The sequence below is a fragment of the Hemitrygon akajei genome, chromosome 10 (genome assembly GCF_048418815.1).
Source record: "Hemitrygon akajei chromosome 10, sHemAka1.3, whole genome shotgun sequence".
NCBI lineage: Eukaryota > Metazoa > Chordata > Chondrichthyes > Myliobatiformes > Dasyatidae > Hemitrygon > Hemitrygon akajei.
The window spans coordinates 30,948,374-31,020,462 of record NC_133133.1 but is presented as its reverse complement, the minus strand read 5'-3'; the positions used below and the strand labels follow the sequence as shown (position 1 = coordinate 31,020,462).

Genomic DNA, 72,089 nt, shown 5'->3' with positions numbered 1-72,089 from the left:
ACAAATTCAATTATTTTCCCATTTGACAAGCACTTTAAGTACTCTTCTGGAATTGTCCAGATCTAATTGCCTTGAAAGTGCAGGGTCTGAGCAATTATGTTTCAGCATCAACTCACCATTTAGGAATCCCTAAGATTTGGGCATTGATATCATTGACTCCTCATCCACATTCTTCAGGTTGATGTGCAGCCGTTTGGTTGATGTTTCTACAGCACAAAATGTATGCCTCTCATAATACAGAACCAAAATACAATTCTTAAGTTGTACCACCTCACACGCCATGATAAGCCATTGAAAAAAAATACTCTGGCATGAGGTAAACATCATTCTGATTTGACTGGATAAACTGTAATCTGTCTTAATTAGATCAAATATGACACTCTTGGGATTGTTTCAATTTGGAAAATTGTTTGCAATAACTTCCTGAAGCACTGTCATTAGTTTACACTGTCTTTTAAGGCACTTTCATGAGAAGGTATGTAAAAAAAAAGATAGATTTCAAGCACTATTCAGTGAACTGTGAATAGATCAAAGTGAAGATGGCAATTTATACTTCTTTTCATTTTTAACTTCCCATTGTTCCATGACACAGTAACAGAGAACGTTTTATGTAAGTATAAGCAACTTAATTGAATACATGCACAGTATAAAATTAAATAGATATTAAAATGATTAGAAGAAACAGTCCTCACCTCCCACACCCAAACGAGTAGTTAAATAATCTCCTTGTGAGCTGTTAGGTAAGAAAAACTAATAATTGAAAAGAGCTAAATAAAAATCTGATTGCTAATGAGATTAATGGCAGAATATAGTATTAATGGTAAGACTCTTGGCAGTGTGGAGGATCAGAGGGATCTTGGGGTCAGAGTCCATAGTACACTCAAAGCAGCTACGCATTTTGACTCTGTGGTTAAGAAGGCATACGGTGTATTGGCCTTCATCAATCATGGTATTGAATTTAGGAGCCGAGAGGTAATGTTGCAGCTATATAGGACCACTTGGAGTACTGTGCTCATTTTTGGTCACCTCACTATAGGAAGGATGTGGAAGCCATAGAAAGATTGCAGAGGAGACTTACAAGCATGTTGCCTGGAATGGGAAGCATGCCTTATGAAAACAGGCTGAGTGAACTCGGCCTTTTCTCCTCGGAGCGACGGATGATGAGAAGTGACCTGATAGAGGTGTATAAGATGATGAGAGGCATTGATTGTGTGGATAGTCAGAGGCTTTTTCCCAGGGCTGAAATGGTTGCCACAAGAGGGCACAGGTTTAAGGTGCTGGGGAGTAAGTACAGAGGAGATATCAGGGGGAAGTTTTTTTACACAGAGAGTGGTGAGTGCATGGAATGGGCTGCCGGCAACATTGGTGGAGGCGGATACAATAGGGTCTTTTAAGAGACTTTTGGATAGGTACATGGAGCTTAGAAAAACAGAGGGCTATGGGTAACCCTAGTAATTTCTAAGCTAGGGACTTTGTGGGCGGAAGGGCCTGTATTGTGCTGTAGGTTTTCTATATTTCTATATTTCTAATGATTATGAGGACAAAGTAGCTTGTAAAATATCTGGAGCATCCCATCCCTCTATTTCAGTTCCACCCATTTTAATTCCACTTCCCATTCCCATTCTGAAGCACGATCAATAACTCCAAAAGACTGGAAGTAGAGGAAATACTGAAAGGCTTTTATTAGCAGTAAAATGGAGCACGTCCATGCTGGATGACTGTGGGAGGAGCAGAGACACAATCACCTTTATCCAGGGGTCTGTGGGAGGAGCCACAGGAGCAGTCAGCAGAGGGGCCTGTCCAGACAGATATACATGGTTTACCACACATTCTGACATGTCTTTCCATGTCACTACTGTCACGATGAGGCCACACTCAGGTTGGAGGAACAACACTGTCTGGGTAGCCTCCAACCTGATGGCATGAACATCAATTTCTTGACATCTAGTAATGGCCCCTCCACCATTCCTCATTCCCTTTTCCCTCTCACCTTATCTCCTTACCTGTCCATCACCTCCCTCTTCTACTTTCTTCCATGGCCTTCTGTCATCTCCTATTAGATTGCCCCTTCTCCAGCCCTGTATCTTTTTTATCAATCAACCTCCCAGTTCTTTACTTCACCCCTCTCCCTCCCGGTTTCACGTATCACCTTGTGTTTCTACCTTCCCCCACTCCACCTTTTAAATCGGATTTTACCCTCCAGTCCTGCTGAAGGCCTCGGCCTGGAACCTCGACTGTACTCTTTTCCATAGATGCTGCCTGGCCTGCTGAGTTCCTACTGCACTGTGTGTGTGTCTCTATTTTAAGTCCTACTTTTAGAAACTAAGGTCCTACACAAAAAATTTGTTGCATGCAGCTGTTTGTACTGACTGTTCAAATTGTTATTTTCTTTGCAGTTTAACAATTAATTATCTGCTTCTTTGCTCTGCATTAAGAGAATGTGCTTTCTCATTGGATGACTTGGTACTGCAGTTTTCGAATGAGTACTTTATAATTGGTCATCTCTTACCTACAAATTAGAATGGAATTTTCCTTATCTCAGTTTTACAAAAATAGCTATTTTATGTTAGGTAACATCTTTCAGTTTCTCTCTTTCTTCAACTAATATACCCCCATCACTGTTTGTTTTCAATTTTCCTCTGTTCTATAAATCTTTAATAAAACAATCATGATGCAACAAGTTTTGTGCCTCTTTCCTGACTTCTAAAAGCAACTTCGATCAAAAACTCCAGAATCCAGTAGTATCCTTCCAAAACCTACCATTGTTTAGGTCAAGATCCTTCATCAGGACTGAACAGGCATTTTCCAGTATGGATGGAAGTTTTCAGCCCAAAATATTGATGGTTTATTCTCCTTCATAGATGCCAGCCCATCTGCTGAGTTGGTAGTGGGATCCTGTTGGAGGTGGCGGAAGTTACGGAGAATTATAGGTTGGAAGAAGGGAAGCCCCTTTTTTAAACAAAGGGGCTTCCCTTCTTCCACCATCAACTCTGCTCTCAAACGCATCTCTCCCATTTCATGCACATCTGCCCTCACCCCATCCGCCCACCACCCCAATCGGGATAGGGTTCCCCTTGTCCTCACCTACCACCCCACCAGCCTCCAGGTCCAACGTATAATTCTCTGTAACTTCCGCCACCTCCAACGGGATCCCACTACCAAGCACATCTTTCCCTCCCCCCTCTTTCTGCTTTCCGCAGGGATCGCTCCCTACACAACTCCCTTGTCCATTCATCCCCCCCCCCCCATCCCTTCCCACCGATCTCCCTCCCAGCACTTATCCTTGCAAGTGGAACAAGTGCTACACCTGCCCTTACACTTCCTCCCTCACCACCATTCAGGGCCCCAGACAGTCCTTCCAGGTGAGGCGACACTTTACCTGTGAGTCGGCTGGTGTGGTATACTGCGTCTGGTGCTCCCAGTGTGGCCTTTTATATATTGGTGAGACCCGATGCAGACTGGGAGACCATTTCGCTGAACACCTACGCTCTGTCCGCCAGAGAAAGCAGGATCTCCCAGTGGCCACACATTTTAATTCCACGTCCCATTCCCATTCTGATATGTCTATCCATGGCCTCCTCTACTGTCAAGATGAAGCCACACTCAGGTTGGAGGAACAACACCTTATATACCGGCTGGGTAGCCTCCAACCTGATGGCATGAACATTGACTTCTCTAACTTCCGTTAATGCCCCTCCTCCCCTTCTTACCCCATCCCTGACATATTTAGTTTTTTTTCCCCTCCCCTTTGTTTTCTCTCTCTCTCTCTGCCCATCACTTGGCCTGTTCTCCATCTCCCTCTGGTACTCCCCTCCCCCTTTCTTTCTCCTGTCCCATGACCCTTTCCCTTCTCTAGCTCTGTATCCCTTTTGCCAATCACCTTTCTGGCTCTCAGCTTCACCCCACCCCCTCCGGTCTTCTCCTATCATTTCGCATTTTCCCTCGCCCTCCTACTTTCAAATCTCTTACTATCTTTCCTTTCAGTTAGTCCTGACGAAGGGTCTCGGCCCGAAATGTTGGCAGCGCTTCTCCCTATCGATGCTGTCTGGCCTGCTGTGTTCCACCAGCATTTTGTGTGTGTTGCTTGAATTTCCAGCATCTGCAGATTTCCTCGTGTTTGCTTCTGAGACATCTGCTTTTGAGTTAGAGGAGCTATGTAAATGTATTATCATTATTATTGTGACCTGTTTTCCAAGATTTTATATAGGGATTTGCCTCAGAAGATATACTGGGCAGTGTGGTGAAGGACTGATTGTAATTTTTATAATTGCAATAGTATGTGTACTCAATAAATTTGAAGAGACTTGGATAATTATTTGGCTAAGAAAATTACAGTCTGGCATGAAAAGTAGTTCAGAGTGTTTTTGACTCCTGACTACAAGATAAACTGCATTTCCTTCAGATTCTATAGGCTTTTACCTTGCAATGGAAGACCAATTTGTACACAGTTCGTGAAGGGAACGTTTAAACTTCACAAACTTTGGTCGGACCACATGTGCATACACTTCTGGTCACCCCACAGTCGGAAGTATTTGGAGAGGGTGCAGAAGAGCTTTACCAGGTTGCTGCCTGATTTAGAGGGGATGTACTATCATGAGAGGCTCGATAAACTTGGGTTTTCTCTGGAATGACAGAGGTTCATAAGATTGTGAGAGGCATAGAGTAGACAGGGAGTATCTGTTTCCCAGGTTTGAAATGTCGAATACCAGAAGGTATGGATTGGAGGTGGGGGGGGGGGGGGGTAGGGGGATGTAAGGGGTAAGTTTTTTACTCAGAGAGTGGTGGATGCCTGGAATGCACTGCCTGGTATTGTGGTAGAGGCAAATATGGTAGAGGCTTTTAAGAGATTTTTGGGTAGGCACATGGATGTAAGGAAGATGGAAGGATATGGACATTGTGTAGGCAGGAGGGATTAATGTTTAGGTGCTTTTGATTTGCTTTATTGCTGGTTCAGCCCAACATTGCGGGCTGAATGGACTGTTCCTGTTCTGTACATTCTATATTCTCAAAATACGCACTTCTTTATTCCTTCATTCCACTACCTCAGATCCTTCTGTACTTCTGTACTTTGTTAAGAAAATCTGACATGTTAGTCATTCCTCAGTTCCAATAAGCACAACTGTTTCCATAACATTGGAACAACTTCATTATTTTGTCAAATATCATCAAAATGGACTAAAAACAAAGAAATCTGGTTTGAAAGCACAATCTTATTTAGAAGTGTAATACACAAACAGAATTATAATAGCACCATAATTCTGTTATGTCTATCCTCCCACAATGAAGCAAAACTTGTTGCCTATTTAATTGTTTACAGGAAGTTTTAAACATTATGCATATTGCTCATATAAACTATTTGATACAAGAACTTTAATGAGTCACATGGACCTTTTCTGAAATTCTTCCATTATGAGTGATTAGCTGAGATCATTTTTAGATAGAGGAAGATGAAGTTGATACACCAAATCATTTCATGTGATAAGTAATATATAAAAAATAATTCTTGTTTTGATTTTTTTTCCAAATTTATTCTGGAGATTTTTAAAGCTTAACAAAATCATTACATTATTTCTTCTTGGATTAACTGCTTCCAAACCATCACCATATGTTATTTGGTGATAACATATGTGGTCCAATGAACTAAATACTGATTCCATGGCTCTGATATTTGGGTTTAAATCTGTCCCATGCTGTCTAGAAAAGAAAATTGCTTAGTAATTAGAGGTCACCAATTTTTTGCACAGAAAGAACACGAGGATCCAACTGAGTGACCTGCAAAATATCAGGAAAGTGGGGATAAACACAGTAAAAAATGCTAAGGTGGATTTTACCTTGATTAATATAATAAAACTTAGTCTTTATATTACCAAAAATTATCATAACTATCAAGACATTGCTTCTCTGGCTGCTAAAATGAGAATGAAATAAAATTCCCCAAAGTAACATACACAAAATGCTGAAAAGAACTCAGTAGGTCAGACAGCATCTATGGAAAGGAATAAAGAGTCAATCTTTTGGGCTGAGACCCTTCATCAGGACTCGGTCTGAAATATCCACTCTATTCATTTCCGTGGATGCTGCCTGACCTGCTGAGTTCCTCCAGCATTTTGTGTATGTTACTCTGGATTTTCAGTATCTGCAATCTCTTGTGTGTAAAATTCCCCAAAGTAGCAGGATGAGAGACTGTCACTGGAGGTGAGGGAAATGCTTGGGAAGGAAGAGGAAGAAGGGGACGCCATCTTCTCTTGTGTGTCTGGCCATCCTTCTCTCCCCATAAAATTCTCTAACCTGATGATCTGCTACTCCACAAACAGCCCCAAGCTCTAACAAGGTACAGATTTATCATGCAGACAGTCGTTGGACCATCTCACACTGGGGCGCAGAATGGGCAGATTCTGCTATCATTTTTTGTGGTGTCTGTAAACAAAAGCACAGAAGCATAGAAAAATATCTCAGTAAGAAGTTGTGACAATACATTTGAACTCCCGTTGATTTGAACTTCCTACATCTCCCATTGAGGATCCTTTAATTTGCAGCTCCTTGTCAAGTTGCCCGGGGTCTTACTGCTTGTTAATGCAAGTCATAAGTTACCAAACATGAATATGCCATCAAAAAGAAAGCATGACAGTACTTCCTTAGAAGATGGTGTAAATTCAGCACGTCACCAAAAACTTTGACTAACTTCTACAGATGCAGAGTGGAGGGTATCCAAACCTGTTGCATCACGTCCTGGTATGGAACCAACAATGCCCTGGTATGTGAAAGACTACAGAAACAGGTGGATACAGCCCAGTCCAGCACAGGCAAACCCCTCACCACTATTGACATGGAGTACTGCCACAAGAAAGCAGCATCCAATATCCATGACCACCACTGTCTAGGCCATACCTTCTTCTCACTGCTGCCCTGCTGCCATTGGGCAGGAGGTACAGAAGCCTTAGATCCCGCACCACCAGGTACAGGAACAGCTATTACCCTACAATCATCAGGCTCCTGAACTGGCGTGGGTAATTTCACTGCACACAACTCTGAACCGATTCAATGATGTACAGATTCGCTTTCAAGGACTCTTTTATAACTCATGTTCTCAATATTTTTTATATTTGTACAGCTTGCCTTCTTTTCCCCATTGGCTGCATGTCAGTCTTAGTTTATGAATTTTTTTTCATAGCTTCTGTTGCATTTCTTTATTTTTCTTGTAAATGCCTGCAAGAAAATAAATTTTAATGTATACGTATTTTGATAATGAATTTACTTTGACAGTACAGTAAGTAGCCAATTTCTGCTGGGAAACATATAAACTGTTTCTGCATAGTCATTGTCATCTGACAGCAGGACAGAGTTCAAACAAGCTATCTAATGTGCCCCAAATTCTGGGGCCGATTTCATAATAGTCAACCAGAAATGATTACCAGTACAATCTAATATGTGCAAATGCCTTTTATGTGCAAGATGGATTAAAATATGTAAAACTAGGTTCAATTTCTAGGTTTTTGAAAAATGCAAGGATACTGCAGGAAGTAATTTTGGTCAGTGCAAAACAGAATTTCATTGTTTAAGGACAAATCATGAGTACCAGGGATTCTGCAGATGCTGGAAATTCAGAGTAACACAGACAAGATGCTGAGGATCTCAGCAGGCCAGACAGCATCTACGGAGAAGAATAAAGAGTCAACATTTCGGCAGAGATGCTGAGTCTCAGCATGAAAGATTGACTCTTTATTCCTCTCCACAGATGCTGCTTGACCTGCTGAGTTCCTCCAGCATTTTGTATGTGTTACTTTTAAGTACTGCCCCCATAATTGTTGGTTAATTGATTTCTAGTGAAGAAACATTAGACACCTGTGCCTTGAGATTGGATTGGACTCCATTTTGCTGTAATTATCACATTGTTACGTACCCCGTAACTGGGTCACTTACCAGCAAAGATAGAGAGGTCCGTTGAAGTCTGATGGTACTATTTTTAACAGTATTTATTGATACAAATACACAAAACAATATCAATGCAAACATACAGATAATATACGTCGTCAATACTAAATCTAAAAGCGCGGGTATAATAATAATAATAAGAAATAACTCTATCGTTGTCTAGGGGATAATGTATTGTCCGATGGAAATATAAAAGTCACTCAGTTCATTCAAGCTGCAGCTTTTGGGTTGGAGAGAAAGACGGGTTTAAAACTTGCCCACTCCTTTTATGATGTCAATCCTTCGAGAGTCGTTGGGAGTTGGTTTCCCCGTTGTTAGCTAAAAACCTTTCGGCCGTGGAAAAGGGCCCACCGATTCCAGGGCGCATGGAACCGGACGCACGTGGCCTTTCCCCTGGTTTCTTGCTATTACGGGATCGCTGGCATTTCTTCTGGTGTGTCTGAGGGGCTGTTCCCACGGACCCTCTTTTATCCTGACTCACAGGGTCTCAGATGTCAATCAGGTTGAGATGATGCAATCCCTTCACCAACCTCCCCCTCGGTTCATTGCCTGGGGGGGAGGTTTCGATGCATCGTGCAGGATGCAATACACAAGTCCGTCTCCAAGAGACAATAGCCGGCATCAATGGGTCCGCCTCTCGGAGGTCAGGACACATTCCAACCCTTTTGTGGATTCTGCATGTCTTTCTCTCATTTCCTGTGTCCCCTGAACTGACTTAATAGTGATCTTGCGATTCTCACAAAGGAGGGGGCTACCCCGCACCCTTCGGCCCCTCAGAGCTGTGGCACATTTGTAACACCCCCTTTCTTCAAAGCGTTTTCACCAGCGGTGAAAACAAAGTAGTACAGAGTCTTACAGGGTTTTAGAATCTAACACAATACAAAAGTGTTTTTTTTTTACAGAGTAATACAGTTATACATTCAATTCAGTATCTAGATAGTTACCGATTACAATTGTCACTTCCTTTAATATCTTAACATCTTGTACCCCACTAAAGTCTTGTAGCATCAGACTCCAATTGAATAACCACCTATTTTTAGGTCTTATTTTTCTTTAGCCAACAAAACTAAAGAGTTGTGATCTGAGCTTACGGGTATATTACAACAGTTCATGCAAATACTAATCTTTATGTTGCTTTCAAACTCAACAGGCAGGCTTCCATGGGGGTTGTCTTTTGTTATTCACAGGCTTTGTCGAAATCCCTTAAAACCAGTTTCTGCTATTTAAAAATGGCGTCCCCATTAACCCTCGCCTCTTTTCCGGTTAGTTCCCACGTGGGGAGCTTGGGTACCCTGGCGAAATAGGCTGTTGCCCGCTTCTTTCATAGGAGTTATTTTATCAACACTGTGTCCCAAACTTAGACCATCTTCTGAATTTCCACCCAATTCTTTAATTTTTCACAAGTTGCTAGCTTTCTCTTCAGGACCCTTCAGGCTATTAGTTTTCAATTCGAACTCTTTGTTCAAGCAGCATTTCAAATTCTGCCTTTTCACACCACACTCTGGAATAACAATAGCATGGGGGGCCCGTCATCTTCCAACTCAACCTGTAAGTGATCCGCAGGTTTTAAATTTTTTTCATTCGATTTGGGAACTATATATTTCCCGTTTTCTTCAATGATAATATTCATCTCCCCACGTTTGATCTCCGCATTAACTTTTAACACACCTTCGAGCACAAACACCTGGGAACTCTCACTTCCCACTATTACCAAGGTTAACCCTTTCTTCACTGAACCAAGTCTATCTGACCCACAAGGACTGCATTCCTTTTCAACTGAATCAAATACCTCAGACTTTTTCTGAGCTCCATTACTAGGTTCAGTACCATGTGCATTCACATTTTGGACACACTCAAACGGGACATTTGCCTCTTCCAGGCTTTCAATACCCGTACCCGGTCCAAATTCTAAATTCCCCTGATTCTCCCAGCTGCTCTCTGGGCAACTCCCTTCCGGAGAAAATTCAACCCCACGGGCTGTAACAACCTCATCTGCCAACCCAGCAGACTTCTTCAAGGTAAGGGCATCCTTTTCATCTAGGACTGCCCTCATTTCATTATCGGGAACACCTTTAGAATTTTCAACTTCTTCAAACAGTTCTGCCAAACCAGACAGATCATCCATGTCCAACTCTGGACCTTTTAACAGCTTTACCTGTTTCTCATCTTCATTTCGTGCCAATAGCACTTCACTCCTCACTAAGGGCAGGTCTATCTCCTCTCCCTTACTCTCTTTCACTTTACTACCCTCTGTTTTTCCACCCTCCAAACCCTCGTGGTACAGAGTCGGTAAAAACGTCTCGGCCAAATCGATACTGGCCAGATTTAAACTGCTCTTGTTCTCAGCTGCCTTTCTCGACATGCTGCGAGTGACCGCGCATGCAGGATAGATCTTGGACTCTAGGGGCAGGGCTGCAACGCTCACCGGCCGGCTCGTCAGCGTCATTGCTGACCAAACCTTACCACCGGCTAAATCGTTACCCAGAAGGACGTCCGCGTCAGTTCTCGGGAATTCTAATCGCACCCCCATTTCAACTGGTCCAGAGACTAGGTCACAATTCATAATGATCTTATGCAAGGGAACCATTTCCGTCCCTTTTCCTATTCCTTTCACGGCTACCACTCCCGTCTTGCGACCAAAATCTAGTACCTTACTGCTAATCAATGATAGCTCAGCCCCCATGTCTCTCCAGATCCGTACTGGAACTGGGGTGCCTCCCTCCCTCACAGACACGGTTCTGTTTGACATACAAGTCTCAGACCCTTCTCGTACTCTGTCTACCCGGGGCTCTCTTGTCAATTTACTGATTACCACGGCACATCCGATAGGGACTGCTGCTTTCCCTTTTCCTGTCTCTTTCTTCAGAGCAAAGCACCTAGATGCAATATGCCCCCCCTTTCCACAATTAAAACAGGTCAAGTCCGGAAATCTCTGGCTGTCTTGTCTTTCCCCCTCAATCTTACCACTAGCTCCCGGCGGGACCTCTGCCTCAGTCGGCGGGCTTTCTCAATCGTTCCCACGGTCTCTCTGGGAACTTTTATTCGAGGAAAACTTTGTCTTGTGGGTTAGGGCATATTCATCTGCGAACCTAGCAAATTCTGAGATAGACTTATTCGGCTTCTCATTCAAATACATCCGGATATCCTCTGAAACACAACCTTTAAATTCCTCAATCAGAATTAACTCCCTGAGACGCCAATAATCCTCGTCCACTATTTCTGCAGTGCACCAACGGTCCAAGAGCACACCTTTCTCATAGGCAAACTCGGTATACGTCTGATTCCACCCTTTCTTCAAATTTCTGAACTTTTGTCTATACGCTTCAGGTACTAGCTCATAACTCCGGAGAATGGCCGCCTTTACTTTGTCATAACTCTCCTCCTCTTCCTCCTCCATGGACAACGCTGTATATGCCCGCTGTGCCTTCCCTTTTAACACACTTTGTAACAACGCCACCCACTGATCTCTGGGTCACTTCTGATTCACTGCCACCTTTTCAAAAAGCAAGAAATAACTATCAACATCCGTCTCCTCGAACGGAGGTACTAACCTCAACTCCCGACTAACATTAAACCGCTCCTCTCGGTCTGACCCCTGAACTTGTTGCTCTTGCCTTAACTTCTCCATCTCCAAGTCATGTTTCCTCTGTTTCTCTGCCTCCCTCTCCTTCTCGGCCCTTTCCTTCTCTTTCTCCCTCTCTCTCTCGGCTCTGTCTTTCTCCTTCTCAGCTGCTTCCAGCTGTTTTAACTGAATTTCGTGCTCTCTTTGTTTCTCAGCTCTTTCCTGCTCCCGTTTCACCTCTAACTCCTTTAGCTGGAGCGCATGCTCCCTTTCTCTCTCGGCCCTTTCTTTCCCTCTCTCTCTCTCGGCTCTTTCATTCTCCTTCTCAGCTGCTTCCAGCTGCTTTAACTTAATTGCATGTTCCAACCTTAATTTCTCCAACTCTAACTGAGCCGTCCCACTAGCTGGTACCTTTTCAGGGATATTTTCCAAAACCTCAGCTGTAAACACATTCTTCCCAATATAATACTGAGTTATTGCCCTTCGCACCTCCCGCTTTTTCATTGACAACCTCACCTCTGCGAGGTTTAACCCCTTCGCCAAATTTATCAAGTCTGATTTGGTGGCCGCCTCCAGCGCCTCCAGAGTCGGGTTTTCTATAAATTCCCCCACGTCCATCTTTGCTGGTTTCCCGTCTGGCTACCCGCGTAACCAGATCCAAGTTCGGACTTACAAGCCCGATTCACTGGCCCCCCCAATTTGGTGTCAAATCCTGGGACGAGAACCCCAATTGTTACGTACACCATAACTGGGTCACTTACCAGCAAAGATAGAGAGGTCCGTTGAAGTCTGATGGTACTATTTTTAACAGTATTTATTGATACAAATACACAAAACAATGTCAATGCAGACATACAGATAATATACGTCGTCAATACTAAATCTAAAAGCGCGGGTATAATAATAATAAGAAGAAATAGCTCTATCGTTGTCTAGGGGATAATGTATTGTCTGATGGAAATATAAAAGTCACTCAGTTCATTCAAGCTGCAGCTTTTGGGTTGGAGAGAAAGACGGGTATAAAACTTGCCCATTCCTTTTATGATGTCAATCCTTCGAGAGTCGTTGGGAGTTGGTTTCCCTGTTGTTAGCTAAAAACCTATCGGCCATGGAAAAGGGCCCACCGATTCCAGGGCGCATGGAACCGGACGCACGTGGCCTTTCCCCTGGTTTCTTGCTATTACGGGATCGCTGGCATTTCTTCTGGTGTGTCTGAGGGGCTGTTCCCACGGACCCTCTTTTATCCTGACTCACAGGGTCTCAGATGTCAATCAGGTTGAGATGATGCAATCCCTCCACCAACCTCCCCCTCGGTTCATTGCCTGGGGGGGGGGGGGGGTCGATGCATCGTGCAGGATGCAATACACAAGTCCGTCTCCAAGAGACAATAGCCAGCATCAATGGGTCCGCCTCTCGGAGGTCAGGACACATTCCAACCCTTTTGTGGATTCTGCATGTCTTTCTCTCATTTCCTGTGTCCCCTGAACTGACTTAATAGTGATCTTGCGATTCTCACAAAGGAGGGGGCTACCCCGCACCCTTCGGCCCCTCAGAGCTGTGGCACATTCGTAACAACATTCAATACTATTGCTAATGTAGCTCCCATCTAAAAACATCATTAAATTAGACAGAAAATCTTTGAAAACAGGCAAAGTGAGGAATATTTCATATCTCAACTACGTATATCACAAGAGGAACTACATTGTTGTCTTGCTAATTACTGCAACCTTATGACATTTTGAAGGACTTCACCTCATTGGCATCCATAGACCAATTACACAAAGAGCCATCATGGAAGTACGGGGAAGGGTGGACATGGCAAACTTTGTGTCTGTGCCTCCACCCCTGCCAGAGAAGTGTCCCTCAGAGATTGCTGCATGTTGCAATCAGGTGCATAATGTAAAAAGCTTTAATAACGAATAGACATAGAATAAGAGCCTGCAGGTAACTTGAGCATTTCCAAATGACGCCGGTGGGCACTATGTGCAACAGATCAATGTTAGGATGCATAACTTTTAATTCCCATCTCATCGGCCACATCAGAGGTTGGTGCTCTTTGATTTTTCTGACTGCAAGATGACGGTAATATTTTCAATGTGGGAGGCCCAATTTTAGAAGGTGGGGATGAAAGAAGTAGTGCCAAATTGTTAGATATTGAATGCACAACTGTCGTTAAGTAAGAGAGTGAACTTTGACCAGAAGAGCCTCATCTGATTCTAAGGTGGTCAAAACATAGAGTGAAGTGCGACAATAACCAGCAGAGTCCGAGGATGCGCTGGAGGTAGGCTGCAAGTGGCACCAAGTTCCCAGCACCAACATAGTACGCCAACAACTTATTAACCCTAAACTGCACATCTTTGGAATGTGGAAGTAAACCAGAGAACCCATAAAAACCCCACGCGGTCACGGGGAAAACGTACAAACTCCTTACAGACACTGGCAGGACTTGAACCCTGATCACTGATCACTAGTTGGTTGAATGATCATCATAGAATGCCTCTATGGTGCTCCCGTACCCTCCCCTCTCCCTTCTCCCTTTCCCAACCATGATTCCCCCTTTCCCTGCCCCCTTCCCATTCTTCGTCCACTATAGAGACATATAAGAATCAAGTTTATTATCACTCAAATATGTCATGATTTTTTTTGCGGCAGCAGTACAGTACATAAAATTAATACAGTCCTGTGGGAAGGTCTTAGGCACCCTAACTACTTATGTGCCCACGACTTTTGCACACTGCTGTATGCTCATAAAGTCAACTTCACCTGAGATAGTATTGGAAAAAAAAACAAGAAACTTCGAGGCACTGGTGTCAAATGGAAGGAACACAAGTGCAGTTGGAGATCTTCTTCAGATGTTGCAAATAGAAGCACAATTCTGGAAGAGCAACAAAAACTATGTTCTAGAGCGGAAACTCGGACGCAGAGTTTTGATCGAAAGTACCGACAGTCCCTACGCTGCTCGTTTCGCTGAGTCCGCTCCAGGAGATTGTTGTTCTATGTTCTGCAGCTTGCTGCTCCACACTTGCCTGCAGATATTTGACACTAACACTGAAAAGAGCCAAAAGGAAAAGTGTCCTTTTCCTAATTACAGTCAATTCTCACACAAGAATGATATAAATAAACTGTGGTATGCACACTGCATTCCTTATCAAATGGCTTTCATCATCAGTTTTATGACCATTTGTAGAAAGGGCATCAGGTCACTAAGCAATTATAGCCAAGCCAAGGGTAACAAAACCTCATTGCTGCATGCTGGCACTTGCTATTACACTGATCCAGTTTAAACATATTTGTCAATTCAGACATAAAAACATAACAAGATGAAAGCATTCAAGCATTAATGATTCAACATATTATAACCAGATAAATCCAAAGCAGTCAACTCAATTCATCAAAATGCTGTCCAAATAAATTCAACTGTCAGGGATTTTCAATGAACTTGCTCTGCTGACAAAAGTATGCTCCAAATCCTCATAATATTTCTTCTTCTTTCATGTAAAGACCATGAAATATTACCTGCGCCAGCAGAACTTGTGATCTTGTGATTTCCAGTGTGGGGTTTCACACTAAATTAGTTCATTGCAAGCATCAGGGATTTTTGCTAAGCCTTGTGTCAGGAAGACAGCATTTATTTGACTGAAGGTGGATTTACATGTAGAGAGTGAGTTCATTATCACAGAGCTTGAATTCCAAATGCTGAGAGAAGCCTAGAAAGAGATTGTATTAAAACTGTAAGGTGAAGGTTGTGCAATGTTGGTTTCCATCTGTAATGCTCATTTCCAAGCAACTGCATCAATGCAAAGCTCGGCAATGATACAACAGGCTTTTCTGCTCTCAGAAACTTTACTCTCTTTAATCTCTCTATAAAAATACAAATTGCTTTGAGCTGAGTTAATTATTTTGAATTTTGAACTGGACAGCAAGTACATTGACTTTGATTTTATAGGGCACAAGACATTCTTTGATTGGTGACACACACAAAATGCTGGAGGAACTCAGCAGGCCAGGCAGCGTTTTGTGTGTAATCCTTTGATTTTCAGCATCTGCAGAAATGCTCTTGTCTTTGACTGGTGACTTCCATTTGCATGATCACCTGCACATAGAGAATACACAGCATCCATGGTTGTATTCTTGGTTGTATCCATGGTCAATTAAAGTGGAAAACCAAATTGCTGACTATCCTTATCCGCAGGAGGATTATTGTAGACATTGCTTTTCCTGGGCACCTCCCCTCACTGCGGCTCCCTGAGCCGAGAGTACTTCACTGCGTCATCCTTCAAAAAGATTTCAAGGCTCCTTTTGTTGGCCTGCACATTGCAGCACCCACTCCTGCGCCCGTGTTGCCATTATTGTTGCAAGCGTTGCTCAGCTGCCACGTGACATCCACCAGTATTTTATTCATTGCTACCCCTCCTTTGAAAGTTTCAGACTGACTGTCAGACCCTTCTGCTTAGTCATTAGCATGGGGGAGCATCACAACTGGGGTCTTGAGGTAAATAGCTATACTAAAGACAGTGGAGTCATGGCCACAGAGCCACTTTTGCCTGTGTTTTTGTGGGTTCAATCATCTCTCGGCTTTTGTTTTTAAAATGATCAACCTTCACTTGGTCAGAAAGTAAACACCTGGTAAAAGTCTGATTTACTCAAGGCAAAGCTATTAACTCCCAAAGAATGGCATCTCAATATAAGAATTCCCAGAATATAAATTATTTTAGGAAGCATGGGAATAACTCCCACATTTGACAGCTTATACAGTAAATAAATTATAGCAAAGTAACTTTATTTTGAGAGACAGGAAAGCTAATGTGAAGACCTGGTGACTCACTGATAAGGAACATATAATTCTGAGATCTTACCGTTCCTGTAGGATTACTGTTGGTAAATAGGGCCCATGAGGGTTCTATTTTAAAGAAAGCATTACCAGCCCTGTTCTGTTACCAGTAGGAAAGAGGTGCCTGTTATTGAAATAATGATCTAAAAGTCCATTGAGATTTGCACAGTTATTTGCATCAGACAATGTAATTTCTTTAACAAACAATTATGAATAAAAATTGGGAACTTACTGCTCATGCTATGAAGCAATTTTACTTTTGCCTCCTTTTTGTGTATGGTGATGTACAGACTTGGAACGCAGTACATGCTTTAATGCTTTGACTTTTGTCTATACTCTTATACCCTGGAACATCAAGGAGCCACACAATAAGAAGGAATATATCACAGCTCATACAAGTGGTAGTCCTTAATATGAGTGCAAGGACTACCACTCATATGCTTTTGCTTTTGCTTGCATTCTCCAGCTGTGAACCCCTCATGGGCAGGTTCTTTATGTCAAATTTCTACATGCTCAAGATCTCCCTCAGGAAATCTTGTTCAGTAGTATGACTCAGAAATCCACCCGGGACTTAGGATTTAAAAAAAAGAGATAATAAAAGAAAGAAGATGACTTTATATGGTGCTTAACACATAATCAGTATTTCACAGTCGTTGAAGTACATTAAAACCTGCCACTGTCACATGATTTCTTTGAAAACTGACACTTGGTCGTTCGCTGGAAAAGAATCATACTCAATCTTTAAACTACAGAACGAGATAAGATCATAGTTTATGTGCTTGGTGCTTCTTCATTCTTAAAAATATGGCACTGCATGACAATTTTACAAGAATCTACTGCCGACTCATTTCCTGGGGCCCAGCCTGACTCCGTTTTCAAACAGGATTCCAAAGCTGACAGATGGAGCTCCTCATTAATATATTTAATTTAATGTGGGTTCCCCAAACAATTTGAAATTTCCCATCAAAATATGTTTAGCAATAGAACTAAGTATTCTGTAAATGAATCAGTGGAAGATAAAGAGTTATTCCAAACAATTCCTTATAAAGGGAACAGTTCTGAGGTTTGTGTATCAAAATCAGCAGGAACCTTCCAGTTAGCCCAATAGCAAGCTGCTCGGTACAAAGCCTAGTACTTACCAGGAATTGAGATCTATTCCACCCTACTCCCAGAAAGTTTGAATGTGGCTTGCTTCTATGGAAGAATCACAAGGCTTCCTGTCTCCCTGGTGGGTGAGCTGCCTCCACCTGCTAATGCCAAAAGCTTACTGATCAAACTAAAACGAGGCCTAACTATAAAAATGCTCCTGATTTGGCACCCGTACCTTGAACAAATGCAACTCAATATTACTCCTCAGTGTAGATAGCCTGAAACATTGGAAGACACTGATAAATTTACTGCAAAGTGTTGCAATTCTCTTGTTTTGTAATGTGCCTCATATATCTGACTTATTATCAATCAACTTGTTCTGTAGGTTCTTCTCATCCACTCAAACATTCTCCATCTCACTCATCCATCAGTTGCTTTATCTCCAGTTCAATTATAACAGTAATACACAATGAGAAGTACTTCTTTCATTTCTTCTTGGTTTTTAATAGTTCTTTTCAACACCAGTTTCTGGTGTCCAACAACTTGCTGATGACTATCCTCTGGCATTACACACAGTCGCAGATATAAAAAAGGCACTGGACTCTTCTTGGAATAGTATGACAAAGCAGATAGAGTAAAATCTCGCTGAAATCCACTGATTCTCTTTGTATCACATCCTGTCATATTAATGAACTCAAACAGCATGTTTTTTTTAAAATCTAGGAAACATCTTGCATCTCAGTGCTGTTGTTGGTGCTGAGAATAATGACAGACAGACATACTTTATTGATCCCGCGGGAAATTGGGTTGCGTGCTCTTTGGCCTTCAGTGCTGAGATATGGGGACAAAAACAGTTGACAAGACTTTAAGTGTGGCCTGACTAGTGTCTTATAAAGGCTCAGTATAACCTCCTTGTTTGTATATCATGTTCTCCTTGAAATAAATGCCAATGTTGAATTTGCCTTCTTTTCCACAGACTCAACCGAAATCTCTCTCACTTCTGATGTTTGGAGCTTCTCCCTGTTTAGATAATAGTCTGCAACTATTGTTCCTTTTACCAAAATGCATTATCATACATTTTCCAACTCTGTATTCCATCTGCCACTTTTTTGCACATTCTTCTAATTTATCCAAGTCCTGCTGCAATCACATTGCTTCCTGAGCACTACCTGCCCCTCCACCTATCTTCGTATCATCTGCAAACTTCGCCACCAAGTCATCAATTCCCTTATCTAAGTCATTGACAAACAATGTGAAAAGTAGCAATCCCAATACTAATCCATGAGGAACACCACTGGCCCCTTTTATACCCACTCACTGCTTTCTGCCTATCAGCCTTTCCTTTACCTCTGTCGCTATCTTTCCTGTAATGCCATATGATTTAACCTTTTTAAGCAGCCCCATGTGTGGCACCTTATCAAATCCCTTCTGAAAATCCAAGTAACTGACATTCACTGCCTCTCCTTTTTCCACCTGCTTGTTACTTCCTCGAAGAACTCTAACAGATTTGTCAGGCAAGATTTCCTTTTACAGAAACCATGCTGACTTTGACTTATTTTATCATTAGTCTCCAAGTACCTTGAAACCTCATCCTTAATAATACATTCTAACACTTTCCCAACCACTGAGGTTAGGCTAACTGGCCTATAATTTCATTTCTTTTGCCTTCCTCCCTTCTTAAAGAGTGGAGTGACATTTGCAATATTCCTGTGCTCCGGGACCATGCCAGAATCAAGTGATTCTTGAAAGATCATGACCAATGCATCCATCATCTCTTCAGCACCCTCTTTCAGAACCCTGGGCTGTAGTCCATCTGGACCAGGTGACTTATCCACCTTAAGACCTTTCAGTTTGCCTAGCATTTTTTTCTTTGTAATAGCAATGGCATTCACTCCTGCTCCCTGACACTCGTGGACCTCTGGCACACTGCTAGTGCCTTTCATAGAAGACTGATGCAATGTACCCATTAAGTTCATCTGCCAATTCTTTGCCCCCATTACTACATCACCAGCATCATTTTCCAGTGGTCCAATATCAACTCTCACCTCCCTTTTACTCTTTACATAACTGAAAAAATCTTTTGACAGTGGCTATATTTTGTTAGGAGTTTGAGGAGATTTGCCATGTCACTCAAGACTAGCAAATTTCTACAGATATACTGTGGAGAGGATTTGCCACATTGATAATATTTTTGCCTTTTTGCACCATCAAGGACATATTGTGTGCTTCACATTCTAACCCCTACTCTGCCCATTAATCCATGCTTTGGCTATGATTCCCCTGACTATTCAGCTCCTGGCATTCTCACTTGGCCTACCATGTCTATCTTCCATAAAATGATATCATCCAAACTCTGCTGCTGAACACTCATCTCAGAGCACCCATTTGCCAATCACTGTATGTTTGCAACATCATTTCAGACAGAATCGCCCAATAAAGCAAACCGTGCACTGTGTTCATTCCATCAACTGCACTTCGTTGGATTTTGCTGCATGCAAATTCAGTCTTAGCTTTGTCTACATAAACACAAATATAATGATATTGCAGATAAAAAAGCTTCTAGATTGTTTCTCCCAAAAGAAGAAAGCTACCCATAAAACTGATTCCTTCAGTCTCTCTTCCTAGCCAAGTACAACAGTAAAAATCCCACTTAGTTCCAGTACAGACTTCTAAAATATTCTTTCAACAAAGCCTCCAATAGTTTACCAAGTTACACCATTCTAATTTGCTGAAGGTCTCTGATATTTCCAATAATGAAGCAAATAGTTTTGGAAGTTAAAAAAACACCTGCAAAACTATTTGAACACTGAGTTCTTTCATGGCCCAGAACCAGCAGGTTACTAGATTCCTTCAGTGCATACCTATTGGAATTGGCAGATTCATTAATTTTTAAATATATTAGACCAGTGTGCTCAATAAGAACTGGTTCTAATTATTTAACTTTAATCATCAGACAGTTCACTTATAATTACCAATTTGTCATATTTTTGAAGGGTTGAAACTATTGAATTTTTGTCTGAGGTTTTCTACCCATTACAGGAAGTTCCTTATTCAGATTCCATTGTCTGTGCACACACAGCTGAAACAACGGTAACAATGTTTATTTTCCACAATGCAGTGCCTAGCAGAGAAAAACATTGGTAAGGAATAGGCAGGATGGTAATGCTGAGAAAGGAGAAGGGATCAGCTGGGACTTGAATTCAAGGACAGATTGAAAAAAATAACAATAGTTTAAGCAAATTCTGAATCATCCAACTTCCTAAAATTAACAGCAAAGCGGAATCTATACTTATGCAATTATAACAGGTGCAACTGATTGAAATAGCTGCCAGTCTTGCTGATCCTTTCTGGAAGAAATCTTTTGTCTCTTGGTATCCTCACTACTCAGGTCCAGGTAACCATCAAAAATCTAGTGAATAAATCGAGCTAGATGTATGTTAGCAATGCACACAATGTGCCGGAGGAGCTCAGCAACTCAGGCAGCATCTATGGATGGGAATAAACAGTCGACGTTTCAGCCTGAGACCCTTCATCAGGTCTGGACAGGAAGGGGGATGAAGTCAGAATAAGCAGGTGGGCAGAGGGGAGGAAGAAGCACAAGGCAGCAAGCGATAGGTGAAACCAGGAGAGCGGGAGGTGGTGAGGATAAGGGCTGGGAAGTTGATTGTTGGAAGAGATAAGGGGTTGTGGGAGGGGAATCGTACAAGAGAAGGCAGATGTACATTAGGTTGCTTTCCATCTTTCTGACTGAGTGTGAAGTTTTAGACACTTCGGCAGTAATCCATTGCAGACTTGTTGTAGTGTACAGATCTATTTCTTTTAATGCAATGACTCCCCTAAACTACCTAAACACCCATGCACCTTGATCTGTTGTCTATCTCTCTGCAAAGTGAATATACTGGTTAACCTCACCTCCACGTGTGTGCTTTTTAAAAACTGATATGTAGTCGTACAGGCACAACAAATTGGCAATGACTACGAACCTTAATGTCAGCAGGAATCACCAACTACACCAACATTTACGAGATGACAGAATTTAGAAGAAGGGAGAGAGACAGTGAGAGGAAAGAGTGAATCAGTACGGAGAAGGCTAACAAAGGAATGTGTAATAGTGCATGGCACACAGTGAGAGACTCGCAATAGCAAAGTCAAGTAAAAATAATACAACAATGGCCTTAATCAGGAAAGTTGATGAATATGATAGTACTAATGAGGACTGGGAGTAGTATTTTGAGAGGGTTGAACTGTATTGTAGTGCGAACAACATGATGAGGAAAAGAAAATCTCCACCCTTAGCTTAATGAGTGCTAAAAGGTACAGTCTCTTATGCAACTTAGAAACTCCTGAAAAGCCAGCAAGCAAGTTGTTCGATGAAATTGTTGCAATTTACAAAATCACTTGAGCCCTAAATGCCTAGTGATAGCTGAAAGATTTAGATTTCACTGAAGGAACCAGTGAAAGGATGAAAGCATTTCTGAATCCATTGCAGAACTGCACAAACTTTCTCAGTACAGAAACTTTGGAAATGGACTTTCAGATGCTTTAAGGGACAGGCTTGTATGTGACATGCATAGGAGGCTACTGTAAGAAACAGATCTAACCTTAGAATGGCCATTGACCATTACATTAGTATTGGAGACAGCAGAAAAGAATGTGTCATAACTTCAGAAAAAGTGTTTAGAATGTGAAACACACAAAATGTCCCTGAATGGTGCAAAAAGCCAAAAATGTTATTGATACGGCAAATCCTCCCATGATGCAAGTGACTACTGGTTCAAACAAAACATTTGCAGAAAGTGTCACAGACAAGGTCACATACAAAGAGTGTGCAAGTAGACAAAAAGCACAACCAAAGAGAAAAATCACACAGAGCAAAAAGTTTTAAACACAAAACTAAACAAATGCAAAAGATGACTGAAAGTGAAACTGAACCAGACAACACAGAGTCTAACAAAGGTGAGCTGACATGACCAGAACTGCATAGCATTGCTGATGGAGATCGCAGAATCATATGGATCACAACAGATGTGTCCGGTGAAAAACTGAAAATGAATCAGCTTTGTCTGTAATTTCCGAGGCTGACTACAACAGAGTGTCTTCTAAGCTACCATTAGAAAAGATCTCAGTGATGCTGAAGACTGACACAGGTGAAAAAGAGTCTCCCAAAGGCAAACTGAAAATAAATGTGAAATATGGAGGTGAAACAAAGCAGTTGGAGCATTATGTGTTGAGAAGTGTAAAGCCAGCACTTTCCAGATGTGAATAATTGAGAAAAATCCAACTAGATTGGCACACAATTAAAGCTCTCAATGTGTCATCAACAGGCAACTGCAGCTCAAACAATAGCTCTAACCAAAAAACTGTCACAGCTGCTTAATGCTAATGAAAAGATGCTTGAGAAGGGTAAACTCAAAGGCATGAAAGCCAGTACTGAACTGGATGAAACAGCAACACCAAGATTCCATAAGGTGTGTCCAGTGCCTTACGCACTACATCCTAATTGGGATGCTGAATTTCAGAGCTTGGTGGCATCCGGCATACTCTCTAAGGTTGAGTGGAGCAATTTGGCCATGCCCGTTGTCCCGGTGATCATAAAAGGGAAGGCCGGAACTGTTCACATACGTGGGGACTTTTAAGTGAGCATCAACACTTTGCTGTATACTGTGCAGTATCCCCTGCCATGAATAGAAAATATTTTTGCATCATTGGTAGGCAGGGAGAGGTTTTCAAAGATTGACTTGTCACAAGCCTATCAGCAAATGGATAACAAGGAGTCAAGCAGAAAGTTCCTCACAATCAACAATCTCAAGGGACAGTTAGAGTATAATCATCTCATCTTTGGCATCGCATCAGCTCCAGCAATTTGGCAAAGAGCAATGGACCAAGTACTCCAAGATAACCCAGGAACACAATGTTACCTTGATGATATCATTGTGACTGACAAGAATGACGAATCTTTATCAAGGTTTTAGCAGAACCTTGGTAATGTGCTAACCAAGCTGAATGAGACAAATAGGAGCTTTTCTAGAATGAAATCTCATATTGTGGACATGTCATTGTCAAGCATAGCTTACATAAATCCCTAGAGAAGATTTAAGCAGTGCCACAGACAACCAAACTGGAAAATGTGTCATACTTGGGCCTTGTAAACTGCTATTACCGGTTTCTTCCAAACACTGTGACAGTGCTGCATCCATTGAATGCACTGTTAAAGACAGGAGCAAAGTGGGAATGATCAGAAAGATGTGAAAGAACATTCAAGGAAACAAAGAGACAAATAACATCAGATGAACTGCTCACCCTTATGACCCACTATGAAAGATGGATCTGAACATCTGATGGCATTTGCTTCAAGATCACTGATGAGTGTAGAACACAACTACACACAGATCAACCGAGAAGCTCTTAGTCTAGCATGGGGAGTCAAGAAGTTCCACCACTACCTATACGGACAAAAGTTTACTCTAGTGACAGTCCAACAGCCCCTTGTGTCTATTTTAAATTCCAGGAAGATAATCTCAGTGATGTCTCCTACCCAGTTGCAACGTTGGGTACTTTTCCTAGGAGCCCACTCTTATGACATAGAGTTCAAGGGTACCAAATAACACAACAATGCTGATAGCCTGCCACATGTTCCACTACTGGTAACTGAAGAAGAAAAGTCTTCATTCTGACCCAGCAGAGGTGCTCCACACAGCATCAGTGGCTCAGTTGCCAGTAACAAATTCTGAAATACGAAGAGAAATAAGGAATATCCCAACATTGTCAAAGGTTTATGACATCACCATGCAAGGACGGCCTGCTCATGGTTACCTTATGTTCTAGGGTTCTCAATGAAGCGAGGCCAAGTGTTGATATGTGACAGAATGTTGATGTGTGTTTCTCATGTTGTGGTTCCCTCTAAACTATGTACCAGAATGTTGAAGAATCTGCATGAAGGACATCTGGATACAGTCAAGATGAAGAGTCTTACATGAAGCTATGTGTGGTGGGTGGGAATAGATAGACAGATTGAAGACTTGACCAAAAGCTGTTTGGAATGCCACTAAGTTCAAAATGCACCCTCACATGGACCGTTACACACATGGGAGAGGCCATCTTCACCATGGCAAAGAGTGCAATTGACTTTGCTGGGCCATTCATGGACTCCATGTTTCTGATTGCTGTGGTTGCTCATTCAAAGTGGCCAGATGTCATTCCAATGAAGTCAACCACCTCAGGAAAGACTGTTTGCACTCTGAGGACTACCTTCTCCGGAAATGGCTTACCAGAACAAATAGTGAGTGACAACAGAACACACTACACTTCAGAAGAGCTCAGAGTATTCATGAAGAAAAATGGCATCAGACATTTCAAATCAGTTCCTCACAACCAGCAACAAATGGGTTAGCTGAAAGGTTTGTCCAAACTTTCAAGAAGTCCATTAAAGCAATGGACAAGGAGAACATTTCTCTACAGCACAAGGTGGGCAATTTCCTTTTTGTGTATCGGTACTCTGTTCATTCGACAACAAAGCAAGCACCCACAATGCTGTTCATGAACAGGAATCTGAGATCTCCTGAAACCAGATCTACAGAGGAAAGTTGAGAATAAGCGGTTCAACCAATTGCCAACTAAACCAGCAAGGAGCTTTGAGGTTGGACTGGGAGTCCTAGCAGGTGGTAACAGAGAAGACAAGTGGACATCCAGTAGGATAGCTACAAAAACCGGATGACTGATGTACACAGTGAATGTTGGTGATCATATGTGGAGACGTCATGTGGACCAGATACTGGAAGCTCACCAAAGAACACACCTGAGTCGACTGCATCCAACAAGATGAAAACATTGCATCCACTGGACTTACCTCTCAGTGATGATCATGTCACCAACAGCAACGTGACACCTGCAACAGAGAAAGTTGTCTTTGACAAGACACCTACCAAACCTGATGTTACTCCAGAGGCGCTATCCTCAGAATCAGAATCAGAATCAGAATCAGACTTTAATCGCCAAGTACCTGTGCACATACAAGGAATTTACTTCCGGCAGATGTTGTCTCTCTGTTCATAACAATAATAATGATAAATATAAATGAAAATATAGATTATACATACAGGTAGTGCAATCCAAGTAATAGTTAGCCGACAGTTAACCGGCAGTTAACTGTTCAGCAAAGTGACCGCAGTAGGGAAAAAACTTCTCCAGTGCCTATTAGTCTTAGTCTGGAGGGATCTGAAGCGCCTACCAGACGGAAGCAGATCAAACAGTCCGTGCGCAGGAAAGACTGAACCCTTAGTATAGTGAAGTTTGTTATGGACTGTTACTTAAAAAAAATCAATCTAGCAAACACTGTTATGAAAGTATGTTTATTTGAACATGGTATGTTAAAGGGAAATTGAATGTTTTGTTACTTATAGAGTTTATGTTACATTAATCGAAAGAGGGTGGATGTGTAGTGTATGGCTCAATTTCTTTTAACACAATGACTCTCCTAGCACTACCTATTGACTGATAACTTACCCATGCGCATGGTTCTGTTGTCCGTCCCTCTGCAAAGTGAATATACCAGTTAACCTCACCTCTGCTGCATGCTTTTATTTAATTGGTATGTAGTTGCACAGACACAACACTTGTGATCCATAAATCTCTCCCTGGTCAAGTTAGACCCACCTTCTCTAAAATTAAATTGGCGAGTACAATATACACACCCATAACAGGCACTAAAATTATGTGTATTTCTCATTAGTTTATTTTGATACACTAAACCCTCTGTATATTTTCTCATGTCAATCAATTGCTTGACCCTAACCTTAAAAATTCCTAAATTAGCACACACAAAATGCTGGAGGAACTCAGCAGGTCAGGCAGTATCGATGGCAGCATTGAACAATCATTTGATGTTTCAGGCCAAGAGCCTTCTTCAGGACAGAAAAGGAAGGGGGGAGATGCCAGGATAAAAAGGTGGGTGGAGGGGAAGGAAGATAGCTGGAATTCCCAAGATAACTTGAAAGAATATATGGCATTTAATTGTCATTCTCATATTCTCCACATTATCTGCAACTATTATTAACAATGTTGCAATTCTCCAGGAAACAAAATATTTTTCCAGGCCTCAATTAAGGATAAAGTAAACAAGGGTGCTCTATATATGTATATATTATATTCTGCATTCTTGATATTTATTCAAGTCTCTTCAGACCCAGTTTGATAAAGAAACCTAATTGAAAATCTTCCTGAATTTTTATGCTGAAGGATTTATATAACTAGACATGCAATAGTGAATTATTTCATGCCCATATTTCTGGGTCAGGACTTCACAGGATGGGAGACAGTAGTTAACTCATATTTTCGCAAAGCGTATCCTAAAATTTGACAGCCACCATTATTTTAAAATAAATGAACACCCCTAACTACCTTTGAGAAGTTGGTGGGAAGTACTTTTCTTGAACTTCCATTGTTCTAATGGTCATATTGCTTTCATAAAAGTTTGCACAGATTTGGCATGCCATCTAAAATTTCGATCAACTCCAATAGATAAACAGTGGAGAGTATCCTGACTGGTTGCACCATGGCCTGGAATGGAAACGTCTTCAAAACCAGGTGGATCCAGCCCAGTCTGTCACAGGCAAAGCACTTCCCCATCCTTGAGCATAATTACAAGCAGCACTGTCACAAAACATCAGCATTCATTATCAAGGGTCCCCATCATCCAGGCCATGCTCTCTTCTTACAAGGGGTGATTGATAAGTTCATGGCCTAAGGTAGAAGGAGTCAATTTTAGAAAACTTAGCACATTTATTTTTCAATATAGTCCCCTCCTACATGTACAAACTTAGTCCAGCGGTCGTGGAGCATACGGATCTTGGACTTCCAGAAAGTGTCCACAGCAGGGGTGATTGCTAAGTTCGTGGCCTAAGGTAGAAGGGGATGAGTTATACAGCTCTCGTTACACGCAGATGCAGTTCAACTCATTGAGTGATTATGCAGAAAGTTTGAAACTCATCAGTTAATAACTCATCATGGGTGATTGATAAGTTCATGGCCTAAGGTAGAAGGAGATGAGTTATTCACTTCATGGATTTTCATAAATTCTATTTTGCTATAAATGCCTGAAAGAAAACGAATCTCAGGGTAGTTTATGATGACATATACGTACTTTGATAATAAATTGCCTTTGAACTTTGCACTGTAATTTATTTCAACCCAGTGATAATGATAGAAGAAAGATATATATCCAGGCTGGGATGGTACAATTCTTGGAGGATAACTTGCAGGAAGTGATGCTCCCATGCATCTGGTGCTTTTGATCATCTTCTTAGTAAAGGCTGCAGGTTTAAGAACTACTGTTAAAGAAACCTTGGCAATTAAGAATTAAGAAGCATCAGAACTGATGGTTTTCTGCAGTGGGCAGAACACATCAGGATGTCAAGACAAAATTGATTAACTCCATCACAAAAATCAAGTTACTTGATAAGATCTCAAGACCAGAAGACATAGGAGTAGAATTCGGCCATTTGGTCCACAAGTCTGCTCTGCAGGTAGTTATAACAAAGGACAGAATTTGGTGAAGAAGGTATTTTTATGCATTATGTATCATTCAGCACACAGACAATTTCTATATTTTCTTAAATAGAAGTGGATCTGGTAATTCCACTGCTTGTGCATGAAAAGATTCTTGTAAATTGTTGCTTTTAAACACCGAAGGAAGTCAACAGTTAAATAATTTTGCAGAATATGTTTTACTTCAAAAAGTCTTTGATGTTTAACAGTTGTAAAATATCCTTAATGTTAGAGATCCTTAGCTGGAATTTTGCTGTTGAAATAAACATTTGGAAGTCTGTACTAAAAGAAGGTGGAATTCTTTTATTGTATTTGGCTGGGAGGAGAGACTAAAGGAAATAATTTTAAATGATACTTTTCCTTCTGGGAGAAACTATTTTGTCTCTCAGACACAACCTTAAAATACTTTACCCACAATGGTAGCAGTTATGTTTTTTTAACATGGTGGATGTTAATATCTAAAAATCATTCGGTTAAATCTGACAATCAACAGTTGAATGAATGGCATGTCAGCAATGTGGGGCAACGTACACCAACAGCATAAAACGAGAACTATTGGGCCACCCACTGGTTATGAAACTCTCCAAACATTTGTTCCCAGAGAGAGATTAATGAGTCGATGTGTTATATTTGCTATTTTATGCTATCAACTGAAGTTGGTGTTACTTGGAATACATCTAAGATCTTCATTGAATAGAGTCATTTGATTCTTATAGCAATGTCAGGTTGGACATAATTTTTTACTTTATCAAAAGGACACTTTTAATAGTCCACCACTTACCTCAGTGTCTCTCACTGGATGCAAATTTAACGTTTACACTGAGGTCCTGGGGTGGATATTGAATCCACATTCTCAATGAAAGTGATGTCAAGGAAATATATAAAAAATAGTTTGGGACCGGACCACAGACATTCTCATCTAAGTTATAAGACATAAAACACAGTTCACTTCACAGTCCCTGCAGTACACCGCTGGTCAGAAATCCAGTCAGAAACATAATCCACTGTCACTATCCTCTGCCTCTATTCACCAAGCTAATTAAGATCCAATTTGCTAAAATGCCATGGATCCCATGAACCCTAACTTTCCAGAACATAGGACATAGGAAAATACAGCACAGTACAGGCCCTTGGCCGACCTTTTAACCTTTCCAAGACCAGTCTAACCCTTTATTCTCACATTACCCTCCATTTTTCTTTCATGCATGGGCCTATCTAAGAGACTCTTAAATGCCCCTAATGTATCTGCCTCTACCAGTGCCCCTGGCAGTGTGTTCCATACACCCATCATGCTCTGTGTGAAAAAGCTGCCTCTGACATTCACAGAGACAAGAGAAAATCTGCAGATGCTGGAAATCCAAGCAACACACACAGGATGCTGGAGGAACTCAGCAGGCCAGGCAGCATCCGTGGGAAAGAGAGTAGCCGATGTTTCGGGCTGAGACCCTTTGGCAGGATCGGGTCTCGGCCTGAAAAGTTGACTGCACTCTTTTCCATTATGCCACCTGGCCTGCTGAGTTCCTCCAGCATTTTGTATGTGCTGCTCTGACATCTCCCCATACTTTCTTCCAATCACCTTAAAAATATGCCCCCTTGTATTAGCCATTTCTGCCTTAGAAAAAAAAGTTGCTGGCTGTCAACTCTATCAATGCCTCTTATCAGCTTATGTGCCTTCATCAGGTCACCTCTTATCCCCCTTCGCTTCAAAGAGAAAAGTCCTAGCTCATTCTGGTCTAGTCCATTATGTAGAGCCTTGTCATATAACCCACGTATGCTGCCTTGCTTTCATATTCTTTTAAAATAATCTCTTCAAAAACATTTATCAGATTAGTGTTCCCTTCAGTAAAGGAACTTCTCATTTATTCCAATCTTAGATGCCCCACTGAATGTTATACTGAGTCCTGTGACAAACAGCATGTTTTACATTTATTTCCAATACAAGAATACACCTGCTACCCAACTTGCTAGTAACTTCTAACATGCCATTTTGTGCTTCCGTGACATTGCCCTATGTTTGAGAAGTAGAGTGGACATGATGCCACTTCCAAGATTAAGTTTGCACATGTCAGACCAAGCCACAGTGTTCAAATTGTATTTCAATGCATTGCTGTTTTTTAAAAAACCTCTTTCATATAAAAATAGAGGTATGTCATTAAACTGAAAATACACAACTACAATTAACTTCAACCTGCTTATTTGCAAATCCTGTGAATATACATCTGTTTCTATTTTCTTTTATTTGTATGTTTTACTTCATATTCATTTCCACTGGCAGACATCATGGTCTTGCAGTGGAATGGGTTTAGATCTGCATCTTTACAAAACTGTTTAAAAACCACATTAAACTCTGATATTTTTTTTTTGGCAGAGTTTACACTGGAGATTTTAAAAATCTGCATTGGATCTTTCCCAGATGCGAGAGGGAATTCAAAGATGTGAGAATACTTCCTGCATGGAAACTGGGAATGATGCCAAGAAGACCAAAGGGACATTGTCAATAGATTCTATGGAGATTTCTCAGTAGTTCATATCTGTACGAGAGAACTATGAGCTATCATGCTAAACTAGATATTTATTAACTGCCACAAACAGCAACTTTCTTTTAATCAGTTAGATTTATTGGGCCTGAAGTCGCTTTATCACAGATAATATTAAAAAAATTCCAAAGTTTAAAAGAGTAAAGTGGATTGCTTGTTTCCACAAATGGAAATGCCTCAAACTTTTGAATCTCAGGAAAACAACGGAGCATTAAAGCTTTGAAGCTTTCTTCTGTAGTCTCAAGTACACTTCCTAAATGTCTCTTTGGCAGATTTTTTTGCCAATTCTGTCATCCAACTTATTGCGCCACCCTACCCCCCATAATTCTGTTTGTGTTGTGGTACTCCAAATTTTGAGAATGCCCTTAAGGACAGCAATAGAGGGAGTAGACACAGTGTTTGAACTTCAGGCCTGGAAACAAAGTAGGTCTATTGTCCTCCAGAACGTGGGCATTGGACCACAAAACTGGTTATCAATTCTGTAAATGTCACGTCATTTATTCCCATCATCAAATGGCTTTCGTCCTTTCCTGTGCTTCAAAGCATCATTTTTCAACATAGGAGCGGCTCCAGGATCTAGCTAATGGTTTCATTTCACTCTGGACCTTTCCATATTATACAGTTCTGCTGAGCATTCCTCATCTGTCAGAAAATATGAACAAAGCAGGCTTCAAACTTATAACTACTGTATGACCTTTTAAAACAGAGAGCAAATAATTTCCAGAGTGGAGAAGAATTTAAGAACGTAGCTCACTGTAGATGCCTGGATATACTTTGGCCAAAATTTACAATTGATCAAAGTTACTCATAAGCAGTGAATATTTTTAAGATGTTTCAGATTAGGGTCAAATTCCCTTTTCAATTCTTTCCAATACTTGATTTTGTTTGATTTCAGATTATGCAATAGTTAAATTGATTGCTTTGGGATGTATTGATTGGTAAAGAATCTCTGGTTATAACGTGACTGCAGCCAAGATAACATTTCAGCACCTAAGTTCATCTTTCTCAATTTTGAAGGTGAAACATTAGGTAGCATTTCACTGTTAATACTTTGCCATTAATTCCCATGTCTGTGTGAAGACATTGTTTGAAATCTGGACCTACAAGGGCAGTAATTCTCCAAACTTACATAAAGTCAGAGTTATCCTGTATGGAAACAGACCCTTCTATGCCATTATGTCTCAGCTGCTTACCAAAATACTTCATGTACATATGTTGTGTCACCATCACCCAAACAGGTCATGTGCTCCTGGTTTCAATTATTCTTTAAGTGTAAAATTTCTTCACCAAAGGTCTTAAACTTATGCCTTCTGGTGAAAGACTCCTATGATAAGGGGACAGGATTTTGTGTGCCAAGTGTAACGGCACACAGGGCACTGTAGCCTAACGAATGCTTTATGTAGCTGAACCAAAACATCCTTGTTCTTATATTCTATGCCCCAGCTAATGAAACCAGAATCTTGCATGGTTTTTAAAGTTGAAGATAGCTTCTGTCTCCGTCATATATTAGAACACAGAACAAAGTGTTCCAGAACCCTAGTGCATTGAATGAGAAAAACAGATCCTCTTCTCCCTTCTAATCCTTCTGCATATCTAATGTCTTTGCCCATTAATTAATGAAATCTCTGCTACTGGAGTTCCCTTCTCAAAGGCCTTTCATAACGACATGCACGTGCATAAATGACATGTCTATTTATGTGCAGAAAAGTAAGATTTGATTGTGGTGGATATCACTTTCTATATTGTAGGAAAAGAAAAGCATGAAGTATCTGATCACCAGGAAATGAGAGTATTACATTTATTGCTGTCATTATATTTTCTTAAGCAGGTTCAGCAGCACAGAGAGTAAGAGTAGCAATGAAATTGATGGACATTTTAACTCAATTTCTTTTGACAAATAGGTTCACTAATATTTTGTCCAGAATTCATGAGCTGAATTGGGTGAAAATGTCTGTAGTATTTCCAGAAATTAAAATGTATCTTTCTGAAAAAAGTAAAACTTGGTTAAGAAGAATGAAGTGATGCGTAGGTGAGGTACAGATAGTAAGAAACTTTTCCCTATCTAGAGGTGTCTAAGACCAGAGGGCATATATTGTATGTTTAAGAACAGAAAGAAAGGGTTCAGAGGAGATCTGAGGAAGAAAACTTTCACCCAAAGGGTGGTTGTAAGCTGGAATGCACTGCCTGAGAAGATAGGAGCCCTCACAAAGTTTACTAAACTACTAGACAAGCACTTGAATCACAAAGACCAGTAAACTATGCACCAAGTGCTAGAAATGGGATTAGAGTAGATAAAACAATAGTTGACATCAACATGGGGGTGGACTGATCAGCTGGTTTCATACTGCGTAACTCTTACAAACCTAATGTGGCATCTGATGCTTTGGAAACCCTGATGGAGCATCATCTGATATACTCATTGATCCAGATTGTAAGCTGGGTTCCAGACTGCAAGCAAAACCTGCAATCAGAGGTAGGGTCCAGCTGAAGCTGTGGTTGAGGGCCATAACATCAGGATTCAGAAACGTGTGTAGACCAGCATTTGCAGCTTTTTAAAATTATTTCTGTTTTGCACTATTTTTAATATAACTATTTAACATACACATATATACTTACTGTAATTGATTTACTTATTTATTTTCTATATTATCAAGTATTGCATTGTACTGCTACTGCTAAGTTAAAAAGTTTCACATCATATGCCAGTGATATTTAATCTGATTCCGATTCTGAAGTCCAGAGTGCTTGTCTATTTCCTGTTCGCTTTGAACTTACTGATCACTAGATAAAATTATTGTAGCATATTAAAGAAGGGGGAAATAAAAATGTCTGTTGGATATTAATAGCATTAGCACCCAATAGTCCAGAAAATCTGTTAGTTTAGCAATACCAAGTCCTGAGGGTGCAGGATTATGAGAATTTCACTGTACAATGATTTTAGGTTTGCATTAGCAAGATACTTTTGGAAGGTACAAAAGAAACACTCAATGACAAATGTTTTCTTTGGTACTTAAAGTTGTTAAAGTGCCTCTTTAATTGATTTCTGAGTAATCTCATCCCTTAGAATTTGTTCAGCCATCCATACAGCTCTTACTGACAAAACTCCCTCTGGGTATTGGAGATGAAGCGATTCCCCAGACCTAACCAGGAAAGCAGTTCTGTGGATCACAAGAGAGTTGTGTCATTTTAATTTTGTACCAATGTTAGAGTGCTGCCAACAGTATCACACACTGAGACACCCATGAAATGAAAATGTAAGATAGCTCTTTCCTGGGAAAGCAAACACCCCCTGTTAGTTTTGGCACACTCTATGGATTATGCAATTAATTTGAACAGCCTCCAGTAAATTCTAGATTTCCATTTGTCGGCAGAGCATCCCTTTATGGGGTAGGAATAGGAGCATCTAGTTCTATTGATGGTTAAAATGTGGAGGTTTGTGAATTGACTTATGTTGGTGCCAGTAGAAGTTACATAGCACAGCAACTGACATCATGGGACCTGTGCCTGACATCAGGAAAAATCAGGCCTGTTATTAGGTACCATGTCTGGAAATGACCAGTCCAATCAAAGGAACAAGGCAGGAAACATTCCTAGAACAATCTGCCATAATTTGAATGAACAGCACCTAAAAAGGGGACAATCCAATTTTTGACTTTTTTTCTCATGAAATCTTTCCCATGAAATCTTACCCAGACAGCATTTTAATCATCAGTTATTTACAACAAAATATGCATACATGCATCCTGTCACAATGTATAAATATGACAGCAAACTGTTAGGTCAGCTGAAAAAGTCATTGGCTGAAGTCTACCATCAAAGCAGGATGTTGGTATATCAAGGATAAAGAAGCAGGCCTTGAAAAGTCGTTATGGACATGACCCACTCTGAAAAACTGCATTTTCCAAAGACTCTCTTCTGCAAAGTGCTATAGGGCTATTAAAACAATACTTAAAATGCAATCTTAAAAGTTTCCTCTCCCCCAGACAGTTAATCTGAGCAACCATTCTCGTTAGCCCCTCCACTGTAAACACTATAAACCACTTTTAGAACACTGTTACATTGTAAATACATGCTGGTATTTAAGTACTTATGCATGGTTTATTCCATATTTATACTTTAACCTCTAACTTCATTTGTTATATAATCCTTTATACTTCATAATTGTTGAATGTCGTCTTTAGTTCACACCCTAAATGACACAGGGTAAATCCATATAAATTCTAATACTTGTAAATCCATATAGGAGAGTAAAGATGATCCTTGATCCTGGTTTCTTGAGTTCTGTGCCTGGCACCAGGAAAGATCAGGCATGCTAATGGGACCATGTCTGGAAATAACCAATCATATCAAGGAAATTATTCAAAGGTTTCAGAGGTTCATTTATTTTCAAAGTATACAACTCTGAGTTTCTTCTTCTCCAGATAAAGCCAAGAAAGAAAGGAAAGGCAGCACAATCGTCAACCTCCAAATCCCTCCTCCCGGCATAAAAAACAAACAAAATCAGAACCAGCATGTCAACCTCCAAATCCCTCCTCCAGCACAAAAACTGAACAAAACAAACAGGCACATTGACCCCCCCCCCCACCAAATCCCCCGCCCTGCACAAGAAAATAAGAAAGATCGGGCGAAAAACAGAATATAAAAAGTAGTAAGACTGAAAGAAAGTTTATAGTCCAAGTCCACATTCAAAATGCAGAAAACCTGGGCAATATTCTCCAGGCCCAGTGGCAGGCTGTCCCCTCTCTGGGACAGAATGGCCTCGATGGTTCAGTCTCCCTCGTCACATTAATCAGCACACAATGGAAGCTTTAATCAGTGAAATGGAGCCAAACATCGGCATGTAAGTAATCTACCACAATTGAATGAACAATGCTGAAAGAGCGACAATCCAATTTTTGATCTTTTTTCCCTTGTGCATTCTTACCTAACCAACATCATAATCATCAGTTATTTACAATAAAATATGAATAAATACTTCCTGCTGGGCTATTTTAGAAATAAATGAATTTGGGCAATAGGTGGCAGCCAACTATCCTCTCACCAGAACATTATTGTCAAACGTAACTCTGTCATGAACAGACAAGCATCATTTTTAACAGGAGTCACTGATTAATGGCCAAACCTTCTTAATATAGAAGCATTTGAAACCAGAATTTCAATGAATAATGGAACTTCATAGAAAGTCATTCAACCTGCAGCATCTGTGGGATTTAACCTCAATGCAGTTATAATTTAAGAAAACATGAGTTCCACATGTCCTCAAATTTAAAACTGCTTCAGTCTGAGAATAATTTTAACTCAATTCAGCAGATTAGTGGCACAAAACAAACCGCTATCATAATGACTGTATACATCACAGTAAACATGCCTACACATAACACTGAGCACCTTTTGCACCGAGTTAAATTAGTTCTTTAACAAAGACAAACTCTGCATGGGAAAAATGAACACATATTTATTTACAGTACACAGCTTCTAGTTTCACAGTGAGTACAAGCAACCAGCCCACCAATGTCACTTTCAGTTCTGGGCGGATTACCCGCATTGCATATTGGGAAGTGACGTTCTCTATTATGTCCACACATGATACACAAATCTTCCCCCTTTAGAGAAAACATACACAATTCTCTGCCCTCATAAACCTGCAAGGATATTTACATTGACTTCAATTGAAATGAGCAAATACAGTCCCATTAAACTCATAAACTCTCTATCAGTCTATAAGGTGTTTCGATGATCTTTTTGTCTCCACAGATGTATTGCTTTCCTTTGCTGTGTTAATATTAGAGTCTTTCTGAAAAGTCTGGTCAACAAGTTTACTTTTCACACCTGCTGCCAAGATCCTATCTGTTCGTCTCCGTACTTGTTCTTGCTACGTGGACATAATTCGCTCCAAATGCCTCATAACGGAGCTGAGGATTGTGGAGATAATTTTGATTTCCAGTCCTTAACTGGAAGTGGATGACGGACAGATTTTGAACCAAGGTTGCATAATGTGGAAGCAAGACTGGCAACGTCTTCATCCTGATCACTCTGTTCAGCACTGGGCATGCTGACACCCACTGGTGTAGATGATACAGATGTCTATGGAAGGTGGATTTCTTATGCTTCTCTTGCATAACCACTCTGGGACTCTCATGCTCTCTTGTTTAACCTCCCTGGAGCTCTCATGGATGTTGTTATGAGCTTCTCGAGTTACATCAGGAGAGCACCTGAGCCCCTCAAAGACGTACTCTTCCATGAGTGACGCCTGGTCACCTTTGGTCTGTGAAGCTACTATGAAAACTCTTCCCACCAGGTTGAGCCTTTCACATGCAGTCAGACCTAATGTTGGCTGCACTTTCTTTTCCACAATCAGTAGCTTCTCCTTTAGGTGCAGCCCCCTTGTGCTCAATGATCACTATACAGCTCCCTTTTACTGGAACATTCTCTGGCCATGGCAACAACTTTGCACTCATTGTTAGTAAGATCAAGAAGCTGATTGTGGTCTTCAAAAAGGGTAGAATGAGGGAACACAAACCAATCCTCATAGGGGGATCAGAATTGGAGAGAGTGAGCAATTTCAAGTTCCTGGGTGTCAGTATCTCTGCAGATCTAACCTGGACACAACATATTGATGTAGCTATAAACAAGGCAAGACGGTGGCTCTATTTTATTCAGAGTTTGAGGAGATTTGGTTTGTCACCTAAAACACTTGAGATCTTCTTAAGAGCATTCTGACTGGCTCTTTTACTGTCTGGTATGAGGGGCCTACTGCACAAGATCAAAGTTGCAGAAAATTGTAAAATTAGTCAGCTCCATCAAGGGGACAAGCAGTGCACATGCAGGAAGAATAAGCTGGGTTATGGAGATTGCTACAAGTTTGCCAGCAATCAGTGTCAGAATCGTCATTACATGACTTGAGAGCTGTTCAATTTAAATGAATTTGATGGATCTTTTAAACTGGCTGATCCACCAAAACAAATGTTCACATCTTTGAGCCACTCACTCAGTGACTATCGTCCAGCAGCACTCAGGTCTATGGCGATGAATGCTTTGAGCGTTTGGTCATGGCTAGAATCATCTCCTGTTTCAGTAAGATCCTGGACCCACTGTAATTTGCCCATCACCGCTGCATGGATCTATTTCTTTTAACACAATGACTCTTCTCAGCCCTAATTATTGACTGATAACTTACACATCCACATTGATCTGGTGCTCTCTCTGCTAAGTGAATATACACATTAACTTGGTCTCTGAGTGCGTGCCTTTATTTATTTAATATGAAATTGTACAGACACAACAAATTGTCGATGAGTACAAACCTGAATATCAACGGACATCACCAACTACACTATCAGTTATGCGATGACAGAACTCGGAGGAAGGGAGAAAGGCAGCGAGAGGAAAGAGTGAACTGAACCAGTATGGTGAGGGAGAAGGTAGTCACGAATGCTAGAAAAGGGCACAAAAATAATGGTGCACAGTACACACTGAGAGATGCACAACAAGCGAAGCAAAGTTAGTTGGGAAAGTTGATGAACTTGATAGTGCTAATAAGGATTGGGAATTGTATATCGAGAGGGTTGAACTGTATTGTAATGCTAATGATGTGGTTGAGGTAAAGAAACTCTCCACAATTCATAGTTTAATGGGTGCTAGAACATACAATTTCTTACACAACTTAGTAACTCCTGAAAAGCCAGCAAGCAAGACGTTCAATGAAATTGTTGCCATTTTGCATAACCACTTGAGCTCAAAACCACTACTAATTGCGGAGAGATTTAGATTTCACAAAAGGAACCAAAGGATGAAAACATTTCTGAATACATTGCAGAACTGTACAAATTTTCCCAATACTGTGACTTTGGAGGTTCACTTTCTGATGTATTAAGGGACAGGCTTGTATGTGGCATGCATAATCAAAGCACTCAGAAGAATCTACTGTCAGAAAGAGACTTAACCTTAGAATGGACATTGACCATTGTAATATCATTAGAGACAGCACCAAAGGACAAGTCAGAATTACAGAAAAAGAGTTTAGAATGTGAAATTCACAAAATGTCCCTGAATGGTGCAAAAAGCCAAAATTGTTACCGATGTGGCAAATCCATCCATGATGCAAATGACTGTTGGTTCAAAGGAAAGGTTTGCAGAAAGTGTCACAGGCAAGGGCACATAAAGAGAGTGTATAAGTCAGACAAAATGCACAACCAAAGAGAAAAATCACACAGAGTGAAAAGTTTCAAACACAAAACCAAACAAATGCATAAAGTGACTGAATGTGAAACTGAAGCAGACAACACAGAGTCTGACATAGGGGAGCTGTCATGCCTAGTACTATATGGCGATACTGAAGCAGATTGCAAAATCATAAAATGAAGCTGGATACAGGGTCAGCTTTGACTACAACAGAATGTTTTCTAAGCTTGGTGATGCTAACGACCTACCAGGTGAGAAAGTGTCTCCCAAAGGCAAACTGAAAGTGAATGTGACATACAGAGGCAAAACACAGCAGTTAGGGATTTATATGTTGAAAACTGGAAGGCTTGAATGGTTGAGAAAACTCCAACTAAATTGGCACACAATTAAGGCTCTCAATGTGTCATCAACAGGCAACTGCAGCCCAGCCCAAAGATTGTCACAGCTGCTTAATGCTAATAAGAAAGTGTTTGAGAAGGGTATTGGTAAACTCAAAGGCACGAAAGGGAGAATTGAACCAGATGAAGCAGCAACACCAAGATTCCATAAAGCAGTATGTGGCTTCTAGCTTCACACTGAGCGCGCATAACCAGCTCACCAATATCACTTACAGTTCCGGGTGAACCGCCCACATTGCACACTGGGAACTGAAGTTCTTCATTATGTATACACATAATAACACACATTCAGCAGTTAAAATTTTGTCACATGGCATACATGGAGAAGGAAACTGAAAATTACAACTAAGTTACAATTTGCATATGCCAATCTTTAAAATATCTTCAAGTATTCACTTGATTGATGTCCTCAGAAGATACTTTCCATTCATCCCTCATGTAAACTGGAAATACAATGGATATGAACCTTGCAACCTGTGCAAAAAAGTGCTGTTAAATAGCACTAGTAGATTTTACTTTAGATGATAGAGCTTGCTTCAAGCGCCTTCCAAAATCTTGCATGTTTGGTGATTTGGGCCTAGCTAAAAGCAGACCTCTTCTCTTCTCTCCATTGCTGCTTCCCATCATTTTACTAACTTCTTGGCAGACTTGATGGAAAGCATCATAGACCTCATTACAATTTTCTCTGGCAGAAACTTCATAGTAAGCACCTCCCATCTCATTTGCCAACTGGATCCCTTCAGTTGTTTCAACTTGCCGTGCGTGAGGTAAATCAGCTTTGTTTCCTATCAACACAAATGGAAGTCGGATGTTGGGATAGATTTTCCTGATTTGCTGATGGAGTGGGCGGAGAGTTTTCCAGCTGTCTGTGTCTGTAAGCGAAAAGACCAAAACAAAACCATCTGCCCAGTGGAGGGATCGAGTTATGACTTCTTGACTCCGAGGATCATCTCCATCTCCCTGCCATAGGAAAACAAAGATATAATTTAATGTCAATTTAATCCTATAGCTCTTTGTTAATTAAATAATACTGCTATTTTGATATCAAATCATATCTGCAGAGTATGTACTTGAACTCAATTCTGCTTTAAAATGAAATTTCAAAATTACTTTTTTCTCCAAAGGTAAGCCGTGGATGCTGGATTTTTGATTGTCTCCTATAGGCAGATTTTGTATTCCTTGTTGAATGGTCAGGGGGAACTTCAGAAGTTGGTTATCTGAAATAAAATTGGAAAATACTAGAAATGTGGTCAGCTAGCATCTGCGCCGAAAGAAATAGATCAGCTCTGTTTCTCTCTCCATAGATGCTTCTGGACTCGCTGAGTACTTCCAGTATTATATACCAGGGATCTGTTCTGGGACCCCGCCTCTTTGTGATTTTTATAAATGAGCTGAGTGAGGAAGTAGAAGGGAGGGTTAGTAAGTTTTTGCTGATGACACAGAAGTTGGGGGTGTTGTGGATAGTCTGGAGGGCTGTCAGAGGTTACAGCATGACATCGATAGGATGCAGAACTGGACTGAGAAGTGGCAGGTAGAGTTCAACCCAGATAAATGTGAAGTGGTTTATTTCAGTAGGTCAAATTTGAAGACAGGATATAATATTAATGGTAAGACTCTTGGCAGTGTGGAGGATCAGTTAAAACTTGGAGTTTGTGTCCATAGGACACTCAAAAGTGCTGCACAGGTTGACTATGTGGTTAAGGTGGCGTATGGTGTGATGGCCTTCATCAACCATGGGATTCAGTTCAAGAGTGGTGAGGTAATGTTACAGCTTTATAAGAGCTTAGGTAGACCCTACTTGGAGTACTGTGTTCCATTTTTGGTCACCTCACTACAGGAAGGATGTGGATACTATAGAGAGAGTACAGAGAAGATTTACAAGGATGTTGCCTAGATTGGAGAGCATGACTTATGAGAATAGGTTGAGTGAATTCAGCCTTTTCACCTTGGAGTGACGGAGGATGAGAGGTGTATAAGATGATGAGAGGCATCGATCATGTGGATAGCCAGAGGCTTTTTCCCCAGGGATGAAATGGCTAATATGATAGGGCATAGTTTTAAGGTTCTTGGAAGTAGGTACAGAGGGGATGTCAGGTGCAAGTTGTTCACACACAGAGTGGTGGTTGTGTGGAATGCACTGCCAGTGAAGTTGGTAGAAACAGATACAATAAGGTATTTTAAGAGATGCTTAGATAGGTACATGGAGCTCAGAAAAATAGATGGCTATGCGCTAGGGTAATTCTAGGCAGTTTCTAGAGTAGGTTACATGGTCGGCACAACATCGTGGGGCAAAGGGCCTCTAATGTGCTGTAGATTTTTTATCTTTCTATGTATACTTGTGTAACATACTGTAAAGTTTCACTGCTAATGTAATGGCCTCTCTGTAATATTCCACTGCTGAGGTAATGGTTTCTCTGTAACAGCAATGTTTGGGTTATGACTAGAGATAACGGAGCATGTTAGCCAATGAGCAGGATGTTGTTCTTCCTTGTGTGTCTGGGAGCTGAGAATTCGGGGTCTTTTGCCAGGGAGAGATGAGGAGAGAAGACGTGAATGCAGAGAGTTGGTAGACCACGGGACGGAATGGACTTGGAGCAAGGGTTCAAAGGTCAGCAATGATCAGAGGAGGTTGATGGTGGACGAACGGCCTGACCAGTGAGCTCCAACATTGCACAATAGACTGTTTCATGAGAATGGGCCCTTTTCCTTTTTTTTGTTTTCTCTACTAACCGCAACGTCAAATTAAGAATTATAAAGCTCAATTGTTTAATTGCATATTGTGTACTGTTTATTTCGTGGCACTGATTTGTAACAGAGGACACATCATGCAGCATCCACCCAAATGAGATTTCTTAAGTTTGGCCAGGCCAGGGGCTATCATCCCCTTTATTAAGCCACTAGCCAAAGCAAGAGTTACATTTATATCCTATATCCCAACTGTACTTCAGCTCCAGCAGTTACTATTAATGGATTCCATTTCCAAAAATTAAACAGTCATTTTAATCTATGTAGTTTACAACATTTTAAGATAATCTCATTTGAAATGTTATCATGTAACACTGTTTATTCCTCGACATGCTATTGAAAGTAATTTTTGTTCCAGAGTGAAACATGACCATTACTGGGTGGTTTTACATTAGCATGAAAATTTGATTTTGTGCTTTCTAGCATAGTGGTACTTCTGATCCAATTTTCATATGTTGTCCCAGAAGACATCATTGCCTAGGTGCCCAGGAGATACCAGGTAAAGTAGTTGATAATGGAATTAAAACAGCCAGCACAGCTTATAATTTCATTTACAGAGTGATAGATTGGAAGTATAAGGAATTTAAATTAAATGTGGTAAAATCTTTATTACACTTCAACAAAGTTATGTGAACTGTTCTGATTTTCACATTATGTATAGAGACACTGGAGATTTTGTAAAAATATTGACTAAATCGATATGGGAAATGAAAGGTTAGACAAGTTAAGAAATTTAAGAAGGTGGATAAAGTTGAAAGATTGCGGAGAAAATTTACAAGGATGTTGCCCGGATGGGAGGACCTGAGCTATAGGGAAAGATTGACTAGGTTGGGACAATATTCACTGGAACATAGAAGACTGAGAGGAGATTTGATAGAGCTATATAAAATTATGAGAGTAATAGATAGGTTAAGTGCAAGCAGGCATTTGCCAATGAGGGTGGGTGGACAAGAATGAGAGGTCATGGGTAAAGGGCAAAAGGTAAAAAGTTTAAGGGGAATATGTGGGGAAACTTCTTCCCTCGGAGGGTTGAGAGAGTATGGAACAAGCTGCCAGTGCAAGTGGTGCACATGAGCTCAATTTCAACTTTTAAGAGAAGTTTGCATAGATAGGTAGATGTTAGGGGTATGGAGGGCTATGGCCCTGGCACAGTTTAAATGGTTTAGCATGGACTGGATGGGCCAAATGGCCTGTTTCTATGTTGTACTTTACTATGACTACTTGACTCAATTAGTGGTCTTCAAGATTATTAAAAGACTTCACTGGAATTCATTAGAGAGGTTTTGAGGGAGTCCCAAAATAGGAGAAATAATTATAAAATTTCATTAAAAAATCCAGCATGGAACCAAGGAGAAATTTCTAAACCCAGAATTTTTTAGCATCAGAAGATGCTACACAAGAAACAATTTGGCCAGCCAGAGTTCAAAGTTCCATCATTACAGGAGGAGGAAAGCAAACTTGAAACATTAATACTTGCTGATCAGCTGAGCAGAACTTTTCTGTCTTATAGATCTGAAATATTGATGTAAAATTTATACTTATTCATCTTAGGTTGAATGTTCAAACTGCACTACCATAACTTGTAACTGAATATACTGCTTGTCCATTCATTTGATGTCAGTCTCAGGGTTTACCTGATCTTGGTCAGTGGTATGATGCACTTCTTGCTTAATACTTTACCGGTGGCCTTGGTGCCTTTTGTAGAAATTTATTTCGTGGTAACTGACCAACAGCAACAATACATCACATTAGAACCCATCAAAATGTATTTTAACTCTGAGTTATTACAGTGTTCAAAGTCTGAACATTATAATAAATTATTAGAATATAGCTTGCATTGTTCTATGAAGTTCAAAGTAAAATTATTATCACATTTGTTAACGTGGAGCAGGAAGTGAGTTTGTAAATCTGGCAGGAGCAAAGGATATTAGGAATGATGAGAACTGAGTGCTTTGGGAGGCTGTGGGACAGGTGGCAGAGGAGGAGTGCCAGGGGTGTGGGGGACAGGGGGGGGGGGGGGGGTTGTAGACACACCCAGCTCTGAAACACCAGAAAAGGTCATTTGTTTCCAAACAGCTGGCATATTTTTCATTACAGAATGTCTCTCTGGTGCTTCCAGCTCCCTCCCCTCTCCTTTCCCCCAACCATGATTACCCTCTCCCTGCCCCCTTTCAATGAGTCCACAATAGAGACCCATATCAGAATCAGGTATAAACCTCACACTCACATCACATATGTCACTCACACTCACATATGTCATGAAATTTTTTACTTTTGTGGCAGCAGTAGTGTGCAATATATGAAGGTACTACAATGCAAATGTTTTAGGCAGCTTGCCTATATTTATGTGCCTAAAATTTTTGTACATTACTGTAGTTACCATTTGCTACCGTGAGATTATTTTTTTCCCAGACATGTACAGGAAAATACAGAAATACAATAGAATTTGCAATAAAGAAATACAATAGAATTTTCTCTAAAACTGTACATAAACAAAGACTGACAAACAGCTGATGTGAAAAAGACAAACTGGAAATAAAATTAATACTGAGAACGTGAGTTGTAAATGTCCCTGAAAGTGTGTGTGCAGGCAGGTCATAGAATCAGTTCTGAGTAGTAGTGACTGAAGTTTCCACCTCATTTCAGAAAGCTGACGGTTGTGGGTTAATAACTTTTCCTGAACCTCGTGGTGTGGCGCTTAAGGCTTCTGTGCTTTCTGCCCAATAGTAATCGCGAGACGAGGGCAAGCCTGGATGGTGGGGGTCTTTGATGACAAATACTTCTTTCTTGTGGCAGCACTCCATGTAAGTGTACACAATGGTGGAATATGTTTTGCAATCCAAGCTCCCAAATTGACAAGCTGTCAAACTCGAAATCTCTAATCTGCAAGAGTATTAGCCTGGATTGGCATTTCAACAATTGGAGAAGTACAGCACAGCCCATCTAGTCCAAGGACTGTTAATTCCCATCGACCTACACTAGGACCATAGCCCTCCATACCCCTACTATCCATATACCTGTCCCAATTTCTCTTCAACATTGAAATTGAGTTCACATGTACCACTTGTGCTGGCAGCTCCCTCCACACTTTCACAACCCTCTGAGTGAGGAAGTTTCCCCTCATATTCCCCTTAAACTACTCACCTTTCACCCTTAACCCATGACCTCTGATAGAAGTCCCACCCAACCTCAGTAGAAAAAGCCTGCTTGCATTTACCCTTTCTATGCCCCTCAATTTTGAATACCTCCATCAAACATGCTCACGGTCTTCTCTATTCATCTCTCTGATGACTGTTCTTATGACTTATTGTAATAACATGTTCTGTGTATTCCATTTTGTAACATTTCCAATGCCAAAATTCATAAATTTTCAAGTGATTGTGATGAGGAAAGCAATTGAACTTTAATCAGTGAGAAAGTTGATTGTATCACTATCAGATGTGCATGAAAACTATTAGCTAGTAATTCTGGATAAGCATCAAATATATAGTGTAGTGTATGTATTTTACATAATGCAGTGTACTTGGACTACACTGTAGCTCCAACTGCACTGTGCTGTGGTGCAGTGCCACAGCAATTTATGCTGCTGCATCACACTCCATCATCTGGGTTTAGTCCTAATCTTGTGGTCTCAGTGAAGACTGGGCACATTTCTTCCAGGTATTCTGATTTCAAAGATTGAGAGTAGTTTTATGATCAAAGTATGTATACAGTATACAACCCTGAGATTCATCTTCCCACCGACAGCCAGGAAACAGAGAAACACCATGGAACCAGTTCAAAGAAAAACATCAAACACCCAACATGCAAAGAAAAAGAACTAATTACATAAACGGCAAAAAACGAGTGAAAAACACAGAATATAAAACATCAAACCACAGGGTCATTGAGCCAGTCTAGGAATGTTCAGTTAAGTTCAATTTAGTGCTGTGTCATTCGTTGACTGCAGGCCACAGAGCCAGACAGCCCTGGTCAAAATCACGCAGAATGGCAATAAAAAACTGTAACTAGACACCAGGAACACATAACATCAACCTTAAGAGTCCAATCCACTAACTGAGTAGATTAAATGTTACCCAAAATCCGAGACTCCGGCAGCATTGAGTGAGAGAGAGACAGACTGCTCAAACACAGGCACCTTCCTGCAAGAGCAACAAGTGAAATACCGGTAAAACGCAGGCACCTTCCCCTGGCAGGAGTGAGCGAGTGGCAAAAACAGACCTGTTAAACGCAGGCAGACAGTGCTGAACACCCGCTCGCCTACTACTCTCATGTTCATTGATTTCAATTTTGCTTGATGCTTTAATCAGCGAGATCAGTGAGAAATGGCGACAATTATGGGCTCACTCCCTGCCTCCAGGCCACACACTCCACTGGAATCCTCACCAAACACCTTGGAGACCGTAAAGCACCAGATCACTCAATCAGCCCAAAAACACACCATCAAAATGTAGATCACAGGTTCCAATCGCATGCAGCTTAGTAGCAGAATAATCTTTGAAAGAATAAGTAGTTTTGTGAACTGGCTGAAGTCAAATCAAGTTTATCATCATTTAACTACGAGGGGTGATTGATAACTTTGTGGCCTAAGGTAGAGTTATTAACTTCAAACTTTCTGCATAATCACTCAAAGAGTTGAACTTATCTATCACCCATGCTGTGTACACTTTCTGGAGGTCCAAGATCTGTATGCTCCACGACCGCTGGACTAAGTGTGTAAATGTAGGAGGGGACTATGTTGAAAAATAAATGTGCTAGGTTTTCTAAAATTGACTCCGACCTTAGGCCACGAACATCAATCACCCCTCGTATGTACATGTACATAGCTATATGTTATATATGGTTATGTACCAGGGTCTAAAGCACAGTAATGCACAGAACACACAATAATTTATGAAGGAAAGGATAAAATCTGCAGATGAATCACACATAAATAACAAACTGAAGTGCATTCATATTAAATATTGTACTAAAACAGATTAACCAGTGACACTTAGAACAAGATGCGGGAAGAAATTCAGAAGCCCAATGTCCTGGGGAAGAAATCGTTTCTCATCCTGACTGTTATTGTTTTATACATCATAGTCTTCTGCCAGATAGATAAAAAGTCGAAGAGGCTGGATGGATGGGTGGGATCTTTAATGATGCTAAGGGCCCTGCGTACGCAGCGCTCCTGATAAATGTCCCTAATGAATGGCAGGGATGCCCCGATGATCCTCTCAGCTATTCTCACAGTTCTTTGTAGGAATACCTAGTTCGATGCTCGACTGCTTCCAGACCAGACGGAAATGCAACTTGTCAGCATGCTCTCAGTGGTACTCCTGTAAAACGTAGTGGTGGGAGCCTTGCTTGCCTCAATCTTCTTAGGAAATGGAAGAGCTCCTGTGCCTTTTGGCTTGGGGGAGGGGGAGTGATATTAAGGGACCAGGTGAAGCCATCCGTGATGAGAACTCCCAGGAACTTGGTGCACTTAACGCTCTCTATGAAGGAGCCATGTATTCGCAGAGGGTGATGGTTCACCTGCACCTTCCTGAAGTCCACAGTGACTTCCTCTGTCTTCTCCATGTTCAGGCTTAGTTTGTTCTTCTCACACCAATCCACCAGCCGCTCCACTTCCTCTCTATACTCCACCTCAACATTCTCAATAAGGCAACCACTGTTCTTTGGTGAACTGTTACTGTAAATTACCTCTGGTATAGCTGGATGGCAGGAGATTCAGACCGGAGTTAATGGGCACCTGACAGAGAACGGCTTATACAAAATGTACGGGAATAAGATAAATAGGAGTGCTAAGATAGACTCAATGAATCAAATGGCTTTCATCTCTGTCATATAGAAGAATGACTAAATAATTGCTAGAGTACAATTTTGTGTTTCTCCCTCCTGCTAACAAGAAACTATATTTAGTAACAATTGATTGAAAGTAAAACTGCAGATGGAATGTGCACTCAAAATTAAAGAAAAAACTGCTATAACAAAGTGCAAGAAAATGCCAATCACTTTAACCAGTTTTATCCCTGTATGGAAATGTTGTGTCTTCTGGCATATGGGGCCATTCTTCATGCTTGGGCTTTGACAGGCAATTACAAAAATCACTGCCGAAGCATTGTCTGAGCTTTTCCACTATAATTAAGCATAGCATGAACTCACAATTTTACATCTAACTTGTCATTTATACATTGTATGGTATAATAAGCACAAAGCAGCCCCACTAAGAGACAGGATTTACATAAGAAACAGAAATAAGGGTAAGTCATTCTTCCCTTTTACCAAATCCACTGTTCAATAACTACCTCAGCAATATTTTTCTGTACTTACCCCTTATATCTCGCTTAATACCTGAAAATACACTCAATGGCTGCTTTATTAGGTATGCTTGCTACTTAATGCAAATATCAAAATCAGCCAATCACGTGGCAGCAACTCAATGCATAAAAGCATGCAGACATGGTCTAGAGTTTCAGTTGTAGTTCAGATCAAATATCAGAATGGGGAAGAAATGTGAACTAAATGACTTTGACCAGGGAATAATTGCTGGGGCCAGAGGTGTGGTTTGCTCAGAAACCACCGATTTGGGATTTTCACATGCAAAGTCTCCAGCATTTACAGAGAATGGTGCGAACTACAAAAATAAAAGAAACAACCAGTGAGTGCAGTTCTGTGGGCAAAAACGACCTGCTAATGGGAGAGGTCAGGCGAGAATGGTCAGACTGGTTCCAGCTAACAGCAAGGTGACAGTAACTCAAATAAACACACATGACAACAGTGGTGCGCAGAAGAGCATCTCTGGACACACAACATGCCAAACCTTGAAGTGGATAGGCTACAGCAGCAGAAGACCATGAACATACACACCGTAGCTACTTTATTAAGTACAAGAAGTCTTTTTCATGAATATAGTCAGTGGTTATACATCTTGTGTGGAGAATTCCAAAGATTCACTGTGCTCTGAGTAAAGGTGTACCTTCTCATGTCCATCCTGAATGGATTAGTCCTTCACTTCAGATGGGAAACCTGATCCTAGACAAGATAACTAGGGGTAACATCTACTCCCTTCATCAAGCTGCATAAGAGTTTTACCTTTTATGCTTCTAAACAGAAGACGGCAGAATTGTGTGCTCAGTTTCTCCTTTGTACTCTCAAAATTTCACCTTTGAAAGTCTTCCACATACCAAGTACACTTTTGCCGGAAAACAGCCTGTCCCAATCCATACTTGCCAGATCCTTTGCGATACCATCAAAATACATCTGCCTCCAATTTAGAATCTCAACCTGAGGACGAGGCCTTTCCTTTTCCATAATTACCTTGAAACTAATGGCATTGTTATCACTAGATGCAAAGTGTTCCCCTACACAAACTTTTGTCACCTGTCCTGTCTCATTCTATGATAGGAAGTCAAGTATTACACACACTCTCATTGGGACTTATACATACTGATCAAGAAAACTTTCCTGAACACATTTAACCAACTCTATCCCATCTAGTCCCTTTACAGTGTGGGATTCCGTCAGGACGCTGAAGCAGGGACCCAATCACAGACCAAGTACTGTGTGCACTGTGATATGTACTAAGTAGCAATACTTAGATAAGTAGAATACTGAGTTGCCAATCCTCCTCCTTCCTACAACCAAATCTCATTAATGGCTACAATTTCATAATTTGTTGATCCATGTCCTGAGCTCATCTGCCTTTCATACGATATTTCTTTCATTGAAATATATGCAATTCAGAGCATTAGTCCCACCATGCTCAACCTTTTGATTCCTGACTTTGAGGTCTTAACAACATCTGTGTCCTCAACCACTCCACTAACTGTTCTGGTACTCTGGTTCCCATCTCCTGCACTCTGGTTTAACCAACACCCCCCCCCCCCTGCCCCCCCCCCCCACCGGGACAGTAATAGCAAACCTTTCCGCAAGGATATTAGTTTCCCACCAGTTTAGTTGCAAGCCATCTCTTCTGTACAGGTCCCATCCTCCCTGGAAGAGAGCCCAATGATCCAAAAATATGAAGTCCTTCCTCCTATACCAACTACTTAGCCATGTGTTAAACTGTATGATTTTCCTATTTCTGGCTCCAAGGGTAGTCAAAGCCAAAGGGTGGTAGTGGGGACGAGCTCCCACTGCTAAACAAATGCTCTTCATGGTGTGCGTCTCAAACAGCCTCTGACAACCAAGTCCAACTCCTGGGCTTCACGTGTGGTGTAGTTCTTATGCCCAGTGGAGCTGTTCTCACTGACAAGAGAAGTGGCAAAGGTGGGCCACTGGCACCTTAAAATTGGTTGCTCTGGGCAGATGGGGCTCATTAACAACGGATGGTAGCTCGTCTAGGAGAGGGAAAACTCCGATTTCAAACCTCCGCTGCCTTGCGGCTATACCCGCTCATGGGAAAGACTTTGGGAGTAAACCCCGAGGAAAAATCCAGAGTTGGAGTCATGGAAGCATCTGACTGCTGTACCCAGCACCAGCACGGCAACTCCTGCGATGCTGCTGGCACCAAACTGTATCGACTTTCGTCATTCCTTTGGACCTGTCATCAGTATGGAGAGGGGGGTCCCACTGCCTGGGCAACAGACGGATCTCCATATCAACTCTGCTCTGGCTTGCGCGCTGGAGAGGCCACTCCCAGTGACTACCAGAGGCGCAGTATCCATGGTCGACCACGACCGACAGAGGCCACACTTCCTATTTCTGGCCTCAATAGCACATGGCATGGGTAGCAATCCTGAGATCACAACCCTCTCTTGATTGTATCTCTCTACAATCTTGGACATCTTACACTTGATCTCATCATCCCCTCATTGATCTAACTTGTGAATAGTTGGAGCCACAGTACTGTTCCTTGTAGAAGCCAGTGACCATAAGCTGTCGAACTGAAAATATTTTATGCTCTGCTTCTATTTATTATCTGGTCTCCATGAATACTATGAACACTAATTTTATTCATGGTATGGCACCTTATAAAAGTCCAATTATTCCACAACAAATGCTTCTGAAACACAACTGAAAACATAGATACCAATGGTTAGATGCATAAAAGTCAGAATTGGCAAAGAGCATGAATTTCATTAAAATTGAGGGCAGGATGAGATTGCAGAGAAATGGAGGGTTAACCTTACTTACAGATTTAAGAGCAAAAAGGGAATTTTAAAATTAATGCACTGCTGACCAATAAGAAATGTAGGTTTGCAGACTTGCCAGGTATAAGTTAAGATGGCGCAACAGAATTTTAAATCAGTTCGGGTTTATGGAGAATGGCAGATGAGAGTTTAGCCAGGAAAGGACTGAAATTTTCAATGCCGGAGATAATCCTCTCTGTAGCGAGATAACCAGGACAACAGCAGCTGCGCCCTAACAGATTTTGTACTACTTTTTCATTTCATGCTCCAGCCAACAAAGATAAGTATGCCATATGCAGTCATAATCACCTTATCGCTCAGTCCTGTTGCCTTCATAGATTTGTGAAAATGCACCTCAATTTCCCTCTGTTCCTTTCCTCACTTCAGTTTCTTTCCACTTATTATGTATTCCCATGCCGTGTTCGCCCTTTCAAAATTATTGTCTCACAATATACTGGATTAAATTCCACTTGCCTTCTTTTTCTATCATCTATCCAGACAAATTCAATTTCTCTTTCTCAAGATGCTGAGTAAAACTGCCCTGGAGATTATTTCCCATATTCTGCCTACCACTGAGATTAGTTTGATCGGCATGTAGTGACAAAATCTAGCCCTTCTTCTATTTTGAATAACCATACCACATTAGATGCATTTCAGTTCTCCTGCCCATAACTATTAGCAGACAGGGTTGGAAACAATAGTTAGCTTCTGTACCATATCTTATGTTTCTTTTAAGAACATGTGACGCAATTTAATTGCATCTGTCAACTAATCCACATTTCAAGATAGTAGACTTCCTGATATGATAGATAGATAGATAGATACTTTATTCATCCCCAATGGGGAAATTCAACTTTTTCTCCAATGTCCCATACACTTATTGTAGCAAAACTAATTACATACAATACTTAACTCAGTAAAAATATGATATGCATCTAAAATCACCCTCTCAAAAAGCATTAATAATAGCTTTTAAAAAGTTCTTAAGTTGTTTACTTAAATACATTGAGTCCTAACCCTGGCACTTTAACATATCTTACTCCTGGCGGTTGAATTGTAAAGTGGAATGGCATTGGGGAGTATTGATCTCTTCATCCTGTCTGAGGAGCATTGCATCGATAGCAACCTGTCGCTGAAACTGCTTCTCTGTCTCTGGATGGTGCTATGTAGAGGATGTTCAGGGTTTTCCATAATTGACCGTAGCCTACTCAGCGCCCTTCGCTCTGCTACCGATGTTATACTCTCCAGTACTTTGCCCACGACAGAGCCCGCCTTCCTTACCAGCTTATTAAGACGTGAGGCGTCCCTCTTCTTAATGCTGCCTCCCCAACACGCCACCACAAAGAAGAGGGCGCTCTCCACAACTGACCTATAGAACATCTTCAGCATCTCACTACAAACATTGAATGACGCCAACCTTCTAAGGAAGTACAGTCGACTCTGTGCCTTCCTGCACAAGGCATCTGTGTTGACAGTCCAGTCTAGCTTCTCGTCTAACTGTACTCCCAGATACTTGTAGGTCTTAACCTGCTCCACACATTCTCCATTAATGATCTCTTTATTTGTCTGTCTCTATCTTCTCTTTCTCTCTCTCTCTATCATTTCCACTATTTCACATTCCTCTATCCTAACAACTAATTACCATCTTCCATAAAGATAGACACAAAGTATTCATTTAGAATTACATACACATCCTCCACTTTTATGTTTTCTGTAGGTTACCGTTTTAACTTTAATAAGACCACCTCGCTGTTAAGATATTTATTAAAAAATACCCACTATTTTCAGCTAGGATTCTCACAATTTGTCACAAATAGGCTGGAGATTGAGGAACTCAGAAGTTCAAAAGGTTCAAAGGTTCATTTATTGTCAAAGTATACAACTCTTCTCCAGATAGCCACAAAACCAAAGAAAGGAAAGAATGGCAGCACGATCATCAATCCCCAAATCCCCCCTCCCCAGACAAAAAAACAAACCAAAATGGTACAGGTACATTGGCCCCCATATCCCCGTCCTCCACACACAAAAAGAACGAGAAAGATCAGTGAAAAACACAGAATATAAAAAACTATATGTCTGAAAGAGGAGTCCATAGCCCAAAACCATATCCAAAACGCAGAAAATCTGGGTAACATTCTCTGGACACAGTGGCAACCCCTCGTCCTTTTGGCAGCAGAGCAATCCCCTCAGCAATCAAAAGGTAGTTTCCTCTCTCCAGCAGCAGAGCGATCCCACCAGCAATCATAAGGCAGGCAGGCAGGCAGTGCTTACCTTCCACATTCACCTTGACATTTCAATCTCCCTTGTCACTTTACTCAGCAACCAATGATAGCTTTAATCGGTGAAACGGAGTCGAACATCGGCTCACACCTGATCTTGTAGCCATATTGCCATGGGGTTTGCACATGCTGCTTCAGTCTCCCAGAATCCTCTCGGAGACTACAGAGTGTTGAAACTGCCAAACAATCTCCGAACTGCAAATCACAGACCCAATCAGTTCCAGAATTGCATTCAAGATGAGAAACAAATGGAAAAGACATAAAAGAAGTAAAATATATGGTTTTATGGTCTAACCAGAAGATGTTGACCATGGAAGTGTTGCTTGCAGGCACCATCTTGACCGGAAGTCTCTCACCATTAGTCACAAATTTCCCTTTGTAGCCTATTTATGGGATTCTGCATTTTGAGTTCCCCTCTCTGAAAATTCATCTTGAGTCAGAATCCTTTCTATTTCTTCCTTGGATGTATTACACAGCTCAAATCCTGATTTGTCTTTGCTGCCATTTCAAATCTTCTTATGCCAAATCACATCAAAAATCTGGTAAGATTTTTTCCCAATATAATCTTTATTATTTTCATTAATTATGCTAAATCTAGCTGAATTCTAATTGTTGCTACTAACAGCCTTACCACCCTGTACCTCCAGTACTACCCTATCACCCACTGGGTCTGCTAATGTATTTTGTGAATGCTCTACCTTTTCCCTTCTTGACTCTTCTACAGTTTCAGTTATCATTCCTGCTGTTATTCCCCTGCAGCTTTTGGTATTGCTATTGGTTTATTATTGTCACATGTACCAAGATCCAGTGAAAAGCTTGTTTTGCATACTGGTCATACAGACCAAATCATTACACAGTGCATTGAGGTAGAATAATGTAAAACAGTAACAATGCAGAATAAGGTGTAAAAGCTACCAAAAATATGCAGTTCGGGTAAGTGATAAAGTGCTTGATCATGTTGAGGTAGATTTTGAGGCTAAGAGTCTACCTGATCATACAAGAAGTACATTCAAGGGTCTGATAACAGTAAGATAGAAGTTCTCCTTGAGCCTGATTGTAGGTACTTTCAGGCTTCTGTATCTTCTGCCCGATGGGAAAGGGGAGAAGAGAGAATGTCAATTTGCCTGCACATTGACCTGCATTGACTGGGCCACCCATTGTACAAAGGAGTTGGATGGAGTGGAATTTGTTAAATCTGTCCCAGAATGTTTCTGCAATCAATATACTGTATACAGAGTACTCTATTAGAGAGGCTGCAACACTAGAGCTCATCTTACGGAATGAAATAATGCAAATGATTGGAGTGTCAACCAATGAGCTCATTGGGTCAAGTGACAATACCATTACTTTTGAAATTGTTTTGGAGAAAGATAGGATAGGTCCACAGGTCTATACTGAGGCAGCACCAGTTTTGGAGGCATTAGGCAGGATCATGAAGAGGTTCATTGAGTGCGATTGTTTGCTGGTAAAGGGATGACTGGCAAGTGAAAGGCTTTTAAAAAGGTAATATCAAGAGTTCAGGGACAGCATGTTCCCACCAGGGGAAATGACAAGGCTGGCAGTTTTAGGGAATCCTTGTAGATGAGAGATATTGAGGCTCTGGTCAGGAAAACAAAAATTGGGAACAAGAAAATCCCTCAATAATTATATGAAGCATTGGAGTACATTTAAAGGGAAAATCAGAAGGGCAAAACGAAGGTATGAGATGGATCTGGCAAGCAGGGTTAAGGAACATCTCAAAAAAATCTACAGAGAATTAAGAGTAAAAGGAGAGAATTGCTCCCTTTAAAATTTAGAATGGTGTTTTTATTTTGCGGAGCCCGAGGAGGTGGGGTGAGAGTTTAGTGAGTATTTCTAATCAGCTTTTACTGTGGAAAAAATAATGGATGCTGAAGAAATTAGGGAATTAGGTAATGATATCTTGGCCCTCATGAATTAACAGGGAGAAGGTATTAATGGTCTCAAAGTTCCATAAAGGTGGATAAATCAGCAGGGCCTGACTGAATTATTCCTCTTGTGAGAAGCTTGGGAAGAAAATGTGGAAACCTTTGCAGAAATATTTTCTTCAACTTTAGCCACAAATGAAGTTCCAGAAGACTGGATGGTGGCTAACATTATATGATTATTTAATGGGGCAACAGGGGCAAACCAGGGAACTATAAGCTGGTGAGGTTGATGTTAGTGGTAGGCAGGTTACTGGAACAGATTCTGAGGGACAGGATGTTTCAACATTTATAAAGACAAGATCTAATTAGGAATAGTCAAGATGCCTTTGTGCATGGGAAATCATGCCTGACAAATCTCTAAGAGTCTTTCGAAGAGGTAATCAAGATGAGTGAGCGTTTTCCTTATGGATTTTGGCTAGGCATTTGACAAGGTCCCACATGGCAAGCCAATTTGGAAGCTTAGATTGCATGGGATCCAGGGAGGATAGCTAATTGGATTCATAATTAACCTGATGGTAGGAAGCAGAGAGTATGATTGAAGGTTGTTTTCCAGATTGGAAGCAAGCCTGTGATTAGTAGTGTGCCACAGAGGTTAGTACTAGGAACTTTGTTGTTTGTTATTTATATATATTTTGTATTTGAATGCAAAAGGCATTGTTGGTAAATTTGATAATAAAATAGATATATCAAAAACAGTGAAGAAGATTATCAAAAATTACAGGAGTATATTGATCAGTTAGTTAAGTGTGCCAAGGATTAGCAAATGGCTTTCAATTCAGATAAGTGGGAAGTAAACACGAGGAAATCTCCAGATGCTGGAAATTCAAACAACAACACACACAAAATGCTGGTGGAACACAGCAGGCCAGGCAGCATCTATAGGGAGAAGCGTTGTCAACGTTTCAGTAAGTGGGAAGTATTTCATTTGGGGAAGTCAAAACAGGCTGGGATCTATTGTGAATAGTCACGTCCTGGGGATTGTGGTGCAACAGAGGGTCCTAGGACTACAACTAGCTCGTTCACTGAAAGCAACTCACAGGGACACAGAGTGGTAAGAACGGCATCTTGCACACAGACATTCATTGGTCAGGGCATTGAGGAACGGAGTTAAGGAGATTATGTTACCGAACCTTGGTGAGACCACAGTTGGGGTATTGTGTGCAGTTTTTGTCACTCTGTTATGGGAAAGACATAATTAGACTGGAAGTAATGCAGAGGTTTATGAGGATGCTGTCAGGGGTTGAAGGCCTGAAATATAGTGAGAAGTTGAGCAGGCATGGACTTAATTTCTCGGAACACAGGATATTGAGAGTCATAGAAATGTACAGCACATAAACAGGCCCTTCGACCCATCTAGTCCATGGGGACACAATTTAAACTGCCTACTCCCAACAGCCTGCATCAGGACCATAGCTTTCCATATCCCTACTATCCATGACCCGAAACAAACTTCTCTTAAATGTTGAAATCAAGTCTATATGGACCATTTGTGCTGGCAGCTCATTCCACACTCTCACGACCCTCTGAGTTTCCCCTCATGTCCCCTTAAGCTTTTCACATTTCATCCTTAACCCATGACCTCCAGTTGTACTCCCACACAACCTCAGTGGAAAAAACCTGCTTTTATTTACCCTATCTATATACCTACGCCCTCTCATAATTTTGTATACCTTTATCATATCTCCTCTCAATTTTCTACATTCTAAAGAACACAGTCCTAACATATTCAGTCATTCCTTATAACTCAGTTCCTCCAGACCCGGCAACATCTTTGTGAATTTTCTCTGTGCTTTTTCAACCTTGTTTACATCTTTCTAGTAGGTAGGTGACAAAACTGCACACAATACTCCAAATGAGGGCTCACCAACATCATATACAACTTCAACATAACATCCGTTCTCCTGTACTCAAAAATACATTGATTTATGAAGACCAATGTGCCAGAAGCTTTCTTTATGACCTTATCTACCTGTGATGCCACTTACAAAGAATTATGGACCTGTATTCCCAGATCCCAATATTGTAACACACTCCTCAGTGCTCTACCGCTCACTGCGTAAGACCTACCCTGGCTGGTCCTAACGAAGAGCAAAACCTCACACTTGTCTGCATTAAATTCCATCTGCCATTCTTTAGCCCATTTTTCCACATTATCACATAACCACGCTATCATCCCGATCATTGATATACTGTAGATGGCAAACAACAAAGGACCAAGAACTTATCCCTGCAGCACACCACTAGTCACAGGCCACCAGTCAGAGAGGCAGCCATCTACTACCACTCTCTGGCTTCTCCCACAAAGCCAATATCCAATCCAATTTACTACATCATCCTGAATGCTGAGAGACTGAACCTTCTTGACCAGCCTTCCATGTGGGAGCTTGTCACATGCCTTACTAAAGTCCATGTAGAAAACATCCACTGCCTTGCCTTCATCCATTTTCCTGATAACTTCCTTGAAAACTCTAAGATTGATTAGACATGACATATCATGCATGAAGCCATGCTGACTGTCCTTAATCAGTCCATGTCTTTCCAAATACTTATATATTGGGTCCCTTAGAATTCCTTCCAATAACTTACCCACTTCTGACATCAGACTCACTGGCCTATAATTTCCTGGTTTCTGTTTATAGCCTTTTTTAAAAATGTGGAACAACATTGGCTATCCTCCAATCCTCTGGTATCTCTCCTGTCTCTAAGGATGTTCTAAATATCACTTCTAAAGCCATGACAATTTCTGTACTTGCTCCTGAGGGGGCACCTTGTCAAGGCCTTGGGATTTATCGATCCTGATATGCCCCAGGGTAGCAAACTCCTTCTCTTCTGTACAGTGTCAATGAAGTTGATGCCACTTTGCCTTACTTCTATAGACTCTGCATCCATTTCCTGAGTAAATACAGATGCAAAGAATTAATTTAAGAACTTTCCCATCTGTTTTAGCTCCACACATGGATTACTATTCTGGTCTTCCAGAGGACCAATTTTGTCCACTGCAATCCTTTTGCTCTTAACTTATCTGTAGAATCCCTTAGGATTCCCCTTCACCTTGTCTGATAGAGCAACTTCATGCCTTCTTTCTGATTGTTTTCAAGTGTTCTCTTGCATTTCCTGTTTGTCACAAGCACTTCATTTGCTCCTACTTGCCTACACCTGCTATGCACCACATTTTTTCTCTTAACCAGAGCCTCAGTATCTTTTGAAAACCAAGGTTCCCTACACTTATTATCTTTCCTTTTTATTCTGACAGGCACATATAAGCTACGTACACTCAAGCTTTTGCTTTTGAAGGCCTCCCACTTACCAAGTACACCTTTGCCAGAAAACAGCCTGCAAGATCATTTCTGATCCCATCAAAATTGGCCTTTCTCCAGTTTAGGATCTCAACCTGCAGACCAAACCTAACTTCTTGCATGCTTACTTTGAAACTAATGGCATTGTGGTCAGTGGATGCAAAGTGTTCCCCTAAAACAAACTTCTGTCACCTGCTCTGTCTCATTCACTGATAGCAGATCCAATATTACACACTCTCTCATTGGGACTTCTACATACTGATGAAGGAAACTTTCCTGAATGCATTTGTCAAACTCTAGCCCATCTAGTCCTGTGGAAAGTGAAAATCATCTACTTCAACAACCTTGTATTTCTTGCAACTGTCTGCGATCTCTTTATAAATTTGTTCCTCTAAATCCCTAGGACTGTTGGGTGGTCTGTAATATAGACCATTAATGTGGTCATGCTTTTCTAATTTCTCAGTTCCAATCGTAACACCTCCCTAGTCAAGTTTTCCAGTCTGTCCTGACAGAGCACTGCCATGATATTTGCACTGACTAGTAATGCCACCCATCCTCCTTAAATTCCTCCCACTCTGTCATGTCCAAAACAATGAAATCCCACTCCTGCAACCAAGTCTCACTAATGCCTACAACATCGTATTTCCAGGTGTTGATCCATGCCCTGAGCTCATCCACCTTTCCTATGATACAGCTTGCATTGAAATATATGCAGCTCAGGACACTAGTCGCATCATGCTTAACCTTTTGATTTCAGACTTTGTCTGAGGTCTTACTAATATCTGTCCCCACAAATTCTCTACTAACTGTTCTGGCAATCTGGTTCCCATCTCCCTGAAACTCTAGTTGATACCCCGCTGTGCAGCATTAACAAACCTTCCTGCTAGGATATTAGTCCCCCTCCAGTTCAGATGCAAACCATCCCTCCTGTACAGGTCCCCTCTTCCCTAAAGAGAGCCAAGTGATCCAAAAATCTTATGCCTTCCCTTCTACACCAACTCTTTACAAAGGGATGACTTTACAGAGGTACATAAAATCATGATGGACATAGACAGGATGAAAGCACATAGTCTTTTTTTCCCAGGAGAGAGGAACTAAAAATGCGAAGGAATGGATTTATAAGGTGAGAGGTGAAAGATTTCATAGGGACCTAGGGACTAACTTCTTCATACCAGAGAAAGTAATTGGGCAGGTACAATAACAAAATTTGAAAGACTTTTGGATAAGCACATAGATAGAAGGAAGTTAGAGGGATATGGGACATATATGGACAAATGGAACTGGCTTGGTAGGTACTATGATCAACATGGACATGTTGGACCCAACAACATCTTTCAATGTGGTATTACTCTAAACTCTCATGACTCGTCTTGATAATTTTTAGCAGGGAAAAGTAGGACTTAATAGTGTGATTCAGCCAGATCTGGCGATGAATGATTGAACGAGTTCTCTGCATAAGCAATGGTGTTTATATCCTTTGGGCCGACATGAGCATGGATACAAGATTGTTTAATGTCATTTCCTGTACACAAGTGTAGGAATGAAATAATTGCTACTCTGGATTTGATGCAGCACAAAAAAATCCACAAAAAATAAAAAGTACAATAATAATTAAAAAGCACATAAGTAAGGCAGCTTCTATACATAGATTGATTGTATGTCCATAAAGTGACACAAGGCTGGACATAAGATGACTGATGGGAAATAATAAAGTAGTAGTGGAGTTGATCTGTCTTATTGCTTGAGGAAAGTAACTGTTCCGTTTATTTATTGACATACAGTACAGAATAGACCTTCCAGCCCTTCGAGTGACACCACCCACGCCGATTTAATTGTAGCCTAATCACGGGGCAATTTACAATGACTAATTAACCTACCAAATAGTACATCTTTGGACTGTGGGAGAAAACCATAGCACTTGGAGAAAATCCACACGGTCATGGGGAGAAAGGGCAATCTCCTTACAGGCAGCTGCAGGAATTTAACCTGGGTCACTAGAAGTGTAAAGCATTGTGCTAACTACTACACTATTGTGCTGCCCTGTCTAGTTGTCTACATACCTCTCCCTCTGATGGGAGTGGGACTAGCACTCCATGAGCAGGATGTGTGGGATCCTTCATGATGCTACTGGCCCTTTTCTGACACCTTTCTGTATATGTGACCTTCATGGTGAGTAGGCTGGTGCCAGGGATGCATTGGGCCATTTTGACTACCTGTTGTAGAGCCTTCCTGCCTGCTGCAGTGCAATTTTCGTACTTATTAGGATGTTCTCTACTGTGCATTTGTCGAATGGTTTGAGTCATTCACGTGGCTGAGTGATGCTACAACAACAACCAACAAGAACAATGCACACAAAATGCTGGTGGAACACAGCAGGCCAGGCAGCATCTATAAGGAGAAGCACTGTCGACATTTTGGGCTGAGACCCTTAATCTGTCCTGACGAAGGGTCTCGGCCCGAAACGTCGACAGTGCTTTTCCTTATAGATGCTGCCTGGCCTGCTGTGTTCCACCAGCATTTTGTGTGTGTTGTTTGAATTTCCAGCATCAGCAGATTTCCTCGTGTTTGAACACGAACAATGAGGTGATTATTAGCTTTGGGAGGAGGAGGTCCATGAGCCAGTCCCCATGGGGGACCGGAGGTGGAAAGGGTGAGCAACTTTAAATTCCTCGGTGTTATCATTTCAGAGGACCTGTCCTGGGCCCAGCACATAGGTGGAATTATGAAGAAAGCACTACTTCCTTAGTGTTTGCAAAGATTCAGCACGACACCTAAAACTTTGACAAACTTCTATAGATTTGTAGTGGAGAGTATGTTGACTGGCTATCACTGCCTGGTATGGAAACACCAATACCCTTGAATGGAAAATCCTACAATAAGTAGTGGATACAACCCAGTCCATCACAGGTAAAGCCCTCAGCACCACTGAGCACATCTACATGGAGCATTGTCACAAGGAAACAGAATCCATCATCTGTGATCTGTGATAATTCTTCTTGCTGCTGCCACCAGGTAGAAGGTACAGGAGCCTCAGGACTCACACCAGCAGGTTCAGGAACAATTATTACCCCTCAACCATCAGGCTGTTGAATCAGTGGGGATAACTTCACTCAACTTCACTTGCCTCATTGCTGAAAAGTTCCCACAGCCTATGGACTCACTTCCAATGACTCTCCATCTCAAATTCTCATTATTTATTGCTTACTCATTCATTCACTCATTTATTTATTTGTTTGTTTGTTTATTTTTTTATTATTATTATTTTCTCTCTTTGTTTTTGCACAGTCTGTTGTCTTTTGCATACTGGTTGTCTGCCCTTTTGGTGTGGTCTTTCTTTGATTCTATTATGGTTTTGGATTTATTGAGTATGCCTGCAAGAAAATGAATCTCAGGGTTGTATATGGTGTGTTACGAACCCCGTAACTGGGTCACTTACCAGCAAAGATAGAGAGGTCCGTTGAAGTCTGATGGTACTATTTTTAAAAGTCTTTATTTATAAAGGGGCACAAAAATAAGATTAATACAAACATTCAGATAATATACGTCGTCAATACTCAATCTAAAAGCGCGGGTATAGTAATAATCATCAATAAGAAATAGCTCTATCATTTGTCTAGGGGATAATATATTGTCTGATGGAAATATAAAAGTCACTCAGTTCCTGCAGGCTTCAGCCTTTGGGGACCGCTGGGTTTTCACTTGTTGGAGAGAGAGAGATTTTTGAGAAAAGAAACTTGCCCGAGTCTTTTATGAGGCCAATCTGTTGAGTCGGGGGAGTTGGTTCCCCGTTGTTAGTTCAAAGTCGTTTTCCGTGGTACCAGCCACCAGCTCCCAGGCAAGGGAACCGAACGCACGTGCCTTCCTTCAAATGGCTTCCCGCTATTACGGGATCGCTAGCGTTTCTTCTGGGGCGTCTGAGGGGCCGTCTCTACAGCCCCTCTTTTATCGTGACTCGCAGGGTAGTAGATGTCAATCAGGTTGGGGGTGATGCAATCTCTCTCTCAACCAGCCCACTTTGCCCGAGGGCTTGCACGTAGCATAGTCCCCAATCCACAAATGTGTCTCCAAGAGACAATGGCCAATGTCGCGTCATTTTGCATCGCCGGGGAACGAGGCATTCGGCACGTCTCTCTCCCATTTCCTGGGTCCACTGACCCAACCCACTAGTGCTCTTGCGATTCTCACAAAGGAGGGGGCTGCGGGCATAACAGGTGACATATATGTGCTTTGATAATAAGTTTACTTTGAATTTTGAGCTTTAAGAATGTGTAAAGTCCAGCTCTCTTCAGCCTCCTCAGAAAGTAGAGGCGTTGGCAAGCTTTCTTGACTGTCTAGATGTGTTTTAGGGCCATGAGATGTTGAGCGTGATGTGCACTCATAGGAATTTAAAACTGCTCACAGTTTCCACTGCTGTGCTGCCAATGTACGGGGGTGGGGGTGGCGCGGAGGCTGGTGTGGTGTGGCTGGTGCAAGTTCTCCCGAAGATGATAACCGTTTCGTTTGTCTTGTTGACATTAAGCAGGAGGTTATTTTCCTGGCACCAAGCCTCAAGTTCTTCTACCTCCTCCCAACGTTGGTGGTGACGAGCGCCATCGTGCCATCACCGAACCGGAAGATGTGATTGTTCGGATGTTTGGCCATGCGACCATATCCGAGCAGAGCGAACAGCAATGGGCTCAGCACACAACCCACAGATGGTCTCAGACATACAGGCCATGGCCAAAAAAAAGAAGAGTAATGATTTTGATAGAGTAAAGGTATATTTAGAAATATATTCAAAGCTGCCAATTTGAATGCAAGTTCAGGAATAATTCTCCTTATTGTGTCCTTCAGTATCAATGCTGATGGTGCACAGATGCTTAATCATCCTACATGTTGAAAATGAGCAAATAGCATAAGCCGGTCACTACCCCCCTGTTTAGACAAACCCTTAGAAAAAAATTCCAGAGTTATCTCTTTTTTTTATTTTTGTGGAAACAAACTCAACATTGTTATTCCTCATTTATCGTTTTCTTTCCATACCACGTGAGTGAAATGTTAAAAGAATTTATATCACACAATGTTTATTCAGTGAGATGTTGCTCTCATATTTTGAATAATCTTTTCTGGTTTCCACAGGCAATTTACATTCATTGAACCAGTTAGTAGATGTTAAAGTCTGAAAACGGTCTGAAAAAAAACTGCAGTGAAATCATTCTGAGTCATCAGTACTTTTGGCTGATCATCACACGTGAAAGAAATGGAGCTGCTCACAGGCAACGTGCATAATGTCACCGTCACTTCACAAACTGACTAATAATTGAAAGAGCTTCGGATCGCTCAGAATGGTTAAAGTTGCAAGGAAAGAACAGAAGCGATTCAAACCATAATTTAATCTCCATATTCTATTCACAGAAACCAATTGAATATTTATATGATGTATGCTAAAAGTGTGCATGTGAATCAAATCATTGGAAGAGGACCTTTCCATGTAATCTGTTATACATAGGAGTTATTATCTATAACTCTCCCATCCTCCCACACACACACACACACACACACACACGTATCACGCAAGCTACTGTGAACATTGCATGACGATTGATAAGTTTCTTTAATAATTTCTCACATGAAAAATTAATGAGAGAAATGGCACTGTTCCACATGAAAAGGAGAATTAAACAGCTGGTCTTCTATAACAACTGTGCTATGAGAGGCGCACACTGGTAATTTCAGCAAAAGGCATATCAGGTCAGACTAAACAAAATTTTAATGGGTATTTATTTCAGGCTTTGTAATGTTCAACACTGATAATGGATCGCTGGAGTAAGAACAATATTCTTTCCCAAAGAATAATATACTTCAGCAAATTAACATAAAGCTGCCTGTTTCAAAAGGGTGGGGGGGAAAGCATTAATTGCAATTATTTGATCTTCTCTAGTACCTTTTAAATGTCAAGCACTACCTTTAAACCAGCCGCCAGTAATAAAATTTATTACAAATCAAATAATTCAACTTAATGTTTGGAACTCACCAAAGTTTAAATGAAAAATATTACACCATCCTTTACTTCATGATAATTTCAATCAATCTAAGGCATTTGTGCCTTGATCTCCATTTATCCCGATATGATTCTTTTGATCTGATAGTTATTCAGCCTTTCTGTGAATGCTCAGTATGATCTCACTCCTGTGGGCATGAGCCTTAACACTGACATAATTAATCAGAAATTTTGATCATTAATATTGGGTGAAATGTGAAATTTTCTTCCAGTTGTTCCTCTTAGAAGTTGAGGCCGACACTATTTTGAAGCACAATAGAGGGTGCTTAATGCTTGACTTAGATTGAGGGTTCCCAACCTAGAGTCTTGGACCCTTTGCTTAATGGTATTGGTTGACAGTATTAAGAAGGTTGGAACCCCTGGTTTAGATAAATGCCCAGATGGAAACAATAGTAAACTTCACAACAAAGAAGTTAAAAGCATTTATGGGTTCTACCTGAATAATGAAGGGAGTGTCTTGAACTTGCAGTGTAATTTGATCCCCATCGATATTCATTTGTCTGGTGTATAAAGCTCCTGAAATTAAAAGAAACAAGCCGAAGTAAATGCTAACAAGCAGTTACTGTTTGTTTGACTTACCAATTAGACAGCACCTGGGGTTACACCTACCTGTGTTTGGTTCATAATCTCCAATGAATCGTCTTGTGAGAAAACGTACAATCAAGGCTGCAAAAAAGTTAGAAAACAATTGAAAGAAAGAATTCACCTAAAAGGTAGGCTTTCTACTCCACATTCTCATTTATAATTCAGATATATCTTCATATCAATTTGTAGATACAAAATAGGGCTCATCTCTAAGTAAACTTTGAAAATTAATATTAAAGTATGTTTCATTTATCACGATTTTACGTGTCATGCTTGGATGGCATTGTTTACTCTTTTTTCTGTTATCCTGATATTGCTACACTTCAATATTTCACAGACTATAACAGTGCCACTCTCACTACACAACCATGGCTCGATTCACTCTCAGATCTCTGATCTGAAAATTCATTATGCTAAAAAAACACAACTAATAGCTAACAAAACTTAGTTAATTTTACTGTGTAATTATAACATGACTTTATATTGTGTGTCGAATTGGGCATAATCAGCCACAGAAGTTGCAAATTTGATCATAATGGAACAATGTACATAATTTATTTTGTTCTTAAGCAGTCCGCCAAGTGTCAAGGATAACTTGCTTTCACTCTAGTTCTCTGGGATTAAGCCAATATTAGTTCACTTATCCGTCCAGAAGTGTTTGAGGATTTTTGAAGAGATCTTTCCATTCCCTTGACATGCCTACTCTAAGTAGTCTACATGTCTGAAGCATACAGGAGATCTAGTCTGTAGATCATGAGTCTGATGCTGGGTCTGAGGTCTTTATCTTCAAATGCCATTTCATTAATCGACTGACATCTGTGCTGATGCATTGATGGGCACAGTGAATTTCAGAATCAGAATCAGAACCAGGTTTATTATCACAGACATATGTCATGAAATTTACATCAGCAAAGCAGTGTAGGACATAAAATTACTATAAGCTACAAATAAATAAATAGAGCAAGAGAGGTAGCGTTCATGGGTACATAGACCATTCAGAAATCTGTTAGTGGACGGGAAGATATGGTTCTTAAAACACTCAGTGTAGGTCTTCAGGTTCCTGGATCTCCTTCACAATGGTGGTAACACAAACATGGAAAGTCCTGGATGGTGAGGGTCTTTAATAATGGATGCCACCTTCTTGAGGCATCATGTTGAGGAATTTCAACATTGGCTTTCACTTGAAAGAGGCTCTGAGATATGAGAAATGACCCTTATTGTTTATAGTCTCATTGTGAACCCTGATATTCATAGCGCAAAGTTACACAACAGGGATAGTTTGGTAGAGAACCTTTATTGTAGATATTGAATGCTTTGATATGCTTTAGCGAATTAGTCGATGATAGTTTGAATCGGTTTCTGCATATACAAGCTATGTCTGCATGCTGCAGGTTAATGAGATTTGTGTCACTTTAATTCTGGAGTAGAAAACAGGAAGTTTTTTAGAAGTGAGGTACAAAATTATCACAATGAAGATGATCAAAAGCATTGGGGCAGTGACACAGCTGTGTTTGACACCAGTCTGCATGCTTCTGCCTCTGTAGTAAACTTACTGGCTAAGATTTATCATGGTATGCCATGATAAAACAAACTTAGAACCAAGAAAAAATTCCTTGGAAAGTTGAGTTTGAGGAGCATGTTCCACAGTCCCTCCTTTCTGATGGTGATAAAAGCTTTAGTAAGGCTGAGAGAGACAATGTTTTGTGAGCTGTGTTGCTCCCCTGCATTTCTCCTGGAGTTTATGTGCAATGCCAATCACTGTAGAGGGGTGGAATCTACATTGCGCTCAGGAAACATCATTTCAGCCACTTAAGCAGAACCATGGCTTTTCCTACGGCAAGCATCAGGGAAACCTCTCTAGTTGCCACAGTCAACTTTAATGATAGTCATGATCACTGGGAAACATCAAATCAATGGGGTCAATCCAGGCACAGACATCTGTTTGATAATATCAACCTAGCAATGGACTGCAAGGATATTTTCATTGTCAGGCAGCAGAGTGGAGCAGCAGGTAGACCTGCTGTTTCTCATTGTGAGATACCTGGGTTCAGTCCTGGTCTCCAGTGCTGACTGTGAGGGGTTTGCCTATAATTCCTGTGGACATATGAATTACCTCCCTGGTGCTCCCAGGATGGAAATGGCTAATATGAGGGGGGGGGCATCACTTTAAAGTGATAAGGTGATTGGAAAAAAGTGTAGGGAGGGTGATTTTTACACAGAGTGCTAGCTGTGTGGAACTTGCTACCAGTTGTGGTGGTAGATGAAGATATTTCAGGGACATTTAAGAAACTTTTAGATAGGTACATAGCTGATAGAAAAATGGAGGGCTATATGGGAGGGAATGGTTCGATTGATCTTAGAGTAAATTAAAAGGTCAGCACAATATCATGGGCTGAAGGTCCTGTACTGTGCAGCAATGTTCTATGTTCTATATACCTGGACTGAAACCACCATCATTTTAAAAGAGTAAAGAAACATCCCTACTGACACCTGAAAACAGGCATCCAGCAGAAAAAAATATGACCAAAAGAATAAATGGTGAATGGAAGAAGCAGAGGAGGATCAACAATTCAGAGCCAGCCATGTCACAAATGCGTTCATCAGCACCTTCGAAACTGTTCACAGCTCAAACAACCAAGGGTAGCAGAGAGGCAGTTAAACAGTCACTGGGAGGAACACTTCAAAAACCTCCTCAACCACAACTTTCTCCCTCTGACACGAGTGTACTTGACCTGATTCCTCAGCAGTCAAATCGGTGCAGCCTTACTTGGAGTTCTGACTGACAGGATGTTAAAATAGCCATATCCTCCAGCTAAAAAATAACAAGTTCTCTGGAGCACTTGGAGTTGACACTTCATTTCTAAAACTTGTTAGTGAAGAGCATCAGTCACAAATTCACAATAACATTCTTCATTTCTGGGATGACAAGGATATATCAGGGAGCAAAATGTATAGAATTTCACAGGAAATAAGTCATCACAAGAGAGAAAACTGTTACTCAAAAGTTATGTGGGGTACTAGAAGGATATTGTGTTTTGATAAAACGTGCATTCTGAATGGACAAGAGCCCATGTTCTCTATCTCACCATATTTTTTGTTCTTTTTGCCCTAGTTATTTAATTTAAATTTTTATGTATATATACAGGTGTCCCCCGATTTATGAATGTTCACTTTACACCACTTCGCTTTTACAAAAGACCTGCTTTCGCATTACAAAGAGGATTTTCACTTTTACAAAAATTTTTCCCATATAAATTAATGGTTCTTTGCTTTAAGCCATTTCAGCTTAAGAAAAGTTTCATAGGAACGCTCTACCTTTGTAAAGGGGGGGGGGGGGAGACACCTGTACTTCTTATTGTAATTAATAGTTACTTTATTTTGTATTGCAATGTACTGCTGCAAAACAACATATTTCACAACATATGCCAGCGATATTAAACATGATTCTGATTCTGATAGTTAGTGCCGAATACACATGTTCTTAAATTAAAAAAGACTGCAATTCACATAGTGCTGGAAAGTTATAGTACCTTAAAAGCTATATCATTCAGGTAGATAATCCCATATGAGGACAATAATTAGAACATGCAAGAACAAGAGACCATTATATAATAGAAATTAGAGTAGAGAAAAGATGTATAAAAACAGGTGAAAGAGAATGTGAAGAGAGAGCAGTTCAAGATATTATATCACAGGTGAGATCGATATGCATCTCCCCACATATACGTATATCAATGTGAACATTGGGATAACAAGAAAATTCACAGATATTCTCCACGTTTCAAACTGCTTGATAGCTAAAGCACTGTGTTCACCAACACACATTTGCAAATGTCCAGCCAGCATAATCTGCACTATACAAGTTCAAGTTCAAGCTGCTTTTACTGTCATTTCGACCATAACTGCTGCTACAGTACACAGTAAAAACGAGACAACGTTTTTCAGGACTATGGTGCTGCATGAACAATACAAAAACTACACTGAACTACGTAAATCAACACAAAAACTATACGCACTACACTTGGCCACACACAAAAAAAACACCTCAAGGCATTAAAAAAGAGTCAAGAATTTCATTCTGTTTTTGGAATCTGAATCTCGCAATATACAAGTTGATTTACTGAGCTGTAGTTTATCTCTGAACCTTACAAGCAGCATCAGTTGCCTGCATTGCTCCAGTAACACCTTAAAAAGATTGTTGCCAGTAAAACATTCATGACCCTCACTGAAACTCATATAACATGTCTAGAAGAATTTTCCTTAGCATTTAGACGATAACTACATTCAGTTGTGGTTTTACTCTTTCTGTAAATCTTTCTGAAAAGATTTAATTTTAACGGAATTGTAAAACCATAGGGTCAAGGATTAATATAACATAGAAACAGGTCCTGCAGCCCCACTTAGCCATGCTGACCAAGATGTTGATCTAACTTAGTCCAATTTGCCCACATTTGGCCCATATCCTTCAAAATCTTTATGAATTATATACCTGAGCATATGTCTTTTAAATATTTCGACCTTGCATACATCAACTACTTCCTTTGGCAGCTTATTCCAGATACACAAAGAAGTTGCCTCCTACCTCCCTTTTCAAATCTTTCCCAGTCACCTTTAACTAAAGCTCTTTAATTGTAGATTTCCTTTCCTTCTGTTGTGATGGTCGATAATATATTGTGCTAAAACTACGAAAAACTACTTTAATAAATTGAAATATTTATTTTACATATCAACTCTTGGACAGTGTACCAGAACAGCTATCACTGCTTTGTCATAAAGTCAGTGCAAATGACGTTTACCTAATAATATTCGAGTTAAAATGTATTTCAGATCATTCTATGTTTTGGGGGGAAATATATATATGGACTCCGCTGTTGAAGATAGCGGTAACAGAAAAACAGCTTTTTGCATCTGTTAGACTTTAAGGAAATAACATCTTAAATATATTAACATTCACCGCAAAGTAGTAAGGAAGTTGGGGGTGTTGACAATTTTACCAGTGTGGTTAGGGAATAAAGATAACGGCAAATTAACTCAGTTTTAGAAAGAAAAGGAGCAGAGTTACGGAGTTGGAATAGGTGTTAATACAAAGAGGACTGGGCTCATGACCACGGTTCCAAGACACTTGAAATGAACTGTCATTTTCAGCCAAAGCTCGCCTTTCATTTGCTCACCGGTCTTTCCAACGCTCCTTGCTCCCAGCACCGCGATCTTCACATTTTTGTTATGCAGACAGTCGACCACCGGGACCTCCGGAATGGGAACCAGCAGGAAGTTGCTTGAATTGTTAGACATAGTGGTGTGCGGGAGAAGCATTTGTGGAACTCCCCACAGCTAAAGCAAGCGAAAAGAGAAAACTGACTGAACTGAAACTTTTTTGGAACTGCCCTGATAGCGTCTGTGGTGAGAATCTGACCCTTCTGACAGTGGCCGGTTACCCTCCCCATGCCAGGAACCACGTCCGATGTGAGACTTTCCCACTTTCTGTTGAGAATTAAGGTTCTCCTGAATTGCCGCACGTATACCGACTGCAGCGGCCAATGGGAGATTTAAAAACTCAGCATCTGCCAGTCACGTAGTGTTCGGGCTCCTCCGACAGAGATGTTATGATCTGGAATGCGCTGCCTGAAGGGGGTGTGGTGGATGCAGATTGAAAGAGTGAGTTGAGAAAGAAACATTTTAAAACTGCCGAAGTAAGACAGTAGGAATGGGACTAATCGGAAAGTTCTTTCAACGAGCTCGGAAAGACAGAATAGCCTCAATATTCTTGTTCCAAATTACAACGTGTAACTTTCTAAGAACACATTATATGAGAATGTAGATGCTGAAAACCTCAAGCAAAAACAGAAATCTGGAAATCCTGAACAGTTTGGACAGCATCCACGGAGAGAAAAACAGAGTTAATGTCAATAATACTCCATTGAAGTATTTTAGTCCTTTGTATTTATTTCAGCAAGTGAGATCTTGCCAGTAGGAGATTTCAATTCAATCGCAATGGAGATTTGACCACTATCCCGTAAAGAACTAAGGCAACCTTCCCAACCTTTTTTTGCATGCCATGGATCAAGGGGCCCGTAGACCCCAGGCTGGGAGCCCTTGCCCTAAGGGTACACGAGATCTGCTGTAAATCCACGATGTGCAAAGGGACAAATATGAGGGCACTTATCACCATGCTTGTTATAGTCCAGAGGGCAGATACTTCCCTTGATAGATTTATTATTATTTCATTCATTTCAACCGATCCAATTTCCCATTCAGTGGCATAGACAGTTTTCTTTTTCAATATTTCAACTGAATGAATGTATTTCAGTTTGCTCCATCGTTAGTGCTAATTGCTACAATTGTAAATGAAAATTACAATATATGCAAATCTTATATTGAACAGAAAGTCAACATTCAATCAAAACCTCTTTCTGAGTCCTATTTCTGATTTCTACATTAGCCGCTGTGTTTAAATGGTTAATATCTAATGTTCTATGCAATTTAGTTTGAGGGGATAGAGCAGATGTGAGTGCATGCTGTAAACATTGGCCTTGACGTAGGCTGAGAGGACCACTGTCTTCCTGATATTGATAGATGTCTATAAAATTATGAGAGGCATGGATAGGGTACACAGTCAGGCTTTCTCCCAGAATATAAGTGTCAATTACTAGGAAAAAAAGTTAAGGGAGATTTGTAAGGCAAGTTTTTAGCCAGAGTGGTAAGTGTCTGGGAAAGGTTGTGAGGGAGTGGTGGAAGCAGATATGATAGTAGCAGTTAAGAAGCTTTTAGACAGAGGCATGAGTATGCAGTGAATGGAGGGGTATGGATCACACGTAGGCAGAGGATTTTTATTTCTTTATTTTTACTGCCCGTCACACTATTGGTGCTTAGGGAAGCAATGAATGTCCTCCATCTCTGGCAGTGCTCAGGGCTTCCTTCCTTGTGTGAGTAGCTTCCTCTCGGTTTTCACCAGTCAGTCATGCAAGTCCTGGGTGGAGACCAAGGTATACCATCACCCTCAGATGTTT

At 40.8% G+C, this 72,089-nt stretch overlaps 1 protein-coding gene across 1 annotated transcript; it reads right to left on the bottom strand.

The window, feature by feature from the left end:
* Positions 1-35,928: 35,928 nt before the first annotated feature.
* LOC140734269 (ras-like protein family member 11A-like) lies at positions 35,929-70,630 on the bottom strand. The gene is made up of 4 exons (XM_073058004.1): positions 70,254-70,630; positions 65,107-65,163; positions 64,934-65,013; positions 35,929-40,032 (listed from the first exon to the last, which is right to left on the bottom strand). Exons 1-4 carry the CDS (start codon positions 70,393-70,395, stop codon positions 39,565-39,567), a joined length of 747 nt encoding a protein of 248 aa, XP_072914105.1. The 5' UTR covers positions 70,396-70,630; the 3' UTR covers positions 35,929-39,564.
* Between the last annotated feature and the right edge of the window lie 1,459 nt (positions 70,631-72,089).

Excerpts from the sequence above, each read along its gene's own strand:
- LOC140734269 (XM_073058004.1), bottom strand. The coding sequence starts at position 70,395 with ATGCTTCTCCCGCACACCACTATGTCTAACAATTCAAGCAACTTCCTG. Across the intron at positions 65,164-70,253 it reads AAGGAGCGTTGGAAAGACCG|CCTTGATTGTACGTTTTCTC; the intron begins GTGAGCAAATGA and ends ACTTTTTTGCAG. Across the intron at positions 40,033-64,933 it reads ACACTCCCTTCATTATTCAG|GGAGATGGAGATGATCCTCG; the intron begins GTAGAACCCATA and ends TTCCTATGGCAG.